General features: G+C 40.3%; 2 protein-coding genes and 1 pseudogene across 3 annotated transcripts; 1 reads left to right on the top strand and 2 right to left on the bottom strand.

The window, feature by feature from the left end:
• Positions 1-21,967: 21,967 nt before the first annotated feature.
• Positions 21,968-53,291, bottom strand: RPF2 (ribosome production factor 2 homolog). Of its 2 annotated transcripts, XM_069487808.1 has the most exons (10): positions 53,224-53,291; positions 50,660-50,792; positions 49,585-49,622; positions 47,529-47,568; positions 43,865-43,946; positions 42,561-42,637; positions 36,546-36,645; positions 29,680-29,782; positions 24,988-25,132; positions 21,968-24,201 (listed from the first exon to the last, which is right to left on the bottom strand). In XM_069487808.1, exons 1-10 carry the CDS (start codon positions 53,244-53,246, stop codon positions 24,022-24,024), a joined length of 921 nt encoding a protein of 306 aa, XP_069343909.1. In that variant the 5' UTR covers positions 53,247-53,291; the 3' UTR covers positions 21,968-24,021. The 2 variants fall into 2 exon arrangements, with proteins under 2 accessions (XP_069343909.1, XP_069343910.1); XM_069487809.1 differs by lacking the exon at positions 53,224-53,291 and having other exon boundaries at positions 49,585-49,662; positions 50,660-50,696.
• Positions 41,124-42,030, top strand: LOC138395797 (mitochondrial nicotinamide adenine dinucleotide transporter SLC25A51-like; annotated as a pseudogene).
• A 3,215-nt stretch (positions 53,292-56,506) lies between the features above and the next one.
• On the bottom strand, positions 56,507-66,672 carry GTF3C6 (general transcription factor IIIC subunit 6). The gene is made up of 6 exons (XM_069488297.1): positions 66,392-66,672; positions 65,942-66,022; positions 65,223-65,286; positions 65,075-65,119; positions 61,873-61,986; positions 56,507-56,926 (listed from the first exon to the last, which is right to left on the bottom strand). The coding sequence occupies exons 1-6, from the start codon at positions 66,443-66,445 to the stop codon at positions 56,628-56,630; spliced, it is 657 nt and encodes a 218-aa protein (XP_069344398.1). The 5' UTR covers positions 66,446-66,672; the 3' UTR covers positions 56,507-56,627.
• Between the last annotated feature and the right edge of the window lie 5,417 nt (positions 66,673-72,089).

Below are 72,089 nucleotides of genomic sequence, written 5' to 3'. Positions count from 1 at the left end.
TGAACCAAGAAATGCCAAGGATTGCCGGCGACCACCAGGAGCTAGGAGAGAGGCATGGAACAGAGTCTCCTTCAGGGCCTTCAGAACGAGCCACCACTGTCCACACCTTAGTTTCAAACTTCTAGCCTCTGGAATTGTGACAGAATAAATTTCTGTTGTTTTAGGCCACTCCGTTTGTGATATTTTGTTATGGCAGCCCTAGGAAGCTCAGACAGGAAGAAGGTGGCGGGTGACAATCGCACCCCCACGTCTCACTCCCACTTTTGTGCTCTGTCACTATGGTGAGGAGGCAGATGTTGGCAGATGCTAAAGAGGTCCCACGGGGTGGGCTTGGTGGGACTTGGCAGCTCATTAGAAGCTAGGCTGGTGGGGGAGGGGATGTGCACAAAAGAGGCGAAGCTGCTCCAAGGCGTCACAGCTGCCCATGAGAGACCACCTTCCTCCCCATGTCCTGGTTCTGCCAGCGGCACCTGCCATTCTCCCAGAGAGGAGGATGCAGTCTGCGAAGCGTCAGAAGTCCTGGGGTCTTCTCAGGAAAAAGTGGAGGAGGGAACTACACTGCGAAGTGATGAGAGAGGAAATGGAGGTGGTGAGAGATGAAGTCTTCAGCAGTTTAGGAACAAAAGAGAGGAGGTTAATCCTGGTAGGCTAGAAGGAGGCATGTTCTTTGGATGCTGCCGAAGGGCTTTCTTGGGTTCAAAAATGTTAACATTACACTCATTTTTTCTCTCCCCCTCAGCTATGTTAAATCGAACCACGTCTCTGCATCGTAATGCTAGATATTATAATCTTCTACCTGAGTCTGCCACAATGAAATAGAAGTGGAAGGAGGCTCAAAGGAAGGAGTGTGTGCCTGTGACCGTGAGCGTGTGTGTGTGTGGGGGGGAGATGGGAGTGCTTAGAAACTGGGCGTCTCATCCCAACAGCACCCTTTGCTACACTTGCGTTGTTGATTTCTCAGCTGGTGGCTCCCATGCCCCACCCGTCCCCACTCTGCCCACATGGCCATCATCCTCTAGGGGGTGGCAGAGCAGCTACCCTCAGGGAGTCCTGGGCCTGGGCCTCCTCTGGTCAGCAGGGGAGCCGGTTAACCGAAGTCAGGGGTACCTACCTCCCCTGTTTCTAGATCACAACTGTGTCTGCTCCTACTTCTCGGCCCTGCTGGAGAAGGACCCATCTCCTAGTGTGTTGTGTCTGACTCTCACAGCAGTTCATTGTTGCTATTCTTTTTTGTTTCTAAGCGCGACCCCCTTGGCCTGAATTCCTGGCACAGAAACAACAAGCTGGTTAAAGCTAAGACCTTGTTCTAACGGAGCCCTGGAGATCAAAGCCAGAGGATCAGGGGAGGCAACTCTCCTCCAAAAGCCTGAAAGGCATTTTTCCTTCCGGCTCGATTTTGACGTTCTCCATCCCATTTGTTCAGATGCTTCTTAGCTGTAATATAATCTTCTTGCTCCAATTGCAGCCTAATGCCAAGAGAGAATTCATGCTTATTTATTAAACCTTTACAAAGAATAGAGTTGCGTAGGATGAAAATTAAGAACAGAATCAAATCAAAGGCTTAGGTGCTTTATCACGCATACCATCATCCACATAGCCCAGGTCTGCTGATTGAGAGACAAGGGAAAAGGGCTGGACAGGAAGAACCAGGGAAACTGGTAAACGGGAAGGTTTCTTTGCTAAAGGCTCCTCTAGTCTGCAACTCTCCTGGACCCAGTGATCTGACAACATCTGAGAACCAGCACAGCACAGCAAAGTACAGAAGAAATGTGAGCCTTTCATTCATTCATTGTATTGAGCACCTACTGTGTGCTGGGCAGGCTCTGGGGATATAAAGAAGAATAAGCTACAATCCCTGCTCTTGTGTAGTGGCAAGGATTAAGGAGTAAGTCCTATGCAAAGCACACAGAGGATGGAGTTGCAGATAACGCCTGGAGAAGTCGGGAAGGCTTGTGGGAGGATGTGATAGTTTGGGCAACCTGGAAAGGTGAGTAGGACATCACTAAGTATGCAAAACAACACATACAAAAGTACAGAGTTGTAAAGAACATATTTTGTTCAGGGATCCATGAGAAGCTGAAGGCTGGCGTACTTAAGGCAGTGATAGGGGATGTGGCCAGAGAGGCAGGCTGGGATTATACGATGAAGAATCTTTTCTACCACACAAGAAATTTGAATTTTATCACATGAATGGAGCTCCGCTGGGAGTTGAGTAGAACTGCTTGATCAGATTTTTAATTTTAAATGACAGATTCTCCTAAGGGCTGGGAGACTGCAGGGGGAGGCCGAGGGGATGGAGGGAAGGGGAGAACTGGCAGAGCAGAAGGAGGGAGAGAATCGTGGTGAGCACCAAGATCCCGTGGCTGACGGGGTGGGTGGCGGTGCTATTAACAGAGACAGGGAGCGCCAGGTAGGCAGCAGGTTTGCCAGGGGACTCACATGTTCACTTCAAACCTGTTTAATGTACCTGGGTGCTCTCCAGAAGATACTCAGGAGGTAGGAGGCTTCAGAGCAGGAGGTAGAGGCTAGGAACATTTAGCACGGTTGGGGACACCCCATAGGTGGGAACCAAAATGGACACTGCCAGAGAGTAGAGGAATTAAGTGTGAAATTATGAGCTACCAACTAAAAAGTACGTAGAAGAGTAGGTGATCCAAGAGGTGGGAGCACAGTAGATGGCTGTGGTAACACTCGACTCTCTCACATTGGACAGACAGCCTCCGGGAAGGTGAAGAAACCCCCCAGGTGGAAGGCAACGGAAATCCTTCCTCTTTTCCTTTGACTCGCCCACCGCTGCACAGCTTCATCTCCACTCCAAATGCAGCCCTTCCCCCCACGAGGGGAGTCAAGGCCATGTGGGTGGGTGAGTCCACTTCTGGTCAGCACATTGCTACAGCCTGGGAAGGAAAAGTACAGTCACGCGCACGTCACTTAACACGGGGATACGTTCTGAGAAATGCATCATTAGGCGATTTCGTCATTGTGCAGACGCCACAGGGTGAACTTACACAAACCTATAGCCTATGATAGCAGGGCCTCAGAAAAACACTGTTTCGTTCATCATCATTTTCGTCCTTAGTGGTTTCATCATAATGTTGAGGAGGAAAAAAAATCCCTTCCTGGCCAGGGCCACTGTCTACGTGGAGTTTGCATGCTCTCCTCATGTCTGCATGGGTTTTCTCCCGCATCCCAGTGCTGTTCCTGTTAGGTGGGCTGACTGGGACCACGCAGACACGTGGGTGTGGTTGGGTGTGAGCGCCCTGTGATGGGACGATGGCCCTGTGGGTGGGGGGAGCCTTGCGCCCAGAAAGGCGGGGAGAGGCTCCAGACACCCTCGACCCTGAACTGGGATAAGTGGCTGCATCATTCTCTTACTTGTTTTCATTACTCTTTCTTAAATGTATGTCTAGCTCTCATTATTTCATTGTTTAGGATTAGAAGTGTTTTGGTCTTTATTTAGAAGTTTGGTGATGTTTTCATGACCAGAAATATGCCGTACGAACTTAACTCTTGTTTATACCAATTAGCCTAGGAAAAAAATTGGTTTCTTATACTTCATTTTGTGACAGTCACAGTTTCCAAGAACCTATTGACACTATCTATACTTTCAGAGACCACCATTAACCTCCCAGTCTTTTTTCTATACACATTGAGATTTTGCTTATTGTTATTTTTGTTTTGTACATACATTTAATGGTTTACTGACAATTATAAGCTCATTATTACATGTTTCAGAAATATCACTTTTAAGGGCTACATACATTGCTTTTATTGGAAATAATAATTTATTTGAATAGGCTGTACCATGTACATGGTAAAAAATTCAAAATGCAAAGAGTCCATTTGTCCCTCCCCATTCATAGGAGGCTCCAAGGATACCAAAATCTGTAGATGCTCAAGTCCCTTATATAAAATCACATAGTACAATTGGTGGATGTATACAGAGAGCCAACTGTATACATGAAAAATGTCTCCTCCCATCCCATCCCACCCAGTTCTCATAAAACATAATGCCAGTTCAGGCCGGGCGCAGTGGCTCACGCCTATAATCCTAACACTCTGGGAGGCCAAGGTGGGAGGATTGCTTGAGCCCAGGAGTTTGAGGTTGCTGTGAGCTATGATGACACCACTGCATTCTACCCAGGCAACAGAGCGAGACTCTGTCTCAACAAAAATAAAAATAAATAAATAATAATACCAGTTCCAGTCTGTTGTGTGTTCTTCCAGAGATATTTTATACATGTGCAAATATACATTTACAAATAAATACCCTTCCTTCCTTCCCCCTAATGGTAGCAGACTATACACACTGTCTGCACCTTGTTTTTTTCACTTAACAGTATATCTTGGAGCCTGTTCCAGATTGCCAAATTAAAGCTGCCTCGTTCTTTTCACTGGAAAAGCAATTTCTTGGCAGACCACAGATGGTGTCTCTCCCAGGGGCAGCCAGACCGTCCCTTGAGCCAGGAACAGGAAGCAAGCGGCCTGCCTACCCGGTCTGCCCATGGAAACCAGGAATGTCAACTCTGAGATTTCCATCTCCTGAGTGGGGGCACTCAGAAGCCGAGGAGGCAGCAATGTCTTCAGAAAACAAGACTGAAAGTGAATTTTGCTCCAGAAACAAGGTTGCTTTCTGTCTCTTGTTCACTGGCTAGTGCAAGTCCATGTGCTCCAGGAAACCTCCTCAGACCTCCCCAGCCTTCCTGTTCTCCAGTGCCTCAAATGCAGACCGGCCGATCCAAGGATGGCGTCACAAGGGCCAAAAGGCCTGTGTTGCCAATAAATGTCTCCCTGCCCCACCTCCCTCTCCTCTCCTTGCCATGGCCCTTTCTCCTGGGTTTCTAGAAATTTCCTACTTAGAGAAACAGCCTTCTGCCTTAGCCCAGTCCTCTAGCATTTAAGAGTGTATTACCTTATCAGATCAACTAGTCCTGTGCTGAATATTCACAAAGGCACTGAAAATCTAAGATTTGATATCATAATAATAATAATATTTAGAGTCCTAAAAAGAAAGGGATTGTTGAAGAGAAACATGGACAACAGCCTGAAGCCTTTGTTAGGAACAAAATTTTCCTATTTGCCTAAACTACTAAGAACCATCCCCCCCTTCCACCTTGACCCCAGACAAGCAGAAAGGTGAGTTTCTCCTGTTGATAGTGTTGAGGAGACCCAAAGAGTCGCATTGCCTGGCTCTTGGTTTCAAGGAGGGTACAATCCCTTTATACCAGATGCAGTGGTAGGCAACACAGATACAAAGACGGGTAAGGCAGGGGCTCATTGTCCAGAGGTGGACAAGACATTGGCATGAAAAGTCAACTATCAGTGCAGGAGATATCACTGGCTGATAATGAGCGCCAAAAGAATAACTAGATTGAGTTTCCAACCTATGTGTCTTGACCCATCAGTGGATTATGAAAGCAAGTTTAGTGGGTAGTGGATGTGACCAGAATCTTTTTCTAAATGAAGTAGAATAGAATGGAAAAAATGAGGCCAGGCACAGTCATGCCTGTAATCCTAGCACTCTGGGAGCCCGAGGCAGGAGGATCCTTTGAACTCAGGAGTTTGAGGTTGCTGTGAGCTAGGCTGATGCTACAGCACTCTAGCCCAGGCAACAGAGCGAGACTCTGTCTCAAAAAAAAACAAAATATAGGCCGGGCGCGGTGGCTCACGCCTGTAATCCTAGCACTCTGGGAGGCCGAGGTGGGCGGATCGTTTGAGCTCAGGAGTTCGAGACCAGCCTGAGCAAGAGCGAGACCCCATCTCTACTAAAAATAGAAAGAAATTATATGGACAGCTAAAAATATATATAGAAAAAATTAGCTGGGCATGGTGGTGCATGCCTGTAGTCCCAGCTACTCGGGAGGCTGAGACAGGAGGATCGCTCGAGCTCAGGAGTTTGAGGTTGCTGTGAGCTAGGCTGATGCCACGGCACTCACTCTAGCCTGGGCAACACAGTGAGACTCTGTCTCAAAAAAAAAAAAAAAAAAAAAAAAAAAAATATATATATATATATATATATATATATATATAAATAAAAGCATGTGGCATGTATTTTGAATATTGTTTTGTGAAACTTTTTTTTCAGTTATATATCAAGTTGCATGTGCTCTGGTCATGATATGAAATATTAATATATTTGTTACTGAAGATTACAGATGCAAAGTTTGAAAACAACTGACATTACAGGAAGAAGCAACCAATGTAAATGTGAGAACCAGGGGGAAAATGTCCCTCACAAGTATAGGCCCTAGCATAGAGTGGGTGCTCCAAAAATGTCTACTGAGGCTGCACACGCTATAGGACTTTAAGAGGAGGTCTACTGAAGCAAGAGTGGACTCAGTGGCCTGAATAAGCCAGGAGAAATTCTTGGTAACTGTGTAGGGGCTGGTTAGGCAGTGTATCTTATATCTGGAATTTGTCCACTTTGCTCCAAGTCCACTGCCGGTGATCTAATCTAGGTCCTTGTCATCTCTGATCTGGATCAATGCAAAGGCCTCCAAATTGGTATTTCCTCTTCCAATCCAGCCCTCTGTATCAGTCAAGAGTGTGTTCAACTGTAACAGAAATTCCTGGTGGTTTAAACAAGTATTTATTTTTTTTATGTAACAATTAGTTTGTTACATAAGAAAAATATGATGTGGGCAGACCAGAGCTTATGTGGCTGCTCAAGGATGTCATCTGAAAACTAAGCTCCTACCACCTACCTGCTCTATATTCTTGGCATGAAACCTTCATCCTCATGGTTGCAAGATGGCTGCTGCACCTTCAGGCATCGTATCCTTTTCCCAGGTAGGAAAAAGGAGAAAAGGTAGAGGGCAAAGGCATATACTTTTTTATCAGTAAAACAATAGCTTCCACTGAGACTATTAAGTCTATTCAATAGACTTCCAATTATATCTCATTAGCTACTTACACTACCACTTGGCCACTCCCTGTGCCAAGGGCACCAGTTAAGTTGCATTCTTGGCTGAACACACTGATGCCTTGAATAAAAATCAAAGTTTTTTTAGTAAAGAATTGATATCTGGAAGTGTCTGCCACATCCCCTTTAAACATAGTCCCTGCTTCAAACCCTTCAGTGGTTTTCTGCTGCTCTTAAGAGTAAATCTGATTCATGCTCTAGGTCTGTAGGTGAAAAAAGAAAAGAAAAAAAAAGAGGTAATCTGAAATCCATAAATTTGCCGTTATGGACTGAACTGTGTCCCTCCAAAATTCATATACTGAAGCTTTAACCCCCAGTACCTCAGAATGTGACTGTCTTTGGATATAGGGGTTTAAAGAAGTAACTAAGTTACATGGGGGTCTTCAGGGTGGGTCCTAATCCAACATGACTGGTGTCCTTCTAAGAAAAGGAGAAGATTAGGACATACAGGGAGATGCCAGGGGTGTGTGGGCACAGGGAGAAGGCCATGTGAGGACGCTGAGAGAAGGCAGCCACTTGTAAGCCAAGGAGAGGGGACTCAAGAGAAGCCAAACCGGCCAACACCTTGCTCTTGGACTTCCAGCCTCCCGAACAGTGAGAAAATAAATGTCCTTTGGTTAAGCCACCTGTTCTGTGGTATTGTGTTATGGTAACCCCAGCAGGCTAATAGAGTTGCTTATAAGAGCTGGTGTGATCTGGATCCCGGCTAACTTGGGCTTGCTCTGACACTTTCTCCCTTGCTCGTCACCCTCCAGCCACACCGGCCTTCTCTCATTTCTAAAGCAGGTCAGCCCTGTTCCAGGGTCTGGGCCTTTGCGTGGATGTTCCTTCTCCCTAGAGCTCGGCTCTCCCTGCTTCTTCAGTGGCCGGCTCATTCTTGCCTCACTGGTTCCGGCTCACGTATCATTTCTTCAGAGATGCCTCCCTGACCACCCAGATGCAGAAGTGGCGCCCTGCTAGCCGCTGTCCCTGGCTATGGTGTGTTTCTTTCATAGATTTTATCACGATTTGAAATAATTGTGTTTGTTTACTTTTGTCATCATGTTTTTTGTTTGTCTTTCCAGTAGATGCCCTTAAACTTCATGAGGGCAGGAACATGTCTGTCTTACTCACAGTTGTGTCCCAGTAGCCTAGCACATCCTATACCTTTAATACATAATTTCCAAATGAGTGCATGGAAGGTGTGTCACCTGGTACTTTCTGTTGGTTAGATTTATTTTTAACTACGTGTTGAACTAGTGAAGGAAGAGCAAGCCTGGCTTTTCTAGATGGGAGATAGGTAGAAGCTAGATGCAATCAATACCCACAAAGGCCCCTGGGGCTCAGGGGTGACACCAACTGCTTCCTGCTTCTTCGAAGCCACTTAACATCTTGATGATCTTCCAAGCAGTTTGCTCCTTAGTGGTTCTAGTTACAGCTTGAGGGAAGGGAGGAGGTTGGAAATAATCTGTGACTTAAAATTGGTCAGAATTTTGTCACCTTGGGTCTACAGGGCATGCACTCCAAACTCTACCTAGTTCATTAAATGCATTCAAACCTTATGCGTTTCCTTTGTAATAATTCAACAGCAAAAAATAAATAGATAAATAAATAAAACCCACATAAGCCAAACTATTTAAAAAGCTTTGTGGAGAAGAAGGTTATTCCAACCATCACGTATCACAAAGGCGGAATTGTTCAGCAAAGGACAATCAAATGGAAATTGGAATCTACTCAAAGTTTCTAACATCAGGCCAGGAGCAAAAAGAGTCTGTTCCAGTCTCCACATCTCATGTGAAACCTGGATGGAGATTCAGAGAAGTGATTGCCCTGCGCTGGCTGGCCATAAATATCTCCTTGTTTAAAAAGTTCATCCCTGCCAGATTGTTGGAACAATGCAATATTTCTTCAAAACATCTAAGTTTATAGAAAGGCAGAGAGACTAACTCATCAAAAAAAAGGATATAACAAGGGTTATTAGGCTCTTAATAAAATCTACTTTAAAAGTTATTTGTGAGGGGAAAAAGAAGAAAAAAACTGTCTACAAACACCTTCAAGGGCTGAAAAGAGGGGGAAAAAAGGAAAGTTATCTGTGGCTTCTCCCCCAAAAGTTTCTGGGCCTCTGAACATATTTAAAGGGAGCAAAAATACTATATTTTCATGTTTCCGATAAATGAATAAAATATGAACAGAATTGGCTAATTGTCTCAAGAATTACATCAGGATTTTTGCCTGTAAAAGAAATCTAAATATTAGCTTTCCCATATTTCTCATTTTATAATCATAGGTGTGCCTTATCTAAAAAGACCATTGTGTGCCAAGATATGCACCTGCACTGGCAAAAAAAAAAAAAAAATTGCGTTCCTGGAAGGTTGCACGCAAACAATATTGTTGGAAAGGGAGTCATCTAATATCTAAAGATGCCAACTATTTGAGGGATTCTATACTGAATTTTGTATGCAATATTAATAAATATGTTTGTCATGTAAACATTCACTTTCTAATTCTGTCTTTGTAAAATCAGATTTTAGAGGCTCAGAATTGTTTGTCTTGTAGATTCTGGAAGTTTATTACTGTTAAAACAGTGAATAGCTGACAAAATAGAAATGGCACGATATAAAACACTGAAGGGAATTAAATCAGTGGGTGGAAATGCTTTAACTTTGGGCTGATTCAGAAGTAATAGCGTGAGAACTATCCTTTTCCATTCTAGCTTCCTCATCTCCGTCTTCCGCGTCCCCCACCCCCCTTCATTTCAGGCGAGTCTCCAAATGTTAAACACGTTTAAGTCTGCCATTTGACACCCTTTCCTGACCATCCTGTAGAAGTTACCCTTCCCTTTCCATTCTTCTTATTTTTTATTTTATTCTATTTATTTATATATTATTTTATCACTAGGTAGCCCCTGCTGATCTGGAACTCCTGGGCTCAAGGGATACGGCCACCTCGGCCTCCCCAGTAGCTGGGACTATAGATGTGCGCCACCATGCCAGGCTTTAAAAACTCCTCTTTTTAAAACTCCCATTTCCACTGGGCACCTAACTACCATGCTGGGCTTTTAAAAACAATATCTGGGGAGTTAATTCACACAAATGTGGCAAACATTGGTGGCAATTTTCCATGTCATTTCTAGCGAGAACACTTCATTTTTACAAAGGTCACCCAAAGGCAGCATGTTTTAACTCAAAGGAATCCCTCAAAGGAATTCACGAAGGGATTCTAAAGAGAATGTCTGCATTATGTGAATTTATCTATGCTCTCTCCCAGCCCTATTCCAATGACAGTGAGGAAAAAAAGAAGAGCAACCTAAACTCAAATCAAGCACAAAGAAGGAAATAATAAGGATTAGAGCAGATATTAATGAAATAGAGAATAGGAAAACAATAGAGAAAATCAATAAAAGCGAAAGTTGAGTCTTTAGAAATATCAACAAAATTGACAAAACTTTGGCAAGACTGACCAAGAAAAAAGGGAAGACTCAATCACTAAAATCCGGAATGGAAGAGGAGTCAAGTAATTACTACTGACCTCACAGAAATAAAAATTATAAGGGAATACTATGAATATTCATATGCCAACAAATTAGATAACTTAGATGAAATGGACACATTCCTGGAAAGACATAAACTATCAAACCTGACTCAAGAAGCAATGGGAAATCTGAATATAAATATACAACAAGTGAAAAAGTTTGAATTAATAGTAAAATCAAACTATCCACAACGAAAAGTCCAGGTTTCACTGGTGAATGCTACCAATCATTTAAAAAAGAAATACTACTACTATGATATTGTTTTATTATAGTATTATGGTATGGTAGTTCCTCAAAAATATAAAAATAGAATTACCATATAATCTGGAAATTCCACTCCTGGATATAGGTCCAATTGAAAGCCTAGTCTCAAAGAGAGATTTCACATTCATAGCAGTATTAGTCACAACAGCCAAAAGATGCAAGCAATGTAAGCCTCCTTGGATAGATGAATGGATATACAAAATGTGATATATACATGCAATGGAATACTATTCAGCCTTTAAAAGGAACAAAATTCTGACACATGCTTTAACATGGATGATCCTTGAGGATATTATGTTATTATGAAAGAAACCTGTCACAAGATTGTATGATTCTCTTTAGGAACTTAGAACAGTCAAAATCATAGAAACAAAGCTGTGGTGTAATCCCAGCTGTTTGGGAGGCTGAGACAGGGCATTTGAGCTCAGGAGTTCAAGGCTGGAGTGCACTATGATTGCACCACTGCAGTCCAACCTGAGCAACACAGAGAGACCCTGTCTTAAAAAAAAAAAAAAAAAATCATAGAAACAAAATAGAATGGTGGTTGCCAGGGTCTGAGGGAAGGGGAAATGGGAAGTTACTTAATAGGCATAGAGTTTCTGTTTTGTAAGATAAAAAATTCTGGCAATTGGTTGCACAACAATGTGAATATACTTACCACTACTGAATTGCACACTTGGCCATCACGCTATCCTTCGGCGACTGTCGTCTAAAGGGTTGGGCCTCCGGACGCAGGCAGGGCTCCGGGCTAGCGGTGATCCAGCGCCCCGCCCTGCTCCCGCTCGCCTGCGGGTCTACTCTTGTGCGTCGGAGTGTCCCGACTGTGGTGCCACCTCTGGTCTCCAGTAGCTAAAGGCAGCGGGGGAGGTGGCGCGGGGTCTTCCTCTGGCCTGTGCGCTCCCTGCCGTGTGCACCCAGGGCAGGCGCGACAACTCCATGCCATTGGCTCTGCGACGTTCGTGTCAGGCGTCTTTCTCCTTGGGCTGTCCGCCGCCCTCCCCCGAGGCGGGGCTGGCCAGGCTGAACCGGGCTCCTCCGGTCGCTGTCCTCGCAGGGCTGACCTCCCCCTCCTCGGGGGCCGATCGATGTGGTGATAAAAAGGAAAACTTTTTGGTCAGCGGTGGTGGCTCACGCCTGTAATCCTAGCACTCGATCCTCCCCTTGAGGGCAGGAGTTCGAGACCAGCCTGAGCAAGAGCAAGACCTCATTTCTAGTAAGAAAGGAAGAGAGAGAGAGAGAGAGATTAACAAAATGTAAAAAATGAATTGTACACTCTAATGAATTGTACACTTGAAAATGGCTAAGATGGAAATTTTTGTTATGCATATTTTACCACAATTTTAAAAACATAAATAAATAATACCAATTCTTCACAAACTCTTTCAAAATGTTGAACAGAAGGAAACACTTCCCAGCTCTTTCTATGAAGCCAGTATTACCCCGATATCCAAACCTGGCAAAAACATTGTAAGAAAACTACAGACCAATATCTCTTATGAATAATATGCAAAAGTCCTCAACAAAATCCTGCAAGTAAAATTCAGCAATATGTCAAATGGATTAAACACCAAGACCAAGTGGAATTTGTCCCAAGAATGCAAGATTGTTTTAACTTCCAAAGTCAATTCATGTAACACACCTCATTAACAGAACGAAGGTCAAATCCAAAGGATCATCTCAGTAAATGCAGAAAAAGCATTTGACAAAAGTTAACACCCTTTCATGATAAAAAACACTCAACAAACTAGGAATAGAAGGGAATTTCTTCAACCCAATAAAGGGCATCTACAAAAAAATCCACAGTAAACATCATATTTATTGATTTATTTGGGTTTTTGAGACAGACTCTTGGTCTGTTGACCTGGCTGGAGTGCAGTGGCACGATAATAGCTCACTGCAGCCTCAAACTCCTGGGTTCCAGCTATCCTTCTGCCTCAGCCACCTGAGTAGCTGGGACTATAGAAACACACCATCATGCCTGGCTAATTTTTATGATTTTTTGTAGACACAAAGTCTCAATATGTTGCCCAGGTGAGTCTTTAACTCCTGGGCTCAAGCAACTGTCCCTCCTCAGCCTCCCAAAGTGCTGGGACAACAGGCCACATCACATTTAACAGTGAAAGACTTGATGCTTTCCAGATGAATCAACAAAAGAAGATGAAGAATAAGACAAGGATGTCTGCTCTCCCTGCTTCTATTCAACATTGTGAAGGAGGTTCTAGCCACGGCAATTAGGCAAGAACAAGAAATAAAAGGCACCCAGTTTGGAAAGGAAGAATTAAAACTATAGGATCTTAAATATAGGAAACCCTAATGAACCCACTAAAAAACTATTAGAACAAATAAATGAGTTCGGCAAAGTTGCAGAATATAAGATCAATATACAAGTATAAATTGCATTTATTTATAGTAGCAATGAGCAAACCAAAAATGAAATGAAGAAAACAATTCCATTTACAATAGCATCAAAAAGAATAAACTATGCAGGAATAACTTTAATAAAAGAAGTACAAGGCTTGTACACTAAAAACTATAAAACATCATTGAAAAAGATTGAAGAAGAGCTTAATAAATGGAAAGACATTCTACGTTCAGGGATCAGAACACTTAACATTGTTAAGATGGAAATACTCCTCAAATTGATCTACAGATTTAATGCAATCCCTAATAAAATCCCAGTTGACTTCTTTGCAAAAATTGGCAAACTAATCCTAAAATTCATGTGGAAATGTAAGAAAATTTAATAGTCAAAACAGTCTTAAAAGAGAACAAAGTTGTAGAACTCACATTTCCCAATTTTAAAACTCTCTACAAAGCTACAGTCATCAAGACAGAGTGGTACTGGCATAAGGATAGACATATAGATCAATGGAATAGAATTGAGAGTCCAGAAGTAAATCTTCACATTTATTGTCATTGCTTTTTTTTTTTTTTTTTTTTTTTTTTTTTTTGAGATGGAATCTCAACTATGTTGCCCAGGCTGGCCTCAAACTCCTGGGCTCAAGGGATCTTCCTGCCTCAGCCTCCCTAGTAGTTGAGATTATGGGCATGTACCACCATGCCCAGCCTCTGTCAATTGATTTTTGAGAAAAATGTAAGACCATTCAATGAGGAAAGAATAGTCTTTTTTAAAAATGGTGCCAAGACACTGGATATCCATATGCACCAGGATGAAGATGGATCCTCTAACTCTGCAGTCCCCAACCCCCGGGCCATGGCCCGTTACTGGTCCATGGCCTGTTAGGAAATGGGCCGAACATCACTGCCTGAGCTCTACACCCACCCCCATCCCTAGTCGATGGAAAAATTGTCTTCCATGAAACCAGTCCCTGTTGCCAAAAAGGTTGAGGACTGCTCCTCTAATTCACACTAACTCAAAATGGGTCAAAAACTTAAATGTGAGAGCTAAAACTCTAAAACTCGTTCAAGAAAACATAGGATTAATTCTTTGTGACCTTAGAATAGCAATAGTTTCTTAGCATGATACCAAAAGCACAAATAACAAAAGAAAAAACAGATAAATTTGACTCTGTTAACAAATTAAAGCTTCATCAGCCAGAGGTCCAACCAACTAAAAAATAAACAAACCAAAAAAAAACTTTAGTCCTTCAAAGGTCCTCATCAAGAAACTGAAAAGAGGCAGGCATGGTGGCTCACACCTGTAATCCTAGCACTTTGGGAGGCCGAGGCAGGAGGATTGCTTGAGGTCAGGCGTTCAAGACCAGCCTGAGCAAGAGCAAGACCCCCAACTCTACAAAAAATACAAAAATTAGCTGGGGGTGGTGGTGCACGTCTGTAGTTCCAGCTACTAGGGAGGCTGAGGCAGGAGGATCACTTGAGCCTCTGAATTTGAGGTTGCAGTGTGCTATGATGAGGCCACTGCACTCCAGCCTGGACAACAGAGCAAGACCATGTCTCAAACAAAACAAAACAAATCAAAACAAAAAAGAAAGTGAAAAGACAACTCATAGAATGGAAGAAAATATTTGCTAGTAATATATTTCATAAGGGATTTGTATCTAGAATATATAAAGAACTCTAGCAACTCAATAATTTAAAAAACCCAATTAAAGGCTGGGCGAGGTGGCTCACACCTGTAATCCTAGCACTCTGGGAGGCTGAGGCAGAAGGATTGCTTGAGCTCAGCAGTTCGAGACCAGCCTGAGCAAGAGCCAGACCCTGTCTCTACTAAAAATAGAAAGAAATTAGCAAAACAACTAAAACTAGAAAAAATTAGTCAGGCATGGTGGTGCATGCCTATAGTCCCAGCTACTCGGGAGGCTGAGGCAGAAGGATTGCTTGAGCCCAGGAGTTTGAGATTGCTGTGAGCTAGGCTGATGCCACGGCACTCTAGCCCGAGCAACAGAGTGAGACTCTGTCTCAATAAAAAAAAAAGAAAGCAGATCAGTGGTTGCCTGGGGTTTGGGATGGAGGGATACTGGACTCTAAAGAGGTATGAAGAATCTTTGGGGGGTGATGGAAATGTTCTGCATCTTGATTGTGGCAGTGTTTTTATAAGTATATGCAAATGTCAAAACTCATTTTGTTCAGTAAATGCTTTTTTCTCCAGGTAAATCATTCCTGCCTCATCTAGCAACATTTGGAAATTTTTCGTCACCTTCATCAACATTTTCTGAACATACTCCAGATAGTTCAATTTCTCCAAAGGTAGTTCCCAGAACTGTAATCAGTATTGTAGGTGTGGTTTGAACAGATTAGAATACACTGGGTCTCTGTTATTTCCACTTTTAAATTACTATATGTTTCAATCAGGCTTTGTTGTTTTCATATTTTCTTTAATCTCTCTCTCTCTCTCTTTTTTTTTTTTTTTTTTTTGAGACAGAGTCTCACTCTGTTGCCCTGGGTAGAGTGCAGTGGAGTCATCATAGCTCACAGCAACCTCTCAAACTCTTGGCTCAAGCGATCCTCCTGCCTCAGCCTCCCGAGTAGCTGGGACTAAAGGTGCATGCCATGACACCCGGCTAATTTTTTTCTTTTTCCAGTAGAGACAGGGTCTCGCTCTTGCTCAGGTTGGTCTCAAACTCCTGAGCTCAAGCTATCTTCCTGCCTCAGCCTCCTAGAGTACTAGGATTACAGGTGTGAGGCACCACACCCTTCAATTCTTTTTCTCTCTCTCTTTTTTTTTACAAGAGGCAGGGTCTTGCTGTATTGCCCATGCTGGTATTGAACTCCTGGCCTCGAGCAATCCTTCTGCTTCGGCCTCCTGAGTAGCTGGGATTACAGACAGGGGCCACTTCCCCTGGCTTAATCTCACATAAACTATTTAAATCAGCCTGAATGTTCTACTTTGTTAAGTGCAGCTTAAATTTCTGAGGACCTTTCTGGAAGTAGGCTCACACTGATGTCTGACACTGGGTTTGTCCCCAGAGACCTTTCCCACCCTTAGAACTAAGTCTCCTTTATCCTATGTGCATGTTTTCCCCCCTAGGTTCTGAACTTTTCTTTGTGTGGTCTTTGTCTCCATTCAAGTGGAAGATAAAATTGTTTAAGGACAAAGGTCAAGAACAAAGCCGTGAGTCTTGCCAATAAAGATTTGTTTTCCAGATGCCACAGATTTATTTATCATTCATCAATGCCCTTTGGGTACAATCCTTCAAACTGCTATGAATTGGCCTAAGTGCTTACAGTTATATCACAATTCTCCATGTGATTTACAAGAATACCTTGAGACACTTAGTTGCCTTGCTGAGCAGCCATCCCCTGGACTAGGAATCAGAAGACCTGGACCAGGTGCGGTGGCTCACACCTGTAATTCTACCACTCTGGGAAGCAAGGGTAGGAGGATCGCTTGAGGCCTGAGTTTGAGACCAGCTTTAACAAGAGTGAGACCACGTCTCTACAAAAAATAGAAAAATTAGCTAGGCGTGGTGGTGCATACCTGTATTCCCAGCTACTTAGAAGGCTAAGGCAAGAGGATCACTTGAGCCAGGAGTTTGAGGTTGCTATGAGCTATGATGACACCACTGTACTCTACCCAGAGTGACAGAGTGAGACCTTGTCTCAAAAAAACAAAAACAAAAACACCACCTCACAAAAATAAAACAAAAAAAAAGAAGACATGGGTTGTGGGTCCAGTTTTCTTTCTTTCAGCTGTGTAACTTCAGACAAGTTACTTGATCTCTCTGAGCCTCTGTTTCCTCAACTGGAAATTATATATAATACCACATGCACTATTCATCTTACAGGATATTTTAAATATCAAGTGAAATAATCATGTGAAAATGCTTTCCAAAAATATTGTGCCAAGATATTTATCACATCATTATAGTAACGACAAAAGGAAATGACATTAATGTCCAACAGTAGAATGACTAAAATAAATTATAACACACCCACATAATCAAATATTATGTAGCCATCAAAAATAGTGTTTTTTAAAAAATAACTAATAACACAGGAACATGTTTACAATATGACATTGATTTTAAAGACCAGGGCACCTAGTGGTGAACCCTTGAGGAAGGGCTAATGACTAAGAGGGGGACATGGGGACTTCTGCAGGTCTTGACAATAGTTCCATTTCTTGATCTGGATAATGGTTATGCAAAGTGTGTTCACTTAGTAAAAATTCATCACATATGCTCACATGAGCACTTCCCTGTGTGTAGGTTTTAGCAGAAGAAATAATACAGTAAGAGCATATTTTCGCTTTAAAAATTTGTTGTGTGTAGTTTTTTTTTAAAGATGGGGTCTCGCTATGTTGCCCAGGCTGGAGTGCAGTGGCTATTCACATGCATAATCATAGCACATTATACCCTCAAACTCCTAGGCTCAAGGGATCCTCCTGCCTCAGCCTCCTGAGTAGCTGGGACTATAAATGTGTGCTACTGCGAGCAGCTCAAAAATTTTTATTTTAAAAAGTGGTAAGAAATACAGCAAAATGTTAATATGGTATATCTGGGTAGTGAGAGTGCTGGTGACTTTTGTTTTCTTCTTTGAAACTTTCTTTTCAATAATCAGAAAAATATTTTGTTTTTTAAAATCTGAAAAAAATCCTTGTAATTTAAAGGAAATACTTTCTATTAATAAATTGTAAACATATATTAATACAATGTAAGGCATTATTCTATCACAATGCCTGAAATATAATAAAGCTTAATAAATGTGGAGTGCATGATTATTGCACTACCTACCAGGCAAGTAGTCTTTTCAAAAACAGAAATGAGATCAGGGAACCCATGCTGGTTCCTAGCAATGACTACTTCAATTCTTTCCTTTTTTTTTTTTTTTTTTTTTTTTGAGACAGAGTCTTACTTTGTTGCCCAGGCTAGAGTGCCGTGGCGTCAGCCTAGCTCACAGCAACCTCAAACTCCTGGGCTCAAGCAATCCTCCTGCCTCCGCCTCCCAAGTAGCTGGAATCACAGGCATGTGCCACTATGCCCGGCTAATTTTTTCTATATATTTTTAGTTGTCCAGCTAATTTCTTTCTATTTTTTAGTTAGAGACGGGGTCTCGCTCTTGCTCAGGCTGATCTCGAACTCCTAAGCTCAAATGATCCTCCTGCCTCGGCCTCCCAGAGTGCTAGGATTACAGGTGTGAGCCACCTCGCCCAGCCTTTTTTTTTTTTTTTTAGTTTAAAAAATTTCATCAGCCTACATCATGCTTTGATACTTTCAATTCTAAGTAAGACCACACAAGGCACCTATGTAATGATTCTTCCTAAAATGTTGCCAGGGTCAAAACCAAAAGATCTCTGTCACCCATTCTCTGCCTCACTTTACTTCCCTGCAATTCCTTCCAGATTAACAGCCTTGCGCACGTCTGGGATTCAGGCTCTGTCATTGAGGTTAGGATATAAATACTTTCTGGAGACCCATTTCTCAACCATAATGGCTACTTCTCTCATTTTCTAAGAACGGAAATAACGTGGAATTTTGTGAGCCACTATCATACCACTTACCTTATCAGGTCCCCTTTGTATTTTATTATTTTATTTATTTACTTTTGAGACAGTCTCTATTGCCTGGGCTAGAGTAGAGACGGGGTCTTGGTCTTGCTCAGGCTGGTCTTGAACTCCTGACTTCATGTAATCCTCCCACCTTTGCCTCCCAGACTGCTAGGATTACAAGTGTGAGCCACCGCACCTGGCCCAGGTCCCCGTTTTAAATTCTTTGTCATACTACGGCTATTACCGGAAAGCAAAGCCTCATATATTGTCCTTTGCATTTCTTGAAAAAGTCAGGTATCATTTTAACACTACTTTTATAGAATTAAATCAGTAATTGGTATTGCCCATTGTTTTAAGCCCTGTATTTTTTTTTTTTTTTTTTTAAGAGATGAGGTCTTGCTATTTTGCCCAGATTGGGCTCAAACTAGTGATCCTGAGCCTCCTACTGTTAGGATGCAGTTAAGGGAGGAGGACTTTCCCTCGCACAAAGCCTACATGCTAGTAGGAGAAGGGTGACCGAGAGTAGCCTTGTGACGTGGCCATATTATGATAGGCTGATCTACATTGCGGTTTCACCCCACAGTGGGTTTTCAGAAACCATGATGTCAGGAGTGCTCTCCCTGCTACAACCCCCCCATCCATAGGAAAATAAAAAGAACCAACCTTGTATTCCACAGGGTCGTCTCCACTCGCAGAGACCAATCCGTCCTTTCTCTGGGATGTACTTTCGCTTTGCAATAAAAGGCTGTTTTTGTGTGACTTGTGGATTTGTGGTTTGCTAATTATTCTGTCTACTGTTCCTCTGGCCGAGATTATTTGGGTTGGAGGTTAAGAACCAGTCATGTTCCTGACACCGCCTCAGCCTTCCTAGTGGCTAGGACTACAGGCATGCTCCACCATGCCTAGCTGCCCTTCATCTTGTCCTTTTAAATCTCAGCTGAGCTCTCAGTATCCAGAGAGGGTGTGTCGGTTTCTTTAACGCCACAACTTTTCCCAACACTGCACTAAGCACTGTCTACCACTCATATTCCCCAGCCAGCGCTGATTCTGCAGCCAGAGTTCTGCTGAAGGAGCTCCCAAGCTACTTGAACTTCATTATTTTTCAAGATGTTTCTACTCAGTCATTGTGCCATTTGCTTTGTCAGATAAGAGACTCTGGGGCAACGAAGCAGGGGATTGGGAAAATAAACTGCTCAAGCTGATAAATGTGAATCTTCAGTCTGTTTCAAATGCAGCAGGCCACGCTTTGCCTCCCAGGAACTTCTTTCCGAGCTCACTTGCAGTGTTTGACACAGGGAGTTACCCGAACACAAGCCTCACCTTTAGCTCAGCTCTTACGCTGGTGGCATGTTCCTTCCCCTACTCCGTGATCTGGTGTCCACAGGTGGTGCCTATGCAGCCCTGGGCTCCCATTGGGCGAGAGGGCATGTCTCACAGAGACAACACCGGCCACTCTGCTTCCATCTGAGCTCACAGAAACCTATTTTTTTTGAGCTGGAGGAATCAATCCCAATCCAGTAAAGCACTTAAAGCTCAGGGCTTTGACCTTGCCTGGCAAAAGCCCTAACTGTTGCGTTCTAGATGCTTTGCCATTTCTTCCTGACCTGCCCTTTCTCATACAAGCCCCATCTCTTCTTAATAGCAGGGCCCTACACAAATCCTGACACCTGTAATCCTAGCACTCTGAGAAGCCAAGGTGGGAGGACTGCTTGAGCTCAGGAGTTCAAGATCAGCCTGAGCAAGAGTGAGACCCCATCTCTACTGAAAATAGAGAAATTAGTTGTGGCGAACGCCTGTAGTCCCAGCCACTCTAGAGGCTGAGGCAGGCAGATCACTTGAGCCCAGGAGTTTGAGGTTGCTGTGAGCTAGGCTGACACCACTGTACTCTACCCCAGGCAACAGAGTGAGACTCTGTGTCCAAAAAAAAAAAAAACAAACCCAAAACAAAGGCAAATTCAACTCCCTCCTCACTGTCCGCCCCCCCCCAAAAAAAACCAGCCTGACTTTTCTGTTTGGAACCTACTTTCTGATTAGAGTGTGAGAGGGGCGGGGGTGAGATAGGTTGGGGGAGGAAGGATGGAAGTTGTTTAAAGGAAGCAGAACAAGAGTAAAATTAAAATGCATTTATGCTATATTTTAAAACATTTCCCCAAAGTGCTCTGAAATGGAAAGAAAATGCAGAATAGTTCCAATTCAACCAAGGCACAGTTAAAATTCCTAACATGGCCTACCTGGATGGCACAGGAAACAGTGACATCCTTGCAGTTTTTAAACCTGAACAACTCAAGTTGTTGGTATGAGGCAAACGTTTAAAAGCAAGTTGCCTTTTTCTCACTGCTAGCGTACATATCCCTCCAGTCAGCAAGCCCATTTCATCTTCTTTTTCCCAGTAGCTTATTTCAATGGGTGTGGAATACTTTATATGATTTCATAATGCACATATGCTATGATACATTGTCTTAAACGCAGTTGTGGAATGTTTCTATTTTTATGATCTACTAAGAACATAAGACACTGTTATTTTTACACTGTCTCTTAATTCTATGGTGGACAAAGCACCAATTTCTGAAATTCAATAAAAACAAACCTTCCTTTGTTGCTCAAATTTTAGCAATGGCTTCAGTGGTTTTAACTTCTTTCATTTTAAAGCTTTTTTGAATCCTTTCATGGGGGTGGAGTGGGCCTGAAATAGCTAAAAATATAAAGGAAAGGAAGGAGAGAGAAGCAGCTAGATAATCAGATAATTGAAAACTGACTTGGGTTTTTCTCCCTTTTTTTCTTGAATGGGTAGTAACAGCTCTACTTTGGATTATGTTCAATGCCAAGTAAACAAACAGCATTTAAGTTAAAAAAAAAAAAAAAGGAACAGAATTTCATGAAATCATAAATTATTGGTAATAGTATTAACATTCCAGCAAAAATAAAAGTAGTTTAGTGTAAAAAAAAAAATTAAACTGCTGTCGTCATCTACCAAAATCCAAAGTTAGGTAAAACTTCAGACAGGCAATTTACTACCTTCTTTGAAATGAATATTGTCTTCAATTTATAGATGTTGTGTTCTAAAGTTCAAGGACAGGGACGTTGGTACTTTGAGATAGGAGTCTGCCAACCTCCTCATTTCCCAGCAAACTAGTAAACTTTTTCCTTCTTTTCAAAACAAAAATAATAATAAAAAAATAAAGTTCAAGGACAACTGGAAATCAGAATGTGCTTTCCACAAAAACAGTGACATAAATGGTGAATCAGGGATTCCACATGGCTCAACACTACAAAGACTTTCCCAAAAAAGTCTTTGTTAGATTTCAGTAATACTATATAATATTTCTATTAGCAAAGGGGCTGTATTCCAATACTTACTAGACTCTATCACCAGGCATAAAAATTACATAGAAAACAAAGGGATGTATTACCAATCTCAAACAAGAATATTGATTAAAACAACAACAAAAAAACACCCTTAAAATGTCCCACATATTAAAAACATGGCCATTTTTAGGTTAAGATTGGTTGAGGTCACCATGCAGTGTTAGGGTAGTCTTCCTGATGCAGAGGGGTCCAGGAATGGCAGGGTCCTGTAAGTGGCTGGTGAGAAGGACCCATTGCTTTGCCTCCTAAAATCACTATCTCCCATAGCATTAGCAAAACTAGTCAGGGGTCAGGCATTGGGGACAGGCTATACATCTATCATTTCTGATGCCCTTTTCACAGATCCCCTTCTCCCCCCAGCTATTGTCCATCTACTTGTAGATGGCAAGAAATGAGTCATTTTAGCCCTTTCCCGTCATTTAGAAATAAAATCCAAATGGCTTCTTCAGAAAAAAGACTGTGTGGGGCTTGGCACAGTGGCTCACACCTGTAATTCCAGCACTTTGGGAAGCAGGGGTGGGAGGATCACTTGAGCCCAGGAGTTCAAGACCAGACTGAGCAACATTGCAAGACACTCTCTCTACAAAAAGTTTAAAAATTAGCCAGGTGTGGTGGCATGCACCTGTAGTCCCAGCTACTCAGGAGACTGAGGCTGAAGGATCGCTTGAGCCCAGGAGTTTGAGGTTGCTGTGAGCTATAACACCACTGCACCCTAGCCTGGGTGAGAGAGCAAGATCCTGTCTAAAAAAACAAACAAACAACAACAAAAACAAACAAACAAACAAACAAACAAAACTCAAAAAAGACATATGGTCTTTGGTTAAATATATAATCAAGCAAAATGTATAAATGAGCAATACCAGCTCCCTTATTTTTTTTTGCTTTTTCTGGGGAGAGGACAGTATCGGCCATTTGCAAACAGATAGGGAGAGGAAAGGCTAAGGAATGATTCACAAGAAAAGGGAAAGGATATAGAAGGTAAAACCAAGGCTCCAACTTTTGCTTAGTGGCAGCACTGTAGACCTGTACCTGAGCAAGCCCACATAAATACATGCACAGAGGCATGGCGGAGTTCTTTGACATGGAATTGGTAACAAAAACACTGCTACTTCATGTAACAAATTATAGCTAATGTATGTTTGTGCTTTTATGACATAAAGAGGCTTGTACTTGTATAAGGGAGCTTCTTTGCCAGGGACTTGATCAAGAACCTTAAACACTCTGGGAAAACAAGCATGCAGCATTAGTAGGAGAAAGAAGAAAGCTTATTTTCCTAGACACAGCACTGATCTTCAAGAAACGTTCAAAACAAGCCATCTGCAAATACCCAGGGCCTTCATACAACCTTTAGCCATTCCTTAAAACTCACCTATTCTCTCCCTCCTCATTTCTCATTTCTCCCCCTATCAAAACTTCCTTTTTCTCAGAGAAGGTGGGGTGGGGCTCTATTAAGTAGCAGAATCTCTTAAACAACCAACAGTAAGGTAGTATGTCAATGATCAGTTGATGGACATCCCTCTCAGAGATCTGTATTTTAAGACACAAAGTTTAAAATCCCAAATGAATCTCAACTCTTAGATTTCAGGAAAAATAACAGCAAAGTAAAAAATAAAAATCAGGTTGTAGACGTATGTTGGGAGATGTGGTTAACTTTCCAGGTAGCTCATACTGAGTATGTGTACAGCTCCTTTGGGTAATTTTTATATTCTATGGCTTTCTCTTTTATCTAATGCCTAACTCAGAAATTTCCTTAAAAAGTCAGCGATTGTGGAGATCCCTCCTCACTCTCCCACCCAATGACAGAGGAGAGTTTTGGGAGGGTAAGGGATATAACATAGAGAAAATGGCACACCACGGTGTTACATCTCAAGTAAGGGGCGTACTTTCAACTTAATACTAGTGTATTACTGTTCGTAGTAATATATAGCAAATTATCATGTTATAAAAATATACAATAAAATCTTATAAGAAACTCTGAATGGATTGAAGGTTGATAATTCTCCTATGTAAAAAGACTACAATATAACCGTAGTTGTTGGCTAAGCTCCATCAATTTTTTTTAATTCTCTTTGCTTTTTTCTCCTGGTCTTCTGTTATCCTTTCTGCAGGTCGCTTCTTCAATCCCTTCATTTTCCTGGTTTGTAGTTTGCTCAGGTCTTGCTTCTGCATATGAATCCTTCCATAAGTTGTACCAAAAGTATCATGGGAGATATTTTTCTTCTTCTTTGGCTATGAAAAAAGAATACATACATATATGAATAAAAATATATGTTTAATGGCCTTCTACTATTATGAGTCAGTAAAAATCTAGTCTACAGCTATCTTAAAACAATTTCCATGAGTGAGTATCCCCTTAATGACACAGAATGTATAGTCCTATATACCCTTCTTCTCATACAAGTGTGCATACAAATCCCTTGGGGATCTCGTCAAAATACAAGTTCTAATTTAGTAGGTCTAGGGTGGGGCTGATATTCTGCATTTCTAACAATTCCCAGGTAAATTGTCAGACCACATTTTGAGAAGCAAGACTATACACTACACACTGTTACGCATCGAGAGAATTTCCTGTGTTTGGCTTATGGAATTATGACTATCATTTCAATCTCTACTGGATTCCAGAGATAACATTTCTACTTGTTTTTTAAAACTACTTAAGAAGTCGTCTCTTTTGTGGTAGACATTCTAAAAAATAATAACTTTTTAAAAAGTCAGAACATGTTTTATGCACATATGGTTTATACATCCTATGCTCAAAATCCTTATCTTCATGATGCCCCAAACAGTTTTTTTTGCTGAAAATCGCAGTCCGAGCCACCAGAAAGCTCTCAGCCAAACTTGATGCCTGATTTCTGCAATTCTTTTTTATTATCCCTTATGGTCGGCTTTGATTCTTCCTCCTTTTCCTGGCTCTAAGAGGCTAGTTTTATCTATTGATCTTGTTATGTATTTTCTTTAATATAATATGCCACAAATCCATACAATAAATATGGCACCAAGCCTCAGGTCATGTACCTTGAGAGCTTTTGGCATTTTCATAGATAATTTATAAAGGTCATCTGATGCCAGGTGTGTCCTCCTCAGAACTAGATCCAGTGAGGGTCCCATCTCTTCCAATTCAATCCGTGGTGTTCTGCAACCAGATTTCTTCAACAGCAACCTTTATGAAATAAAAAAAAAGAAATGCTGCTTTAAACTTTTTTTTATAAAAGTCCTCTCCCCAAAGTATTTTTGTTCAAGGGAATTACAGTTCCATAAAATGACATAAGAATGTTTAGAAAAGCTAAGCTACTTAAATATTTTATATATTCAGGCCAAGTCTATCTTTTGGTTCACTTATTTTTATACATATTTTTTTCCTTTTAGAGTTAAAGGGTCACACAAATATCAAACCAATTTTTAATAATTTTTTTCCTTTTTAATAGGTGGTTTATTTTTTAAAATCAGAAATAAAATTAGGCCGGGCGCGGTGGCTCACGCCTGTAATCCTAGCACTCTGGGAGGCCGAGGTGGGCGGATCGTTTGAGCTCAGGAGTTCGAGACCAGCCTGAGCAAGAGCGAGACCCCATCTCTACTAAAAATAAAAAGAAATTATATGGACAGCTAAAAATATATATGGAAAAAATTAGCCGGGCATGGTGGTGCATGCCTGTAGTCCCAGCTACTCGGGAGGCTGAGACAGGAGGATCCCTTGAGCTCAGGAGTTTGAGGTTGCTGTGAGCTAGGCTGACGCCACGGCACTCACTCTAGCCTGGGCAATAGAGTGAGACTCTGTCTCAAAAAAAAAAAAAAAAAAGAAATAAAATTATACAATATATTATTGAAAAACAGCAAGAAAGATTAAAAAAATTCTTCTCAGAAAAGAAATGGAATTCTTGATTTGACTTCTTCCTATCACTTACTTAAAGATTTATATAAGTATAAAAATTTTAATTGGGTCTTTGAAACAGTATCATTACGTGATTAAAATTCTTATCAAAGACTGTAGGAGTTCAGTCAACCCATTCAGAATCAACTTTTCCTTAAAGACAGATACTTACTGATCTCTGTAGACTGAAGTGAACTTAAAAATCTTAACAATATATAACAAAACCACAACTTTCTAGATACCCTATGTCTAAATAGCTCTGGAACTGGAACATCTTGGGATGAGGGAAAAGCACAGCATGGGGGTTTGGTGGAGTGGGGAGATTTGCAAATTCTTTTTTTTTTTTTTTTTTTTGAGACAGAGTCTCGCTCTGTTGCCCGGGCTAGAGTGAGTGCCGTGGCGTCAGTCTAGCTCACAGCAACCTCAGACTCCTGGGCTTAAGCGATCCTACTGCCTCAGCCTCCCGAGTAGCTGGGACTACAGGCATGCGCCACCATGCCCGGCTAATTTTTTCTATATATATATTTTAGTTGGCCAGATAATTTCTTTCTATTTTTAGTAGAGACGGGGTCTCACTCTTGCTCAGGCTGATCTCGAACTCCTGACCTCGAGCGATCCACCCGCCTCGGCCTCCCAGAGTGCTAGGATTACAGGCGTGAGCCACCGCGCCCGGCCATGCAAATTCTTTTTGCTAAGTGATACCATGAGAACTACTAAAGACCTGAAGATTATATTCAATTTGTTACAACAGCCAAGTCTCCACAGGGGAAACAAGGGGTTGAATGAATGAGAATGTTTATAAAAGATCAACCCTGTCACACAAATGCTGTGAGAGAAGCCAACAGGAGACATGAGAGAAGAGAAACAACAGAAGAGGAAAAAGCACAGTTAAGGAATACCCGAGAGAGTAGCAAACACCAGAAAGCAGAAATGAGTTTGCAAAAGCCCATTAATACCCCTCTGGGCCCTAAGTGCGTCACATGCAGATAACCAATCAAGACAGTCCACCCCAGAAGGCACATTTACTGGTTATAGAAAGAGTCATGGTAATAGATATGCTGTACGAACACAGTACAGGTTGAGTATTCCTCATCCAAAACGCTTGGGACCAGAAGTGTTCCAGATTTTAGATTTTTTTTCAGATTTCAGAATATTTGCATTACATGGATTGAGCATCTGAAGGAGCTCAGGAAATTTTACCCCAAAATATGAGTCCTTGGTATAAAGAGCCCTTAGAGATCAACAGGCCCTTGGAAGGGGCTTTCCCTCTATCTGCGCAACCAGACCAACCCATTAAAAGAATAACTGACTTCCCTGTTATCTCAGTATAAATTGCAGGAAAGATCAAGAATGCAACCAGAGGTGACCCAAATCATTTTAAACATAATACCTGTCTCTCAGGTTAATGTACAAGTCAATCTGTTTTCCCCATCCATTCATCCTCCCTAGCAACCATTTATTGTCCCTAAACAGAATTACCTATATTCCTCCTCTCCCCCAACCCTCTAAAAGGAGGGGTATAAAAATTTCTGGACCTCACTGGGATATTGGGCAATCATTCTGTGATCCCCTCTCCATGTGCCTTAATTGTGAGTCCATCTTTCAGAGAACTTTCGGGGGAAAGAGGAAGTTTTCCCCTTACCTCCACACATCCCTAATCCAAAAATCTGAAATCAGAAATGCACTGGATGTGACATTGAATCAAACAAAAAAATAAATAAAATAAAATAAGTAAATAAAAAAGACATGCACTGATTCGGATTTTGGATTTTCAACTTGCAATTTATAAAGAATTAAGTAAGGCAAAACAAACAAGCAAAAAGCCTAGGAAACGTAAAGAAGAGAAGTGTTAAACAATAAAAAGCTGTACCAGTTCTAAAAGATAAAATGAATATCAGCGCAGGCCTTGAAGGAAACAAGCACAGGGAGAGGATGGCCTAAATGAGAGCCCTCATGTCGCTCTCTTCATAGGGATTCCAGAAGACATGTAAGAGAATCCGGCCTACTGTGGGGTGAAATACTTTTAGAAGGTAAAGTTGCCAGTTATCAAGGCATCTTCTCTAAGAACTAATTCAAAGCATATGGCGGCAGTGACCACTTGAGTCTGTCATGTCACATGAACATCTGCATTTGCATCCACATCTTTAGTACCTCCAAATAATGATATATGTAATGTTGAACTAATAAAGGTCATCAGGAAAGACACGTTTAATAGACTATTGAAGAAATGAGGGACATTGTATATAAAATTCCAACTAAAAATTTTTCTACCACTTAAAGTGCTAATTTTCAGCTAAGAGGAAAACTTGCCAGCATTTGCCATGTCTGATAAATTCAGATCACCCAAGTACCACTGTAGGTTGCCAAAACTCCTCCAAATCTGCCTTTTATTTATTTATTTAAAACTATTTCAGCTGGGATTGGTGGCTAATGCCTGTAATCCTAGAACTCTGGGAGGCCAATGTGGGACGATCGCTTGAGGCAGGAGTTCGAGACTAGCCTGAGGAAGAGGGAGATTCCCGTCTCCACTAAAAATAGAAAAAATTAGCCGGGCAGGGTGGCACAAGCCTGTAGTCCCAGCTCCTCAGGAGACTGAGGCAGGAGGAACACTTAAGCCCAGAATTTTGAGGCTGTGGTGAGCTATGGTGACACCACTGCACCCTAGCCTGGGAGACAGAGCAAGATCCTGCCTCAAAAAAAAAAAAAAAAACCCAAAAAATAAAAAAAACTATTTCTCTAAATAGCAGTCATCTACTTTATAGTATAATACATTCTTGGAAGCTCCAAAATCAAATGTGGAAGCTCAAACAGCAGACTTAAGAGGCTTTCGGTCTTAACTAGCTAAAAATGATTAGAAAGTCCTTAATTACATCTTATAATTACAGGAAATTTTATTGCATTTTATATTATTATTTTATTTTTTATAAGGAAAATAGAAAAACAGAAGTGGTGGTACTAATCATAATATGAAAGGAACTAAGTGTCTCTGACTCAATACAGTAGGAGACCAAGATGGAAATATGTAGTTTTATTTGGATGCTCATTGGACATTGGCTGGTCAGCTATGCATCTCCCGTTGAAAAAAAAAATTAAACATTATGTATGAAATGCTGGACACAAATGGCTGCACAAACAGCACTACTGTACAGAAGACAAGGTCAACACAAAGCAGAGCATTTAGAATGCTGTTTTTTGTAACTGAATTTTAAAAGTTTTTTTTTTTTCCCACAACTTAATATGTGCTTTAAGATTTTTTCATTTTTCATTGACCTGAGCTGTCAGGTCAAAATGTACACCAAAGTCTGAACTCAACACACAAAAGAAAGGCACTTTGCGAGAGTCAATGTATTCTGTAGGAAAGTGTGGGTTCTGTCAGCCAGTGCCAACACTTTATTGTAAAAAAGAAAAAAAGTCACGCTTACCTCAAAAGGTATAATTATAGCATGTCATTAGCTCTTCAATAAAAACAGAATCTGCTTGTTAGGATTTATATTTAATTGTGGTGGGGGCAGGAGTAAAAGGACTAGGCTGGAGAGAGAGGGTAAAATGAATCTAGCCACTGAATCTTCTCATTTCTTTTAGAAAATTCCATTTTTATTCTTGCTCAGAGAGAGTGCAGCATCAGATGCTCTGGGGCCCTGGAGAGGCAGGGTTTCAAAGGTAGAAATCAGCGGAATGACAGATCAATGATCAGCACAGAGCTGCTGCCACTGCTACCCTGCAAACTCTCCAATAAAACTTTTGGCCAGACATTAATTCTAAGTTTGAGCTCTATAAAACAGTCACACTGAAATGCTAACCCTGAGCGATGAGAAAAACACATTAAGAAATGCACTTACTTATAGCTTCGAAAGTAAATCTTCCCACTCAGTGCAGTGAAGTGCAGAACATACTCTAATCCAGCCAGGCGGATATTTGGTACTGTGGGTCCTCTGAAAAAATCTAAAAGCACATATTAAGTTGTAAAAAAAAAAAAAAAAAAGTTTTAAAATTCAGTTACAGAAAACAGCATTCTAAATGCTGGGCTTTGTGCCGATATCTAAAAAGACAAGATAGGTAGCACAAAAAAAACGATCCCTGAAAAATGTCTGAAGGTCTCACACCTCAACCATTTAATCTCATGACTTTATTTCTGCATTCAATTAACTGAGATATTTAATTTTTCAGTTTTGAAGTTCACCCTCTAAACCAATGCTCAACACAGGAGAATATTTATCACAGATACTAACTTTAAAACATAAACGAGGGCATAAAATTTTAATCCATAAGACAGGGAGGTAAAGACAACAAATTTCTATAAAAATAGCTGCTCAAACTTTGATTATTAAATCAAAATTAACTTACCTATCTATTTATTTATTTAGAGACAGGGTCTCACTCTGTCACACAGGCTGGTGTGCAGGGGTGTAATCATAGCTCACTGCAGCCTTCAAATACTGGGCTCAAGCGATCCTCCTGCCTCAGCCTCCCCAGTAGCTAGGACTACAGGTGCATGCCACAATGCTTGGCTAATTTTTTTTTTTTAAGAGATGGGATCTTGCTATGTTGCTCAGGCTGGTCACACACTGCCTTTATTTTTTACGGGGGAGGCCAAAAAGAAAAAAAAAACTAACAAAAAATAGTCATTATATAAACAAAAGATGAAAAACTTTATAAACTGCCAAAGCCAAAAAGAACCGTGGATATCAGTGAGTAGGCTCTTATCCTGGAGTGGTAATCATACCACTGGTGGCACTAAGAGAATTTTAAATGATACACAGATTATAATTTACCATATATTATTTATCATGTACCACTCTCCATTTATGAGAGGGACATAAAGTTTCCTTTTAAAAGGAGGAGTGAATTTAAAGAAAATCTCCAGTGAACAACACTATAGATAATACATGGACTTGGCTAAAGCAGTCAAGGTGGCACATGAATGAAAAAAGTTTGGAATATAACAAGTTTGACCGCTTAAATTTTACAGCTGAGAAAAATCAAACCCTAAGGAGGCTAAACAGAAATATGTGAATAACATTTGGCTAAGAAAAAGTCATGCATAAAAGTTCATCCAACTTTAATTACTTAGGAACAGCTGCCCCAGGCAGGTGATGTCGTAAATGGGAAATCCCATTCGTGTCCCAATCTGTAATCATCTAGCATTTTTCTTCCCTTTACCAATTAGCCCATAAGAAGGAATCATCTCCATGTGCACAGATATATACATTTTTTGTTTGTGCATACACATTTATACACCACCTTTCCCTACTACCCCAAACAAAACACCCTAAAAAACATTTTCATGATACAAGTTTGTACCTTTCAAGGTAGTTAAATCTAAATATATGAAGACCTTTCCCACAATTTTGCCAAAATCTGACCCCCCTTCAGTGGAGAGTGGCATTACTGAAGTCAGAATAGTTCTTGGGAACAAAATATGTACATTCCAATCTGCTCTGAAACAGCTTTTGTAATGCAAAATTTTCCAGGCATCTGTGCTTTTTCCATAAGCTTTTAAGAATGAAATGGAAAAAATTTTAAGAACAAAATAAGCATATGGAAGTGTTCTTTATAAGGTAAAAATTTCTAAGAATTTTCTAGCTGTATCCATTAGTGCTAAACAGTCATTTTCTCTTAACCACCAAACTAAAATTTCCCTAAAGTTTGCAAAGAATCAAGATAAACTTATGTGATGAAAAGGGTGGGGGTAGGGGGTATATAACCTAATAGGCATAAATAGTCCTACTTAATCCAAAAGCAAGTATGTCTGATAACATATTTACTGGTAGGAAAAGCACAAAGTACTGCTTACACATGAATACTGCTAGCAGGAATCCACTCACTATGTACCAAAGCACCTATCATGCACAAAGCATTGTGCCTGTTGTGATGGCAATATAAATGACACACAGCATCTTTCTGCCAAGGACCCCATGTTCTAGATAGATATGAATATGTATCAATAACTAATTTAAAGCAGCACATTAAAAAAACAGTATAAAGAGACAAAGTAAAAATAAAAAAAAATTTTAAAATAAACAGTGCTCTCTCTGAAGTTCTGAGGAAGGAGGAGATCATTTCTAGTTGGAGAAGATTTCATGGAAGTGGCATTTGTACTTTGTAGGATTTTGACAGATGGAAATGGAAGTAAAGCAAGCATTATGGGCTAAGGCAGACAAGAATTAAATATCACTCTGCTTAGAGTAAGTAACCATCATCTACAGAAATGAGAAAGAAAGAAGTGAAAGTAAAGAAAAACGTCAAGTTCAATTTTCTTCGTGCTTTTATGAAGTCAGAAAAGAAACATTCAGCTATGAGTGGTGGCCTGCGCCTGTAATCCCAGCTACTCAGGAGGCTGAGGCAGGAAGATCCCTTGAGCTCAGGAGTTCAAGACCAGCCTGGGCAACACAGGGAGACCATGTTTCTACAAAAAAAAAAAAAAACCAAAAAAAAAACAAACAAACACCAAACCCAAAGGAACATTTAAATAAGAATATCTACTAGGCTCCTAAGTTTAGATCTGGAGCTCTAGAAAGATGCCTGGGGTAGTATGTCATTACAGAATGGTTAGAATAGTAGTTAAGAAGGTAGGCTTTCCAAAGAAAATCTGGCAAAAAGATAGTTATTCAATGCAACAGCAAAAAACTTGAAACAATCCAAGTGTCCATAGTAGATGACTGGTTATCTATGAACATTCATATAAGTAAGTACTTTACAGCTTTAGAAAGGAATGGAGACTATCTCCATATACTCCTAAGAGTGATCTAAAGGATGTGTTTGCTTTCAGTGGAAAAAGTAAGGTAGAAAAAAGTGTGTATTTATGCACCCACCCATGTGGTCGGCAAAACTTTCAGAGTATAAAAATGTTGGTGAGAATATGGCAAACAGAAACCCTCAGTGCAGTGCTGGTGGGAATACAGACTGCCATACCATTCTGGAGAGCAAATTGGCTATACCTAACGAAATTAATTGTGGTATCTCCTATGATCCAGCAATCCTAATCCTGTAAAACGCAGGGAAATTTTTAAGGATCCAAGTGCGGGGTGCTGCAGTATGTTTGTGGTGGGTGGGAACCAGAGGGCATTGTCCACAACAAAGGGAATGGATTAGAAAAGATATAGTGGATGCAAGCTATGAACCAGATTGGAGGTTAATACAAAGATGCACACACATTTTGAAAACAGTGTTGAGTGAAAAAAGTAAGAAACAATGAGCTCTATGGGACAATAACATGTATGGAAATTTAAGATGAACATAAAACCCCTTAAAAATTAGATTTTTCAGGTAATCCCTCCTTCAACACCCCCTGTTCCTGCCCTTAAATTTAAAAAATTAGATTTTTTTCTTTCTTTTTTATTCTATTTTGCAAGCAGTTAAAGCTAATAAAAAATTAGATTTTTTGAAGTTGTGCAAATATTTAAAGTCAGAAAAAAATATTAGAAACTATACTGTTATTTTACATCAATATACAGCAAAATTAAATTTTAAAAAGTAGTCCCCTCTCCAAATTCCATTTACGATAGAATCAGAAAACATAAATTAATTAGGAATAAATCTAACAAGACAGCCAAGATCCCTACACTGAAAATGATATAACACTAAGGAATTTTAAAAGGCCTAAAGATATGTGGAGATGCACTGTTCATGGATTAGAAGATTCAGTATTATTAAGAAGGCAATTCTCCCCAAATGGATGTACAGACTGAATGCAATCCAAATAAACATTCCAGTGGCCTTTTCTGGTAGAAGTTGACCAATGATTCTAAAATGTATACGGAAATGCAAAGGACCTAGAAAGAAAATTCTTAAAAGATGAAGATCTTAACCTACCTGATTTCAAGACTTACTATAAAGCTACAGTAATAATCAGGACAATTTGACATTGGTGAAAAAGAGAACAGAAAGGTCAGAAACAAACCCACATTATGTATGGTCAATTGATTTTTGACAAAACTGACACAGCAATTCAATGAGGAAAGTCTTTCCAACAAATGGTGCTGAAGCACCACTGTTTTTTCATGTGAGAAAAAAATGAACATTAACCCTCACACCATACACAAAACTAACTCAAATGATCATAAACTTCAATGTAAAACCTAAAAACGTTAAGACTTCAAGAAGAAAGTTTAGTAATGACATTTGCGGCTGGGAAAAAAAATCAATAAAAAGAAAAAAGTATAAGAGAAATCTTTGCAACTTTGGGATGGGGAAAAGTTTCTTAAAAGACAAATGCAATGACAATATACCATTAGGGAAAAACAATGGATCAAACAGACTTCACACAAATTAAAAACTTCTCTTTCAAAGATACCATTAAAACAAAAAGGCAAGCCGCAGATTGGGAGAAAATATTCACAGAATGCGTATCAGACAAAGAGAAAGACTTTTCTCTCACATCCTACCCTTACTAACTCAATAGTAAGACAACCCAATTAAAAAAATAAAGGCAAAGATTTTTTTTCTTTCCCTCCCTCCCTTCTTTTTTTTAGACAGGGTCTCACTCTTTTGCCCAGGCTTAAGTATACTGACCTGGTCATAGCTCACTGTAATCTTGAACTCTGGGCTTAAGCAATCCTCCTACCTTAGCCCTTTGGGTAACTAGAACTATAAGAATATGCCAGGCCGGGCGCGGTGGCTCACGCCTGTAATCCTAGCACTCTGGGAGGCCGAGGTGGGAGGATCGCTAGAGCTCAGGAGTTCGAGATCAGCCTGAGCAAGAGCAAGACCCCGTCTCTACTAAAAATAGAAAGAACTGATCTGGACAGCTAAAAATATACAGAAAAAATTAGCCGGGCATGGTGGCGCATGCCTGTAGTCCCAGCTACTTGGGAGGCTGAGGCAGGATTGCTTGAGCCCAGGAGTTTGAGGTTGCTGTGAGCTAAGCTGATGCCACGGCACTCTAGCCTCGGCAACAGAGCGAGACTCCGTCTCAAAAAACAAAAAGAATATGCCACCACGCCCAGCTAATATTTTTTTCTTTTTTGTAGAGACAGAATCTCACTATATTGCCCAGGCTGGTCTTGAACTCCTGGCCTCAGGTAATCTTCTGGCCTCAGCCTTCCAAAGTGCTAGGGTTACAGGTATGAGTCACTGCATCCAGCCAAGCAAAAATCTGAAAAGACATTTTTGTAGTCGTGGCTGAGTGGTTAAAGCGATGGATTAGAAAAGACATTTCACCAAAAACATGAATGGCCGGCCAGTAAGCACAGGAAATGATGCTCAACATCATTAGTCATCAGAAAATACAAATTAAAACTGCAATGACACTATGACTTAGATTGTAGACTTGACTTTTGAAACATTACTATTAGTATAAAACACCTATTAGAATAACTAAAATTAAAAAGAATGTTACACTTGAACCATACTATAGATTTAAAAGTATATGACATGTATTTTGTATTTAAAACTAGAATCGCCAGTACTTATGTTTTTTATAAAACTGTGCAATACAAATTATGCAATCACAATAAATTTATAAATCCCGAGTGTTCTAAAGGGAGTGCACATCTAAGCTGGTGTGTTAATACTGTGTAATAAATGGTTAAATATCAAAAAAAAAAAAAAAGAATGGTCTACCAAGTAATGGCAAGGAGGTGGACCAATTAGAGCTCTTATACACTGCTGGTGGGAATATAAAACGACACGCCACTTCAGAGAACAGTTTGGCAGTTTCTTAAAGTGTTATTAATAAAAAAAAGTAACCATAAAAATTAAGAAAGACAAATTTAAAAATAGATATTTGCTGGTTTTCTGTAAAGAAACACAGTTCCCCCTTTAAGTTCCTTCCTTAGAGACCCCATTTCTGAAAACAGCCATAGTGGGGAATTAACCACAAATCTATGTAATATTTAAGAAAGCAAAATGGAAGCAAAATTCAAGATGAATAAAATGGGTACTCCACATGAAAATACTGACACTAAGAAAGTCAACTTTTCTTTCTGGCCAATTATTAAAAAAAGGAACTTCCTGGAAGGAAGAAAGCCCTTGATAAATTTCTTTCTCTACTAAACTAAGACATATTCAAACACATAACATATACCAAGAGGCAGTTGTCTTTCTTCACATCTATATTTTTTTAAATTTTTTAATTTTTTTTTAAGGCTGGTCAAGTGAAGCCAGTGGGAGTGGAGAAGGAACAAAGGAATCTGTAACTGGTTGTGATCAATTAGTTGGAAACACCACTGCACTCGGACCACCAACCTCTCCATATCTATACTGAAAACCCAACCTCCCTTGGTGCGCTACAATCTCATTCCATTCTTCCTCTACCATTCTGCTTCTGTGGTGATTCCTTTTTTCACTCCCTTTCCCTCATAGCTGGCATTATGTGGTCATTCCTGCCATCTAGTGGAAGCACATGATAACAGGAAGGCAGGGATTATCATAAAAACCATTTAGGGCTGGACACTGTGGCTCACACCTATCATCATAGCACTTTGGGAAGCCAAAGCAGGAGGATTGGTTGAGGCCAGGAATTTGAAACCACCCTGAGGAACAAGGTAGACCCTGTCTCTATAAAATATTAAAAAAAATTAGCCAGGGATGACTGTATACTTGCATACCTAGCTACTCAAGAGGCTGCGGCAGGAGGATTGCTTGAGCCCAGGAGTTCAAGGCTGCAGTAAGCTATGATCGTGCCACTGGACTCCAGCCTGGGCAGAGCAAGTTTCTAAAAAAAAAAAAAAAAAAAACCACCACCACCACCACCAAAAAAACTTACCAATAAGAAGACTTTTTAGTCTTCTATAGTCTTCTGTTACATCAAAATCATCACCAGCAAATATTAACATGGGTTTCGTTCCCTCCGGACATTTACTGTTCTATGAAATCAAAAGAAAATGTAATTATATAATTACCAAAGTCTAACCTGTATGCTGATTTTAAAGCTTAAAGCAGTCAATACTTATACAATAGTGACTTTAGACTTAAAAACAGAGGCAGGATTTTTAAGCTTACAGATTTTTATACTAAAAATAATACTTTGTTCTAACATTTATGCTACCCAATCATAGGTGGTCAAAAAATGATGTAAGGCACTTTTAACCTTAGTCTATGAAAAGAATAAAATCAAAAGCTATACTTGAAAAAAACAAACAAAACAAAACCCAACCAACCAAACAAAAATAGTCCTCTAAAAGCATCCCAGAGTCAAAATACATTTAACTGTAATTTATCTGAATTATTTATACCACTGTGCCTTTTCTACTGTATCACATAAAAGTATTTTTAAATGAAGGCTAAACTAAACTACCAACTGGACATTCTCATGGGAAGCAATATAATTTTATACAAGCTACAGAAAGTATGGGCCATAAAGTGATCCTTATAGGCAGGAAAAAAGAAAAAAAAGAAAGTATGGGCCAAGGCCGGGCGCGGTGGCTCACACCTGTAATCCTAGCACTCTGGGAGGCCGAGGCAGGTGCATCGTTTGAGCTCAGGAGTTCGGGACCAGCCTGAGCAAGAGCGAGATCTTGTCTCTACTAAAAATACAAAGAAATTATCTGGACTACTAAAAGTATATACAGAAAAAATTAGCCGGGCATGGTGGCATACGCCTGTAGTCCCAGCTACTCGGGAGGCTGAGGCAGAAGGATCGCTTGAGCCCAGGAGTTTGAGGTCACTGTGAGCTAGGCTGATGCCATGGCACTCTAGCCTGGGCAAGAGAGAGACTCTGTCTCCAAAAAAAAAAAAAAAAAAAAAAAAGAAAGTATGGGCCAATCATCACTCAGGGGAGTTCAAACTCTTACTATAAAAAGTGTTTGCCCAGTTTTGGATTTTCCATCCCAATTAGAGGGGATTTTCCTCCCAATGTGGGGTGAGTAGTGAGAGGATTTAGAAGTCACCAAAATAAAGAAGAAAAAAATCAAACAGAAAAAATTATTTAACTGAGAGATTAATTTATGGAGGAAGGTAAATAACTGTTGGTCTGAGCTTCCCATTGATTCTAGAACTTTTGCTATGACAGATAATCAGAGTTTATCCAAACCCAGCAAAAAACAAAACAAAAAGGATAAAAGCCAAACATCCTCTTGCCCTAGGACCAGAGGTCACCTGTTGCTTCCCTGTTCAAAATGACCACTCCTGTTGACAGTCTCTGCTTCTAAACCCTGAACCTTAACTCTCTATACTTAGGAGATAGAAACATGCCTAAGATCTGTCTGCCTGATCACGATTTGAATGGACCTTCCTGACCCAAAAATTATTCCATGCTCCAGCTTTGCCTACCTGACCCTAGGTCTAGGGGGGCTATTTAGGTATACAGAAGGTAACAAAAGGTACAGTAACATCAACTATAACTTTGGTTTTCAAACCATCCTGACCACAATACACAGTAATAAAAAATACATTTACAGTAATGATCCAGTACAAATATACAAATATAAAGTTATATGAAACAATACTTAGCACATAGAGCACTGATATTTTCTACACTATTCCATTTTCTAAAAACACTAGTCACACCTCCATCATGAAAACCCAAACTACAACAGATGAGCTATATTTGAATAGTCTGAGAGGTACTAAAAATTCAAAATACTATAAATATAATGATACAGTATACTAAAAATACTATATAATTATGCCAAGTCCTTGAACTAACCTTTATTTTTTTAACAAAGAAAGGAAATAATTCTTATAAATTATACAATATTCCAAGAACTTTTAAAATAAAATATCCCAGACAGTTCCAGTGTATTTACTTTATCTAAAATAAAACCTACTTGCCACAAAATGTAATCATCGTGTTTACCAAGGCTTATTTCATGGAAAATAATCATCCCTTGATATTCGGCCATCTGAGAAAACAGGTTCCCAGGATACTCACTCAATTTCCTGGTAGAGTCTAATCACCTAACTATTCGTATTGAGCTTGCTGAAGAGTTAAAGAGGGAAGAGGCTTGGCAACAACAAAAGCAGGCAAGTGAGAAAAGAAATAGTTGGTTAAAATGTCTTAAAAACGAGGAGAGTACAATGAACACTATTCAAGTGATGGGCACACTTACAGCCGTTAATCAAGCATTACAAAAGTGATCCATGTAATAAAAATATTTGTACTCGCTTAATATTTTGAAATTAAAAAAAAAAAAAAACACGAGGAGGTAGAAGTGGAAATAAATATGAAGGGGAAGTGTACCAAAACATACAACTCCAAAACAAATTAAATTACCAAATAATGGGGTAAAAAGTGAAAGACTGTCTAGTAAATGATATTCTTATCAATTAATGAAATTTATAGTTATATACATCCTCCATGAGTGAAAATCTGGTGTTCAGTTTATATGGTTCTTAAGAATGAGACCTGACAAACAAGAATGGTTTTGCGGGCCGGGCGCGGTGGCTCACGCCTGTAATCCTAGCACTCTGGGAGGCCGAGGCGGGTGGATTGCTCAAGGTCAGGAGTTCGAGACCAGCCTGAGCGAGACCCCGTCTCTACTAAAAATAGAAAGACATTATATGGACACCTAAAAATCTATATAGAAAAAATTAGCCGGGCATAGTGGCGCATGCCTGTAGTCCCAGCTACTCGGGAGGCTGAGGCAGTAGGATCGCTTAAGCCCAGGAGTTTGAGGTTGCTGTGAGCTAAGCTGACGCCACGGCACTCACTCTAGCCTGGGCAACAAAGTGAGACTCTGTCTCAACAACAAAAAAAAAAAAAAAAAAAAAAAGAATGGTTTTGCGGTTTTGAAACTGCACAGTGACTGAAGTATTTCACTGATTTGGAAGTGAAATGGAACGAGTAGAGGGGCTGGCATCAGCCGGTGCTCAGACCCACCGAGCTGGAGACGGGGCCAGCGGTAGTGGTAAAGGTGAAATGCAGGTATGCTGCTCATGTCCAGGCACTCGTGCAGCCCCAAAGAGAAACTGCCATAGTATGATGGCTTCCACTGTAATCAAGCATCACAGCTTACACACTTTACAGAACACCCTCTAATACTATCCTCACTGACAAGCATTTTCACTCATATCACCTCATTTGATGTTGTTATACCTGTTTTATACATGATTGCAATTGAGGGTTAAGGAAGTCATTGACTTGTCAGGTCACGAATGGCCAAGACAGGCCTCAAACGCAAGTGTTCTGTCTCTAAATCCAATCTCAGGCAACTGTTCTGCCTGTATCTGAGGAAGTTGGGGTGACTGACTAAACGGGGATCTGGTAAGGGCCTTTTTTCAAACTCACAGGATAAGGATATTTAGTTTAGGAATTCTACCAAACATGGAAAACATGTCCCCTTTTTAAAGAGAGACTGGGCAAAGGAGGGATTATGTATTATTAGCTACAATTCTTTCAACTATACCATGAGCCTCCAAAAGCCATAAGCAGAACAGTTACATAACTATGCAAACAATATCCTTTCTCTCAAAGCATTTGAGTCCTAATCTTGGTTATATTAATATTTATTATATGTGTGACTCTAGGTCACCAGTGAAACCCCTCTGGGCCTCAATCTCCAAATCCATACAACAAGGAAAATTATTTTGGCCTTACAAGGGGTAGCTACAAGGTCTAGGTGAAATATGAGATGATTAAGTCAGAAGCAGAGTTCTAAGGGAACAGGAGCCCAGTTTGTACCCAGGAGCTGAGTTAGGATACACTTTCTGCCTTTCTAAAACTATTTTTAGGCCAGGCACAGTGCACCTGTAATCCTAGCACTTGGGGAGGCTGAGGCAGGAGAATCACTTAAAGCTAGGAGTTTGAGGCCAACCTGAACAACACAGAAAGAGTCTGTCACTACAAAAAAAATAGAAAAATTAGCCGGGTGTGGTGGCACGCACCTGTAGTCCCAGCTACTCAGGAGACTGAGGCAGGACGATAGTTGGAGCCCAGCAGTTTGAGGTTGCAGTGAGCTATGATGACACCACTGTACTTTGTGCAGTCTAGCCCAGGCAACGGAGCAAGGCTCTGTCTCAAACAAAAACTGTTTTTATTTGTATTTAATACTTTCTATTTCACTATCTCATTTAAACAAAGGCGACACAAAGATGTATAATGTCCCCAAAGGGATATGGAGCTGCAATTTAGTGGTTACTAGCCAAAATACTGTAGGATCAGTCGGAGCTTCCAGGGTTTAGAACAGGGCTCAATTTGAAAATTCTACTGGGACTCACTTGCTTGTGGTCCTGAGGGATGCCCCTGGTGATGGGTTAGGGAAATCCAATTATCAAAATTGACTCCAGAAGAAAGAACCAATGACAATGGAAGAAATTGGGAAAGTTATCAAAAAGCTATCTTCCGGCAAAACACCAAGCCCACATGCTGTTATAGGTTACAAAAAATTCTTCCTGAAGAAGAAAGATCTTAAGCAACATGATGGATTCAGAAGCTCATGAAAAGATGCCACCAATCGTAACATCTTCAAAACAAGATGTGTCACCTCACATTACAAATGTCAGTGAAATGACGCATTATTTGTGTGGCTGTGCAGCTTTCAACAATGCAGCAATCACATTTCCTATTCAGAGGGTCCTTTTGCGGCAAAAGCTATATGGCATCAAAACCCGGGATGCGGGACTTCATTTGAGGAGGGATGGATTTCCAAACTTGTATGGTGGAATCCTTCCCGTTAATGCAGGAAACAACTACACTGGCACTTACATTTGGTCTGTATGAGGGTTTATCTTGCCTTCTCCGCAAGCATGTCAGTGCTCCAGAGTTTGCAACCCACAGCATGGCTGCAGTATTGGCAGGGATAACAGAAGCAATTTTCACTCCACTGGAAAGAGGTCAGACACTGCTTCAAGACCACAAGCATCGTGACAAATTTATACACACTCATCAGGCTTTCAAGGCACTGAAATGCCATGGAATTGGAGAGTATAGTCAAGGCTTGGTGCCCATTCGCTTCCGCAATGGACACAGCAATGTCTTTTTTCCTTGGCCTTCAAGGTCCCATTAAGAAGCATCTGCCTACTGCAACAACTCCCAGTGCACATTGGTCAATGATTTTATCTGTGGAGGTCTTTTGGGTGCCATGCTGGGATTCTTGTTTTTCCCAATTAATGTTGTAAAAACTCACACACAGTCTCAGACTGATGGGGAATTTCAGTCTTTCCCCGAAGTTTTCAAAAACATCTGGCTAGAATGGGGCAGGAAACTGACAAATCTTTTTAGGAGTACCTATCTGAATTATTAATACCATTGGTCTCTCATCTCTTGGGGCATAATCAATGCAGCTTATGAGTTATTGTTAAAGGTTATATGAAAAAATCCCCAGTTAAGTGCCATTTATCAACTGAATACCTAAGAAGAATGCAATTTGGTCTCTTTCCTATTTGGCCAACTACAAGTTGGTGTCATAAGTCCAGACCACAGTGAGTTATGGTCAAAGCTGTTTTACTTAAGCATCAACAAAAACAGAATAAAAGGTTTCAATAGGAAAAGAAAAAAAAAAAGAAAGAAAATTCTACTGATAGTTCTGAGGTTACATAAAATAGGTGTGCTAATTCAGAAAGAGAGGATGGCATTTAAACTATGGACCTAGATAAGAATTAGTAACTACAGTCTGAAGTCTAATTGCCACAAGATCTGCATGCTCTTATACACTATAAATATATTCCTCTTTTTAAAATAAAGGTAAATAAAATAAAATTGTATTTTTATCTGAGAGCATGTCAAAATAAAAGCAAAGTTCTTTATCTACAAAATTGTACAAGTACTCTTCACCACAAGATGTCACTATTGGCCAAGAGCAGCATTATAAAATGCTTTTCAGTTTTATTATCAGTATCTTACCTTAATGTCTTTTAGAGAGACAAACTTTTCAATACCTAATTCAATCATATCCAGCACATGATAGTCATACATACGACCTAGAAGGAAAATGCATTTTTAAGCACATATTTTTCCCAACCCCCCACCTTATGTGTACCCACTTATCTGTACATCTAAAATGTCCTAATATCTGTCTCTTTCCTTCCTCCTTATGTACCCCCAAATGTGCCCCTCTTTCTTAAATTTCTAACTCTACCTTAAAGAGATTCTTAGGATATCAGTCATGGAAAGGATCTTAGATATTATTTAGCTCAACTCCTTTAATAGAAGAATGAAGGCCCACAGAGGGTAAAGGGCTTGCCTAAGCCAGTGAGCATGCCAAACCAAATCTCAATAACCCAGGCAAGAATTCTTTTTCAAGTGTATTTACTCAACAGATATTAATTAGGGAAGGGTTAATTTATGTGGGTAGGCATGCTACTTTGGTTTTTTCTAATACTGAACAAATACACATATATATATTTATATATACTTTTTATTTTTTGGAGACAGAGTCTTACTCTGTCACCCAGGTTGGAATGCAGTGGTAAAATCACAGCTCACTATAGCCTCGAATTCCTGAACTCAAGTGACCCTCCTGCCTCAACTTCCCAAGTAGCTGGAAACACAGGCACATGCCATCTGGCTAATTTTTAAAAATTTTTTTGTAGAGACAGGGTCTATGTTGTTCAGGCTGGTTTCAAACTCTTGGCCTTGAATGATCCTCCCACCTTGGCCTACCAAGGTGCTGGGATTGCAGGTGTGAGCCACCATACCTGGCTACATTTCATATCACAAAAAGTATCTACAACTTGAGGTAGGGTAATTTTTTTTCCAGTGGATCCATGATTATGGGGGAGTTCCGTGACACTCAATGCAAGCACAAAGTAACCGCGTTGCATCTACAACCGAGGAAGGAGGAATGCTGAGAGCCCCAAGAGACCACACTTCTTTAAACCAGAACTTGTTTCCAACAGAGACAAAAGGCAATGTTGGTTCTAAGAAACATAAATAACTGAGGAAATCTTTCATATTCTTTCTTACTTGTGTTAGTTCCCTGTATTGGTAGGGTAATACTTACATGGCCCATTCTTTACCTGGAGACTGACAGATAAAAAATAATTTATTCTATGTCAGAAGGCTCAAAATAAAAACCAAAAACCCATACCAAACTAGTTTAAAGCTACTGAACTGAGGATTCAGTTTACTCCTGATTCTTCAATACCATTAGTTAATATGAGTCACAGAGTTGGCTCTATAAACATTAAAAAGTAAACTATACTTACCTATTACTAGATTATTTGGCCGCTTCTTATTATGGGAACCAAACATGAACAAGGAACAATCTGATTTCTTTGAAAAGAATTCCTACAAAACCAAAGAAATCTTATTTAGTCAATGCATAAATGTAAAAACCTTAAGAATCCTAGCTCTGAACTTCATAAAAAAAAAAGAAAAAGTTAATCAGCTTTTCCAGTGGAAATTAATAAAGACATAATGAACTAGATAGGAAAATACTGAAGAAATCTACTTTATTTCTAGCTTTTTACTTCAAATTTTCTGATTTGGGGTACCTAGGGAAAAGACTTATATTTCAAGACAAAAAAGATGTCAATACTGTTAGATTAATAAGTAAAATAAGACCTTTTCTTTTTAGTTATGCATTTTGGAATAGCACATTAAGTGTTTCAATTACTGAACAAACCCCTTTATTCACAGGACATTACTACTATCACTGATGGCACACATGAATATACAGAGGACCTACATGAATTTATCAATATGGTGTTTTTGGATGTTTATAATTGGATTCATGAGTTTCCTTTTCATTGCATCCACGCAGGAATCTTGCCCTGTAATCTACATGCCACCCAGCTGTGACTAGTTCCATGCTGTGTACTTGGAGAGACTGACAAATCTACTAATGTTCCTACCTGCAAGAGGTATCTTCTCCATTTGGCTCTCAGAAGTACTGACTTCCATTACAGATTTAGGAGGAGTGGAAATGCAGGTATGGGGTTCCAACCCTAGACAGCCCCTTTTACACTATGTCTATACTTTCTATATCCCACATACTTTGACTCAGTTTACTAAGATCACTAGTCTTAGCATGAAAATTAAATTCAACATGTTCTAGTCCAAAAGTCAGTTGCAAAGCCTCCTAAATTAACAACAAAAAAATTAAAGAACAGATGAAATAGTCATAAGCCTCAACTTTTCTTTTTTTTTTTTTTTTTTGAGACAGAGTCTCACTCTGTTGCCCGGGCTAGAGTGTCATGGCGTCAGCCTAGCTCACAGCAACCTCAAACTCCTGGGCTCAAGGGATCCTTCTGCCTCAGCCTCCCGAGTAGCTAGGACTACAGGCATGTGCCACCATGCCCGGTTAATTTTTCTATATATATTTTTAGCTGTCCATATAATTTCTTTCTATTTTTAGTAGAGACGGGGGTCTCGCTCTTGCTCAGGCTGGTCTCGAACTCCTGACCTTGAGCGATCCACCCGCCTTGGCCTCCCAGAGTGCTAGGATTACAGGCATGAGCCACTGCGCCCGGCCCAACTTTTCTTTATTGGCTACAAGATTCTCTGAGGTGTGAGCCCCTAGTTTGGTTATCATTTGTTCTACTGTCTAAGCAGAAGCAAATGGGGCACACAACTATCTGCGCCCATCCACTCCCAGCATGGAGGACGCAGAGTCAGAAAGTCTAAGAATTCAGGCTCTGCCACTTACTATGGACAAATTAAACTTTCTTTTTTGTTTTTGTTTTTAGTCATGTGACAAAGCAGGAAAATTAAACTTTCTTGAGAATTAATTTTATTACCTCCTGCAAAAGCCTGCAAGAGCCCCATGGATGTCATATGTGAATGTAGGTTGTATGGTGTCTGACACAAAGTAGGTGTTCAAAAGAATTTTTTAATGTCTATATCAATGGAAATGCTTTCTTAAAAATGTTTTCAACATTCTCATGTTATAACTGATACCTAAAGCTTTCCACAAAATACACTTCATACATATTTGAGTGTTTTATATTCATACACATGCACACAAAAACTGATCACTGTGGTTCTTCTCCACAGTCTGCTTCTTATTTATTAAAATTTTAGAGCAGGAGTAGTCAAATTATCTGCAAAAAGCCAAATAAATACTTTGCGCTTTTCGCATGCTTTTCTTCTTTTTAACCAACTCTTTAATAATGTAAAAACCATTCTTGGCTCACAAGCTTCACACAAACAGGGATTTGGTCTACAGGCAGCGTATTTTTGCCAACTCCTGTTCTAAAGCACCAGAGAACATGTCCAAGATTGTGGTGAAAGAAATGTGTGATATGGGAGGGTGGAGAGGAGGAAACTTACCACATTTCCAACACAACCACTGTTTCCATAGCCATTTTGAGCTCTGAAGGTCTAAGATCTGTTTTTCTTTTTCCTCACTACTATACTAATGAGGAGAGGTCTGAGACTTATTATAGCCAATGAAATATATTCTATCTCTGGAAGTGGGGATCAAAGAGAGGAAATGTCATAACTTCAAATGTAAGAAAAGCTATCATATTAACAGGGGGCTGAAAAAGTACACATGCTACAGATTTCACCACATAACACTGCTACATAGTGGTTATTCAACTAAAAGCACCACGGTGTTACAAAACAAAACCAGCCCTTGATTAAGTGGCGTATAAAACAGAAATAATTCTGAGATGAGCTCTATTATTTTTACTTTCATGATCACCTCAACAAATGACTGAAAAACATAAGACTAAAATAAGAGTAATTTGTAAAAAACTGAATAAAATTTATTTTGCCAACATTTTCCTTTTTAATTTTTTTTTAAGAGATAGAGTTTTGCTCTGTCACCCAGGCTGGAGTACAGTGGCACAATCATAGCTCACTGTAACCTCTAATTCCTGGGCTCAAGCAATCCTCCCACCTCAGGCCCCTGAGTAGTTAGGACTACAGTCATATGCCACCACGCCTGGCTAATTTCTAGATTTTTTGTAGAGATGGGGGTCTTGCTATGTTGCCCAGGCTGGTCTCAAACTCCTGGCCTCAAGTGATCCTCCTGCCTCAGCCTCTCCAAGTGCCAGGATTACAGGTGTGAGCCACCATGCCCAGCCAGTCTTCTAATTAATTATTGAGATTCTATTCAAAAGTTCTTTCTTCCTCTTTTCATTCATTCATTCATGCATGGCTGGTCAAGTGAAGCAGTGGGAGTGGAGAAGGAACAAAGGAATTTGTAACTAGTTGTGATCAATTAGTTGTAAATGCCACTGCACTCTGACCAGCCAAGTTCTTTCTTTTAAATGCACTAACTAAAAGAAAAAACAAATAATGGGTTCCTATCAAGAGAACACAATCATATTCTTAAAGGTCAATTTAAACAGTTTAAACACTCCTTTAAGATTCTTAAGAAAGAAACCAATTATCATCACATAATCAATGTCTATTCATCATTCACCATTTACTATAACTGTCTTTCACCTTCTGATTTCATTTACTAGCCTTCTTCACTTAGTTTTGGTTGACAATACACTCAAACAGGAATCTGATTAACTCCAGCAAACCAACTGACAACTGTTAACAATAATTCAAGTAGTGTTCCTTGTTCTAAAAATATCCAAAAGTCAGATTTTTAAAACTCAAAATTGCTTCATAAAAATAGATCTGTAATAAGCTTCCTTTTGACAATTCATTACGCACTTAGAATGTAATTTAATTTTTAAAAATTCTATCAATATATATGCAAGCAATGAATAATACACTTACTAGGAAAGTGAAATGTAAGATCTGCAGGTATATTTTTAAAAGTATAAAGGTCATATTTCCTCTCCATTTTACATCAAAATTCCTTTACATAGGATGATTTGTAATTCAAAAAATCACTAGAGAGTACAACATGAATTAGTCTGAAAAATTATTTATATGCTCTTTTAAATCAAAGATCCTTATACTTACCAGTGATGTCTGATCCTCAAATGGTCTTGTAATATTTTTCCTAAGAACATTTAAAAAAAAAAAAGTGACCCAATTTTAATAATCTTGATAAGTAAATTCAATTAGGTAATATATTAAGTAAAAGATAATTTTATACTCAGATGATTAAAAAAAGCTGGAAGGATATTCATTCATTCAGATATTTATTTAGTGCCTATCATATGCCAGACACCATTTTAGGATCTAGGAATACTATAATCTATGTCAAAAAGATATTTCATGAAGCTTACATTCTAGTGGAAAAATAAATACAGCCCACCCTCTGGATCTGTGGGTTCTGCATCCATGGATTCAACCAATGATGGATTGAGAATATTGGAAAAAAATACCACTAAAAAATAATACAAATTTAAAATACAATGTAACAACTATTTACATAGTATCAAGTATTATAAGTAATCTAGAGATGATGTAAAGTACATGAGAAAGTGCACACAGGTTATATGCAAATACTACATCATTTTCTATAAGAGACTTGAGTATCCTCGGGTTTTGGTATCCAAGGATGGTCCTGGAACCAATCCTCCCCAGAGACTGAGGGATGAATATAGCTGATTCCAGGACTGTGGCAAGGAAAAATACAATACGAACCTGGAGCATCTGTGGTGTCAGAAAGGGAGTGCCAAATTCGAAGTTAGACATGGGCCACACACACACACACACACAAAAAGGAAGGGGAAGGGAAAAGGGGAAAGGGAAGGGAGAAAAGAGCTCAAAAACAAGGGCATGCTGAAAGGACATCCAATGGTAGGACAATTTCAGCAACAAAATAAATAATAATACTGAATTATAACCCAGAGAAATATAATAAGTATCCATGACTCAATAGACTTACGGAGCAAAAACATTAATAAATACCCATAAGTCCACATAATTAAACAAACAGAGAAGAAACAGATTTTCAGAATTCCAATTACGTAGAAGGAATGAGGGAAACAGAGGACCACCACTGGAGCACCACAGCAATCACCACTGCAAACAAGACCCACCAATAGAAGCTAAAATTAATGAGCAAAAGTCTGAGGAAAAAGAGGATATCTGTGGTCTTCGCACAGTCTCAAAGTATCTTCTCCAAATATTTATAAACTACAAAAGGTAAATTTATAGTGGAAAAACCAAAGAGATACCACTTAAACCAACGTTAATGTCACCATAATAAATAAGACATATTTACATTGTATGATCTCTTGGTATTATTTACTGAGAAATGGCCATCATTTTTGTGGTGTTCTTGACAAAAATGTATAACTTCAACCTATTCATGAGAAAACTTAAACCCTGATTGAGGCATCATTTACAAAATAACTGGCAAGGCTGGGCGCAGTGGCTCATGCCTGTAATCCTAGCACTCTGGGAGGCCAAGTGGGAGGATCGCTTGAGCCCAGGAGTTTGAAGTTGCTATGAGCTAGGCTGATGCCACAGCAATCTATTCAGGGCAAAGAGTGAGACTTTGTTTCAAAAAAAAAAAAAAAGAAAGAAAGAATGAATCAACATAACTGGCAAGCACTAGTCAAAAGCGTCAAAAGTCTTCAAGACAAGGAAAGACTGAGGAACTGTCACAAGTTCAAGAAGACTAAGGAAACATGACAAGTAAATGCAACATGGGATCCTGGAAGAGAAAATGGATACCAAGAGAAAGACTGGTGCCAACCAAATAAGTCTGTAATTACTTAGTATTATCGTATCTATGTTAATGTCTTAGTTTCGTTAATTTTACTACGGTTATGCAAGATGTAACACTAGGGGAAGGGTAAATGGGAACATTGTATTATTTCTGTAACTTTTCTTTAAGTCTATAATTATTTCAAAATAAAATATATACAGTATGGTCAAACTATGAAAGAACATTCCATAAAAATAAAAAAACAGACCATTAAGAAATCAATTATAATACTAATAGTGTATGTAAGGAATTGTAGTGTCTTAAGAAAAAAATTTTTTCACATCTGCCATAAAGTGCTTATATCTATGATAGAACAAAATAATTTAAAACAAAGTAGAAGAGATTATGACTTACTTTTTATACAGAACGCCATATGGTTTTTTCAGTGCATACTGTAAAACATAATTTATAGCTTTCAAAACAAAATACATTCTGAAAAGTAGAGATAAAAATAAAGCATTGTAACAGTCATTCAAGAAGATCACTCTGGTCCCTGAATCATGCTCTGATGTCTTCTGCTTGGCTCCCCTTTGATCACTTACAGTAACCTGTAATATAAGCTTACTATTCTAACTTAGACTGGACTTTCCTAATTAAAGGTTTCTATGTCCTTTCAATAGTCTAGCCAACTTAAATGAGCCGCTTCATTTCTTTTTTTTTTTTTTTTTAGACAGAGTCTCACTCTGTTGCCTGGGCTAGAGTGCCATGGCATCAGCCTCGCTCACAGCAACCTCAAACTCCTGGGCTCAAGCGATCCTTCTGTCTCAACCTCCTAAGTAGCTGGGACTACAGGTGTGTGGCACCACAGCCAGCTAATTTTTTCTATTTTTTAGAGACGGGGCCTTGCTCTTGCTCAGGCTGGTCTCAAACTCCTGAGCTTAAGCGATCCTCCCACCTTGGCCTCCCAGTGCTAGGATTACAGGTGTGAGTCATCATATCCTGCCCCCTATGTGATATTAATACTGTTTCCCATCCTACCCTGTACATGCCTCCAGCACAGCACTTAATTCACAATGCTACAATTTTTTAAATGTCCATCTCTCTTACTAAGCTCACTTAAGGGAGGGACTGTGCCTTATCTATTAATTCCCAGCACCTAACACAGTAACTAGTGATGTCGATTGAATAAATATATAGCAGTATGTAGTTATTTCACTTTACAAATCGGATATTTTACTAAAATGTGAGTAAACCAAATTCTAGCAATTGAAAACAGTTTAAATTCACTAAGAGAACCAGTTGCTTTAAGGAAAACCAGTAGTCAGTGCCTTGGCAAGGTAAGTAATCCCCAACTTTAGCTCTCTCTAATGCTAGCAGTTCATAAGGCAAGGCAAACTTACCTATGTATTTCTCCAGCAGCCCAACCTAGTATGCTGAAAAGTTCTAAAATGATTTCAATACCATTTTAAAAGTAAGTATATACACGTACCACATCTCTAAGTACTTGTGTCACTGTTGCATTTGCATTTCCTCCTTTAATCAGCATCGCATTTTTAATATTTTCACTGAGTTTTGGTTCTCTCTTCTCAAGGAATCTCTTGGCTCTTTTTGTTTTGGGCTTTCTGTTTAGAAAAGCACAATTCATAACAATTTAAACATTTTTCTCACATTGCAAATATGAAATTAATGTGCAAATTGTTAAAAATAGCAGACAGATATAATATTACCACACTTAACATCCGTTAGGATTCCATCATTACATAAAATCTTACTTTTTAGGGAGATATTAGTAAAGTATATTCCCTTATTACTGTTAAATAGGTATTTTATTAGCTTTTGGTTTTTAAAAAAAGCTTTTATAGGCAAGCATGATGGTGTGCACCTGTAGTCGCAGCTACTCAGGAGGCTATGGCAGGAGGATTGCTTGCCAGGAGTTTGAGATCGCACTCTAGCCTGGTCAACAGAGCAAGACCCTGTCTCAAAAAATAAAAAATAAAAATAAAAATTGAAAAAGCTTTCATTTTGGTATTTCCAGAACTCTTTTATGACTGCTTTTTTGCAAATCTTTTTAAAATTAAAAAATAAAGGACTCAAGTAAATCCTGTCGCTATTTTTATTCCATTAGTTTTTCATCAAACTACACCCTGCACCCTAACACAAAGAATTACGGATCAATCTGTGAGCATTTACTAAACATATGGAGGCTAACTGCTGCATATCTTTCCCCTAGGTTTAAAGTCACAATGCCTGCCAGGAAGCATATTCTGTCCCACTCCAACTGCTGAGGAGGTCAACATTATTGTCGCCAAGAGAAATAATAATAATAATGGTTGTTGATGTTATAGAGTCACTTTACTATGGCTCAATCTTCATCACAAGCCTATGAGACAGGTATAATTATCTTCACTTCATAGTTGAGGCAACTGAGGCCAGAGAGGTAATATGCCCAAGATTACATAGCTAGTAAGCAGGCCACCCTTCAAAATATGCTAGATTTAAAAACTCATCTTGGTGGAGCACAGTGGCTCACACCTGTAATCCTGGCACTTTTGGGAAGGATTACTTGAGGCCAGGAATTTGAGATCAGCCTGAGCAAGAGCAAGACACCATCTCTACAAAAAATAGAAAACTTAGCTGGGCATGGTCCCAGCTACTCTGGAGGCTGAGGCAGGAGGATTGCTTGAGCCCAGGAGTTGGAGGTTGCAGTGATATATGATGATGCCACTGCACTCTAGCGGGGGTGACAAAGCAAGACCTTGTCTTAAAAAAATAAAAAAAAAACTCATCTAGACATATCACCCTGTAAAATATGAAGAAAAAACAAATTCATTATTCTGACTTTATGATATGACAGTAGGAGTAGCATGTTTTTATACATTTCTGTTCAGAAAAAGGGCTTCCTCTACAATGATCATCTTGCTTTTTAAACAGTTCTCTGCCATCTACTGAAACAATTCCTCCTCTCTTAAATAATTATGATCCTCCCGCTTCTGGTCCTTTGGACACTTTGGGAAGGAGAAAAACAAAATATACATACACTTTAGTTTCTCATGTAGATTTTAAAAATCCTTCTCCATGCAGACAATTTGGGGAGAGGTGTAAAAAAATTCTCCAGGTAAAATGTCACATATAAAGCTTCTAATCATTTACTGGTTGTTAAAGATACAAATTATTAAATCAAATCAAGAGATACATAGTGTGTCTATAAGACAGTAAGTGTTATGTGCTCTATATTCTATGTGGTTTTTCACTCATTAACCAGCAACGAACGCAAACAGCAACTTACGTGTTCTATTAGCTGTATGGCCCCCAATTACAGTAAACTAGTCTTACTCTTGAGTCGCAACACCTAAAGGTATAGCAGGTGCGCAAAATCTCTGAATGAATAACTAAAAAAAACCTGTCGTTTTGGGTACACGTTAAGCTAAGAAAATCTCAAGCAAATCATACCAAATAACAGGACTATTTAGCACAATAAACACTTTTTAACACATTTAAAACATATATCACTTAAGGTTAACTCAGAGAACTGCAAAGTCAGAAGGAAAAGAAAAAGCGACATGCTGTAGCAAAGGCTTCTCGCAATTAACCCTCACAGGTTTGTGAAGTGTGTCTATGATTATCGCTATTTCACAGAGTAAACTGAGAGTTAGGAAGATTAAAGGGCCCAAAGTCACAAAGCTTTAAGTGGACGCGCCTGATTGCCACCTAGATCTGTAAGATTCCGGGGACTGTGCTCTTAACCCCTCACTGTGTCATTTCGCTCACATTTCAGAAGCCAGACGTTTTTCAATTGGCTAGGAAAAAAGCGGCCCAATGCCTCTGTACCACCTCCCATACCGAGGCTCCCTCTTAAGGAATTCCCCACTGTCTGTTTCCGGGCAGGGTGCCCGAGCGGAGAAGACCCGGGCTGGAGTGAATCGATTGGCCCCCACCCTCTAAGACTGGCAAAGGGTGTCAGAAAGAAGAGGGGTAACCAGCGAGACAAAGAGGCAGAAGCGGTATCACTCCCATCACAGGAGCATCTCTCCGGAACGTTCCCAGCGCACTTACACAACTCGATCCAAAGCGTCCATCGCTAGCACGGTCCGCAAACTCAACCGAGAAGATGCACGTGCACTCCGCGGTTACGCGTATTGGCTCGTGCGCCGGAACAGGAGGAACCGACCGAACCGGAAGCTGCGTGTGACGCCATTTCCGGGGACGCCCGCGCTGTAGACGCCTAGAGGCGCTGGCGGCCATTTTGAGTGGGATTATGCTTTGTTCCCTTGGTTACGGGCTCTCTTCCGGAAATAAAGGTGCGAGGTAATACTCTAACGTCGTCTCTTACACCTTGGTGTACACTCCTCCATTTATACCTGGTATTCAGGGACCAGCTGGTATTCTTCAGGGAATCCCCTAGGATGCTAGAAAGGTTGGTAAGCATGGTAGGCACTCAGGTAGTCACTAAAACTGTTACTGTGAAATGGGCACTGTTGACTGAACTGTCATATTAGTGAGGCAGAGTTTATGACTACCACAGTTGCCTAGTACATAAAAGATGCGCAGAAAATAATACTGTTGATCGTAGTTTTCCTCCCAACTTTTAAAGTGCCATATAATTCACATACCATAAAATTCACCCTTTGAAAATGTACAATTCACTGGTTTTTGGTACATTAGCAAAGATGTGCAAACATCACCACTATCGAATTCCAAAATTCCTTTTTTTTTTTTTTTAATTGGGACATAGTCTGCCTCTCTCGCCCAGGCTGAAGTGCAGTGGTCTCATAGCTCAAAGCAACCACAAACTCCTGGGCTCAAGCAATCCTCCAGCCTCAGCCTTCTGAATACCTAGAACTATAAGCACACACCACCAGGCCCACCTAATATTTCTATTTTTTGTAGAGATGGGAGTCTCCTTATGTTACCCACACTGGTCTCAAACTCTTGGACTCAAATGATCCTCCCACCTCAGCATCCCACAGTGCTAGGATCACAGGCATGAGCCACTGTGTGCACCCCAGGGTCATTTTTAATCATAAACAATACTGCCTAGTATTACAGCTGACATTCCATTATTATCTTGCCTAGTAGGTTTCCAGAGAAATATTGCTGAAAGGGAAACTCGGGGTTACTTCACCAGGGAGAAAGAGAAGAGAAAGGGTTTTGGTTAACCATTTACTCATAGCAGTCCAGGGCAATCTCACAGTATTGGCACCCAGTCTTCATTCTTGTCACACTGTCATTCATGGATTCTATTTCCAGGGTTATTTTAAAGTCCAGGAACGCTGCTGGAGCTCTAGCTACCACATCCATGTTCCAGCAGGAAGAAGAAGATGAGCCTATCCACTTCCCTTTAAGCCTTCAAGTTTAAGGAAACTTCCTAGAAGCATCACTCAACTTCTAATTCCATGTCAATAGCCAGAACTTAGTCATATGGCCACATGTATATGCAAGGAAAGCTAGGCACATTGCTAACCCGAATAAATCCTGGGATTCTGTTGCAAAAAAAAAAAAGGGAGAACAGATACTGGATGAGGCAATTAGCAGTCTGTCCTATACATATATAAGGTGGGAAAAATAACCTTTTTTTTTTTTTTTTTTTAATATGAAGGGGTGGGGTTGTGAGGAGGGGTGCTCAGTTTCCTTGTTTTTTTGTTGTTCTTGTTGAGACAAAGTCTCCCTCTGTCGCCCTGGGTAGAGTGCAGTGGCGTCATTGTAGCTCACTGCAACCTTCAACTACTGGGCTCTAAGTGATCTTTCTGCCTCAGCCTCCTGAGTAGCTGGGACTACAGGTGCCCGCCACAATGCCTGGCTGATTTTTTTTTTATATTTGGTAGGAGATGGGGTCTCACTCATGCTCAGGCTGGTCTCGAACTCCTGAGCTCAAGCAATCCTCCCAAGTCAGCCTCCCAGAGTACTAGGATTACAGGCGTGAGCCACCATGCCCGGCCAGAAAAATAAGCTTTTTACTAAAAAAAAAAAAAAAAAAAAAAGAGTCATATGAAAATTGGGAAGATATATGTGTTTATGATTTGAAAATGCTTTTTGTCAAGATAAGTTGTTTTTCAACTAAATAGCTAAAAGTTACAGAACTTTTGAAGAAGAAAATATTCCTCATCCTAGAACATTAGTTCTCTAATCTGTTAAAAGTTACATCTCCATCAATTGTGAGATATAATTAATGTGAGATGTGTTTTAATATTACTAAGTTAAACTGTCTGAAATTGCTGATTTTTATAATCAGAAACAATCAAATATTGGCAATTTCATACAGCTCAATGTATAACAAAGTATAAAAGTTTGTGAATTTACTTTAAAAATACAAATTATCAGCACAGATTAGGTTACTGCCATAATAAAATGACCATTACAGTTGAATTCCAATTATCTTTCTCAAGTGGGAAAGGAGTGAAATTAGAGCTGGAATATTAGGAATTATACCTTTATCCGTAAGCACTTCAAAAATTTTTTCTACTCCTAGATAAAATACTCATATTGGTAGATTAAAAAATGATACCCCAAAGATTTCCATACCCTAATCCCTGGTCTTATGCCTGTGTATGTTAAGTTACAAGGCAAAAGAGACTTTGCAGATAGAATTAAGGTTGCAGATCTTAAAATGAGGAGATTATCTGAGTGGGCCCAGTGTAATCAAATGGACCTTTAAAAGTGGAAGTGGAAGTGGTAGGTCAGAGAGATGAATGACAAAAGTAGTAATAGGAAAGATTCAAAATGGGAAAGGATTAGCAGGACATGGTGGCACATGCCTGTAGCCCCAACTACTGAGGCTGAGGCAGGAGGATCACTTGAGTGATCCTGGGAGTTTGAGGTTGCAGTGAGCTATAATGACGCCACGGCACTGTAGCCTGGACAATAGAGCAACACAGCAAGACCCTATCTCAAAAAAAAAAAAAAAGGGAGATGGACTTGACCTACCATTGCTGGCTCTGAAGAGAAGGTGACCATGATCCATGGAATGCAGGCAGCCCTTAGACGCTAGAAATGGCAGCTGAGACAGCAAGGAAATGGAACCTTCAACTGCAAGGAACTGAATTCTGCCAACAACTGAATAAGCGAGGAAATGAATTTGCCCCCTCTAGAGCTTCCAGGAAAGAACACAGTCCTGCCAACACCTTGATTTTAGCCCAGGTGAGACCCATGTCAGACTTCTGACCCACAAAACTATGACAATACGTTTGTGTTGTTTTAAACTGCTGAGTTTGTGGCAATTTGTAACAGCTACAATAGAAAACGTATACACTTATCTTAGTAAAACCTCAAATTTAAAGCCATATTTTAAAAAATTCAATTCATGTCTGGTCCTGAATGATTCTGGTATATTAAATTGTGCTATAAGTGAAAATGTGTATTTATCCAACAAAAACAAGAACATAGGGAAGTGAAAGCTACACAGCCGATTATTTTATATAAAAACTCTATAAAGTTCATGACTAGTTATTATGAGAAACATTTCATCTAGGACTGACTTCTAAGGCAACATCTTGAGTTTCCATAAAAACAGAACCTTCCGTCTCAGAAGGGATTTCAATAAGAGGACCAGAATCCTCTATTTCCAAGTGCAGTGGCTTCTCCTGTTCATAACTCAGGTTTGAACTGCCTTTCATGTGAATGTCTTGCTCTTCCAACTGCAAAGGTTTATCTGGGGCTGGAGCTACCACTTCTTCATCTTCATTTTCATGTAGAAAGCTACAGATCATGTTGGGTCTATAGGAGAAGTCATTATCCTTGATTTGCAGCCATTCCACCCCACCTAATTTGGGGGAGGGAGGAGAGATCAAGAAAGAAACATGAAAAATGAATTTTAGTTAAAAATGTTTTTCTTTCTTTTTTTTTTTTTTTCCCCAGACAGCGTCCCATTCTGTCACCCCAGGTAGAGTGCAGTGGCATCATCATAGCTCACTGCAACCTCAAACTCCTGGGCTCAAGCTATCCTCCGGCCTCAGCCTCCCAAATAGCTGGGACCACAGGTGCAAGCCACTACACCCAGATAATTTTTTCTTTTTTGTCAATCTAAACCAATGATCATTGTTAATTTTTTCTATTTTTACTAGAGATGGGGTCTCGCTCTTGCTTAGGCTGGTCTCAAACTCCTAAGCTCAAGGAATCCTCCCGAGTCAGCCTCCAAGAGTGCTAGGATCACAGGTGTGAGCCACCACACCCAGCCAAAAGTTTTTTTCTTTAATTTAAATTTTCATCCTGTGAACACATGTCAAAATAAAACCCCAACATAAACCGAGGAACATGGTGCCTGTAACTACTGATAAATAATCATGTAATTTCCATCTTTCATGGAAACCTTGAAATGCCTCTCTGGTATGTACCGCCATCAAAATTACTAAAAGTAATCAACTTCAATTATTATTCCATGCCTTTTCCAGATTTCAATTCTCAACTCATTCTGAGAAATCATATGAGCTCTCACTGCCATCTCTTGCCTTAAAGGAAATATCACTTGTCTATCATTTTCTCCTTACCTATTCAATTTTCATAATATAATGGATAACAACTACTCTATCAACTTCCAAGTCAGGACTCTCATATCATTTTACATTGGTATATCCAAGTGTGAAATAAGCAGCTCTCAAAAACAAAACAAAAAAAAACTTGAAAAATTTTTTATTCCTTTCTATACTCATAGTCAAAGCCCAATCTCTCAATGAACTCCCATAATCAAGAATTGCTCCAATATTGCTAGTCATTTTTTTCTTTTATCCTAATTACTTTTCAGTCAAGTATTTTCTTTTTTTTTTTTTTGAGACAGAGTCTCACTTTGTTGCCCAGGCTAGAGTGAGTGCCGTGGCGTCAGCTTAGCTCACAGCAACCTCAAACTCCTGAGCTCAAGGGATCCTCCTGTCTCAGCCTCCCGAGTAGTTGGGACTACAGGCATGCACCACCATGCCCGGCTAATTTTTTCTATATATATTTTTAGCTGTCCATATAATTTTTCTATTTTTAGTAGAGATGGGGTCTCGCTCTTGCTCAGGCTGGTCTCGAACTCTTGAGCTCAAACGATCCGCCCACCTCGGCCTCCCAGAGTGCTAGGATTACAGGCGTGAGCCACCGCGCCCGGCCCAGTCAAGTATTTTCAATGGCTCCTCATTAAATTCCATAGCAAGCCCAAGCTATTTAATCCTCTTTTCAAAGTTCCATCAGTTACCTCACCCTGTTTACTTGCTCCACCTGCTCCTATTCCCCACCATAAAGCAACTCCTCTACAGCTATTTGTTGAAACTTTCTCACTGCTGATCCCATGTCTTTTCATATGTTACTCCTATAAAGTTTCCCTCTATCAAAAATGTACTAGTCCTTTTCCTTCCAATTCAGCTTTATTGACTTTCATATTTTTTTCCTGCAATAACATGTAGTCACCCAGGTTCAAAACTTTGAAGCCATCTTTTCCTCTGTTATTTAGCATAGTACTTGACACAAAAAGGAACTTAAAATAGAATGAATTGGATGTTGAATCATATCCATGTCTGTTTCCATGTGATTTACTTTGAAATGTAAGTTCCTAGAAGGTAAGGATCACATCTCCTATCTATTTTGTTCTGCCTCCAGCATATTGCCATGTTTGATGGCCAGCCTCCAAGATGGTCCCCAAACATCTTCACTTTCCTGATACTCATGAACTTCTGTAGTCCCCTCCTAATCTGAATAGGATATTGCAGAAATGACAAAGTGTGACTTCTAAGGCTAATTCATAAGATATTGTGGCTTCTACCTTATTCTCATGGATTACTTTATCTGAAAGAAGCCAGCTACCATGTCAGAAGGACACTCAAACAGTCCTGTGGGGAGGGCCACATGGCAAGGCACTGAGGCTCCCCCATCAACAGCCAGCACAAATTTACCAGCCATGTGAATAAGCCATCTTACGATCTGATCTTCCAGCATGGGTCAAGCCTTCAGATGACTGCAGTCCAGATACCATATTGACTGCAAACTCATGAGAGATGCTGAGCTAGAACCACCTAGCTAAACTGCTCCCAAATTCCTGATTCACAGAAACTGTGTAAGATACTGTTTTTGCTGTTGTTTTAAGCCATTAAGTTTAGGGGTAACTTGTTATGCAGCAACAGATAACAGTAGCTCATATGGACGTGAATAGCTGGTTGCTGGGTTTTGTTTTTGTTGTTTGCTTATTTGTTTTTTTGTGACACAGGGTCTTGCTCTGTTGCCTGGGCTAAAGTGCAGGCAACACTGAAATCTTCCCAAAGATCTATCAGATTAATAAAGACTAGGAGAGAGAATTTGAAACTTCCTTTAGTAAGAGTATCTAAATGATAGCTAAGCCTATGATATATGTCCGCCTTTCAACTTCATTCTAGAACTTAGTACCTCCTTCTCCGTATAATTTTTACAGGGTGCCTAAAAAGGGGGATAGTTTTGAGACAGACATAATGAGAATAAAGGTTTATTATGTAGTTGTATATAGTTGGTATAAATAAGTTCTTTTTTTATTTTTCGAGATAGGGTTTTGCCAAGCTGCCCAGGCTGAGCTCAAATGCCTAGGCTCAAGGGATCCTCTCACTTCAGCCTCCCAAGTAGCTGGGACTACAGGTGCATGCCACCATACCTGGCTTGAGTATAAATAATTTCTGTATGATCCAATGTACTTTCAAATGTTTATTCCTCCTTCCCCACCCCAGATGTTGGGTCAGCAATTCCATCTTTTATTGGGCTGGGCTTAGTACGCTGAGATGAGTAGGATTTTGTGCACTTTCAAAGAGTTCGACAACAGAGGCAGGAAGCATTTTCCAACACTGTAGTCAATTCTATCATCAGCGTACAAGCTCAGTTGAGAGGGTAAAGAAAGGAGCAAGGCATTCTTCATGGAGGAGCTGGCTGAAGATCCTTAAAGAAGGTCAATTTGCCACATTCAGGGCATGCTTGTGTTGTCCTATGCCCTGAGATGCCAGGCCTCCTGCCTGGGCCCCTACTGCCAGTCCTGTACTGTCCCACCTAATAGTTCCTTATCCCTTTTCTGTTCCCTCTGTAGCTTCCCTTCCTCTGCCCGCCTTATAATGTTGATGTTTCCCTAAAAGAGTTTTATCCAGACCTCTCTCTGGCTGACCACACCTTTTCTTTTCTTCTTCCAAAAAAAAAAAAAAAGGAAAGAAAAGGAACAGTATCTGGACTGTGAGCTCCCTGCAGAGATACCCAACGCCAATTTCCCCACACTCCCTTGCTTTCTTTTAGTATTACTATGTCCTCACCTCCACAAGAGGCAGGACGGAGGCAAGCAGAGGAAGCTGGGCCACTCTTTAGGTTTTTGTACACCTGGGAAGCTTCCTAGGGCTAGCACTAAGGAAACAAGTGCTTAGGGATAAAAAAACCGAACCCTCCCCGCCATCAAGATAGCCAGAACCCAAGACAGCCCAGCCACCTCTCGCTTCAGATGGCCTTTGGCTGGAGGCTGCACAAGTGCAGTGGGCCTGGCAAGAAGCAAAAGCTGGTGGCTATTCCTTTCTTAACACATAATTAATCTATCAAGCCATGAACACTCATCACTGGAGTCTGATTTACTTGAGTTTGAAGTATGTCATTAAGCAATGAATTTTTAAAACATCACATGACTATCTGTTCAGCTCCACAAACATATGCCTACTATAGATGCAAGAAGCACTTGTCTAAAAGTCTCTCGTCTGTGTGATCAGCAACTGGGGAAGACTAAATGGGTGCCAAGGAAGAACTAGACTCAGGGCCAGCCACGGTAGCTCAAGCCTATAATCCAAGCACTTTGGGAGGCCGAGGCAGGAGGATCGCTTGAGGTCAGGAGTTCAAGACCAGCCTGAGCAACATGGAGAGACCCCATCTCTACAAAAAAATAGAAAAATTAGCCAGACATGATGGCACACGCCTATAGTCCCAGGTACTCAGGAGGCTGAGGCAGGAGCATCACTTGAGCCCAGGAAGTGTGAGATTGTAGTGAGGTATGATGACACCACTGCACTCTAGCCCAGGCGACAGAGACCCTGTCTCACCAAAAAAAAAAAAAAAAAAAAAAAAAAAAAACCCTAGACTCAGGACTACGGGTTCCTCCAGCTATGAGCTATGAGCCACCTGGAGGAGGAGGATACAGCAGCTGACAAAAGTTTCAAGGGGATCTCCTGGGGTTATACCTTGGGAATTCAGAACTGCTATCATCATATCCAGTGGTCCCCAACCTTTCTGGCACCAGGGACTGTTTTCATGGAAGACAATTTTTCTATGCACCAGGTGTGGGGGGCAGGATGTCATGGGGGGGGTGGGGCATGGGCAGAGCTCAGGCAGTCTTATGAGGCCCGTTTCCTAGCAGGCTGTGGACCCATGGCCTGGGGGTTGGGGACTGCAAATCACATCCATTCCACTTACAGGGAAATTTTTATTAAAGAGAGAGCTAGAGAAAGAGTGAGGGGCACTGCTGAATTCCCTTAAGCTTAGATATCACACCAAGCTTCTTGGCAGACTCCCCACAGTTGTTTCCAACGCAAAACAGAGATTTCTTATATGTTCCCAATGTCCTTGGCTATATTATAGTTCAACTGAATTTTTCAAATCTATGGTTGGTACTTTTCATGGAGTATATTGAATTTTAATATATTAAGCATATTACATATAGTTATTACTACAAAATACAAGGAATATCCTGGCAGCAATGTACCATTGTCAAAGCCAATAGTAGCCACCTATTTTAAGAGAATTAAGTGAACTAACCTATGTTTTCTTCTCCTTCCTTCTTTTCCGTCAGAAGAGTTCTTGTCATACTGAGCTTCTTCATTGTATGGCATTTATATTTTAGTACTGTTTTATTATTGCCTTCTGTATCCCCTAGAACATAAAATGAACTCAATTATTATACTGCTTGATGCCATCAAATGAAACAATGGGGGCCGGGGGGGGGGGGTAGCTCACACCTGTAATCCTAGCACTCTGGGAGGCCGAGGCGGGAAGATTGCTTGAGGCCAAGAGTTTGAGGCCAGCCTGAACATGAACAAAACCACAACTCTACAAAAAATTTTAAAAAGTTAGCTGGGCATGGTGGTGTGCACCTGTAGTCCCAGCTACTCAGGAGGCTGAGGCAGGAGGATCACTTGAGCCCAGGAGTGTAAGGCTACAGTGAGCTATGATGCCACTGCACTGTAGCCTGGGGGACAGAGTGAGATACTAGTATCAAAAAAAAGAAACAATGATGTTAAGCCTCAATAATTCCAGTTTAGGGAGTTAGGCTAAACTACTTTCTGTCAAGGTAGTATAGTAAATTCAAGATAAAACTCATCCCTCCTCCTCCAAGCACAGAGAAATGACAGATAAAACATTTAAAGGCATGACTGGGTTCAAAAACAAAAAACATCTCCAGGGAACAGAAACACAGAGTTATGAGATTAAAGCCATAGGCCTAACATGCTCCAGCCTTGAAGTGGGAAACTGGGGTCAGAAATTTGACCTGACAGGGTATTGGGGTCTAAAATTTTACCGCTCAAAATGAAGGACCAAAGTCAGACTTACTACTTGAAGCCAGAGGCTGGCGTGGGGACGTTCCCAATCATGAAACAAGACTGAGAAAAAAAAAAAAAAAAACTGCTGCCAACCTGCTGCCTGGAATTACAGTTTTTATAAAATTTTATGCCTAGGCAGGAGGGAGGATGGGGCTCTAAGTCAAGGATGTGAAGCACTGAAAACTTCCAAACACTGCTATGCTACTGTAAGTGTAAACTGGACTACACTTTAGAGAGCAACATGGTGATATCTGTTAAGTTGAATCATATGAAATTGTTGATATTCAGCCAGATTGGCAATTTAATATGGTTCAACCTAATAGCAAAGTTGAAGACAGACACACTCACCAATCTATTTCTTTTTTCTTTTTCCGAGAGAGTCTTGCTCTGTTGCCCAGGCTGGAGTGCAGTGGTGTCATCATAGCTCACTGCAACCTCAAACTCCTAGGCTCAAGTGATCCTCTGGCCTCGGCCTCCCAAAGTGCTGGAATTATAGGCATGATCCACCGCACTCAGCCATTACCAATCTATTTCTAAGTGCGTACCATAGAGACATTTTTACATATATGCACAAGAAAACAAAGAAAAGAATTATGTATAGCAGAATTTTTGTAGTGAGCAGAATTAAGAATGTGGGCTCTGTGCCAGAGCACTTGGGTTCAAATGCTGGCTCTGCCACTTACTCCCTGTATGACTTTGGGAATGTTATTTACCTCTCTGTGCTTCAGCGTCTTCAACTATAAAATGAAGACAATAATGATATCTACCTCATAGGGTTGTGGTGAGGATTAAATGAGTTAATACACGTAGCATTTAAAATAGTGTCTGACATATAGAAAGAATTCAATAAATAGTTTTTAACAATTATTAGTGAAAATGGAAGCAATCATAGCACTGTAAGGAAAGCTTTAAACCAAAAAAAAAAAAAAAGAAACGGGGTGGGGGCGGAGCAGAAAAAGATAAAGAAAACAAAACAAACAAAAAAAAGAAAATGGGGCCGGGCGCGGTGGCTCACGCCTGTAATCCTAGCACTCTGGGAGGCCGAGGTGGGCGGATCGTTTGAGCTCAGGAGTTCGAGACCAGCCTGAGCAAGAGCGAGACCCCATCTCTACTAAAAATACAAAGAAATTATATGGACAGCTAAAAATATATATAGAAAAAAAATTAGCCGGGCATGGTGGTGCATGCCTGTAGTCCCAGCTACTCGGGAGGCTGAGACAGGAGGATCCCTTGAGCTCAGGAGTTTGAGGTTGCTGTGAGCTAGGCTAACGCCACGGCACTCACTCTAGCCTGGGCAACAGAGTGAGACTCTGTCTCAAAAAAAAAAAAAGAAAAAAAAAAAAAAAAAAAAAGAAAATGGAAGCAACCTGGCTGGGCCGGTGGCTCATGCCTGTAATCCCAGCACTCTGGGAAACCCGAGGGGGGCAGATCGTTTGAGCTCAGGAGTTGGAGACCAGCCTCAGCAAGAGCGAGACCCCATCTCTACTAAAAATGGAAAGAAATTATATGGACAGCTAAAAACATATAGAAAAAATTAGCCAGGCATGGTGGCGCATGCCTGTAGTCCCAGCTACTCCGGAGGCTGAGGCAGGAGGATTGCTTGAGTCCAGGAGTTTGGGGTTGCTGTGAGCTAGGCCGATGCCACGGCACTCTAGCCCGGGCAACAGAGTGAGACCCTGTCTCAGAAAAAAAAAAAAAAAAAAGATAAAGAATGATATGGGGCCGGGCGTGGTGGCTCACGCCTGTAATCCTAGCACTCTGGGAGGCCGAGGTGGGCGGATCGTTTGAGCTCAGGAGTTCAAGACCAGCCTGAGCAAGAGCGAGACCCCATCTCTACTAAAAATAGAAAGAAATTATATAGACAGCTAAAAATATATATAGAAAAAATTAGCCGGGCATGGTGGTGCATGCCTGTAGTCCCAGCTACTCGGGAGGCTGAGACAGGAGGATCGCTTGAGCTCAGGAGTTTGAGGTTGCTGTGAGCTAGGCTGACGCCACGGCACTCACTCTAGCCTGGGCAACAGAGTGAGACTCTGTCTCAAAAAAAAAAAAAAAAAAAAAGAATGATATGTATAATATGCAATAATTTATGTTAAGTTTGAAAATATATAATACAATGCTATTTATTGTTTGTGGATACATACTAATATAAAACAGATACAATAAAGATAAACACCCAATCAGGAGAGTGATTACCTCTGAAGACAAAGAGAAGGGAATAAGTTTGGTAAGGGGTATATAGATGATTCAAATGTATGGGGAATGTTTTTTAACTATGAGAATCAAGTTTGGCAAAATGGTAGGATTTGATACAGCTGGACAATGGGTACATAAGATGTTTCACTCTAATATTCATTATATGTAAGTATGATTGAAATAGTTCACAGTAAAAGAGTTGGGCTACCATAGCAATCACTTACCATGTTCAACATTTTCTTCAAATATAACACAAGTCCCAAGAGTATCTGCGGAAAAAAGTTTGAAGGCAAGGTGTTGAGAAATAAGAGCTACTTTCTCTGAAAAACAGACATATAAAAAAAGGAGTTCATCTATCTGACATCCTCCTACCTTCATATTCCCCAGCAAAGACATAGCTGTCCACTTGTAGAATGGGCCTCTCAGTGTCAATTCCCTACAACAAAATAAAAGATCATAAAAAAATCATCATTAGAAAAAGCCTTCAACAGGTAACCTTGCTACCATGGAAACAAATCTCCAAAACTGGGGACCTTCTAGAAGGTCTTGTCCTAGCAAGTACAAGGTAAGCTACAAGTGCTCTAATCACAGCAGCTACAACTTGAAGACTACTTAATTCATACCCAAGTGGGAAGATCAACGATTTTAAAGTAAAGTGACAAAACAGACGATAATTGTCACAGCTAAAGTCAACAGCAGAATATGAGGTCTCTGAAGTCTTTTCTTAGTAGGTAACTTTCTTCCTCTCTCCTCCACAGTTTAACCTCTGTGTACATACCTGATTGTCTGCCCTTCACTCTGTTTTCCCCCCTTGCCTTCTAAAATATTTTTTCAATATATCTTATTGTTCCACACCAAAATGTTATCTCCTCCGAAACTTTCTCTCCATCCCCACATTCAGACACTCAAGCCAAGTTGTGCATTTTCTCCTATCTGCTCCCATAGACCCCCTGTACTTACTTCTGCGATGATTCTTAGAGTTCACTACTTTGTAAGGTGAAATAATATGTCTTTGTGTATGGGTATTTCACCATTCATTCTTGTTTTAAATTTAAGAAAATCTACAACCCCCCCAATTCTAGAATACTCACCAAAACCTTGCATTTATTTTCACATTTTGAGAGAAAGTCTGAATCAATAATTCCTGATAATTCCACCAGAACCAACTGCTCCTGGAGGAAGAAAGAAGGGTTAACATGCTAGCATTAGCGTGTAGAGGCAAGAAGAGGCAATTAACAAGAGAAGCCAAAAATCCCCATTGCAATGGTCCCACCTTTGTGAAAACTGGGCCCTGTGTGCAACGAGAGGAAGCAGGGGACATTACCTGAGGTACCTTCCCCGTACTTCCCCATTCTAACCGCGGTGTGGCAATTACGGCTTAGGTCGGACGCTCCCCGGCCCCGCGGGCCCAGGGGCAAGAAGGCGGTGAGGCGCTGCGGGGCCTCCTTCCCGCCGGCTGCTCCCAGCCTCCCTTCCCCACACGCAGCCGGCATGGCCATCACCGCCAGCGCGGTGCAAGCTTCTGGCCTAGCGCTTACTACCTCTTCTTCTTCCTCTTCTCTGTCCTCTGGACTCCGCTCCTCGGCTGCCGCCATGGCCCGCACCTCCTCCGCGCCTCCGGGCCACTAGCCACGCCTGCCCGGAGCCGCCATCTTGAGTACGGGCAGCCGCTCGCTTTGCCGCTCCGCTCCTCGCCGCGCAAACCACGCCTGCCAGAACTTGAGATGGTGATCTCCGGCGGGACGGTGGCCGCGGGCGACCGCCACGGGCTACCTCCCAGCTTCGTGCCTGAGGCGAGGGGGCACCTGGCGTCGGCCCAGCAGCCCGCTCGGTTACGCGGGAGACCCCTACAAGGGAGGCCCTGCGACCTAGCGTTCTGCCGGGTTCCCGGCCCAGCTGGGAGGAGAGGACTGGCCAGGCAGAGGGGATAAAGAAGGTGCAAGACACTATGGTGTGGCAGGGAAAGGGACAAAGGCCTTGCGTTGATCTGAGCACGTTTCTTGGAAAGAAATTCTTAATGTTATGTGAGTGCTAATCCTCAATTCAGCCTCGCTCCAATCCAACTTAAGACACTGCCACACTAGAAAAAAATTTTTTTTCCTTGGAGCCACCATGTTTTATTAAGAAAATAGAATAAAACGTGCTAAAACAAAACGATCGTTTCTAATTTAATGAAAAATTTGTTGTTTTTTGTTGTTTACTGTTTTGTGAGACGTGCCAATTCAGTAAGTTATATATGCTTCACAAGGCCCCAGGCTCAAAACTAGCCTGAGTTAAATACACCTCACATGGCAGTTAATGTGTTAAAGTCATTCAGTTAACAGGTAATGAGCGCCTGCTGTGTAGAAAGCACCGCACTAGCAGATATAAAAAAATATTAATAGAGAGTGAGCTTAGGTTTCAGGCCTGCAGGGAGCACAGGATATAGGAGAGATATGTAAATGAACCCAACCAAGTGCTATAAGCGATGCAAATTTATGGGAATACAAACATAATAGAGCATGAGAAGTTTCAATTTTCTTAAAGCACTTTATGGATTTTTATGAATAAAAAATAATTGATCTTTGTACTTGATTTAGGATGATCTAGTGGTTAAGATCATGAGCTCTGGAGTCTAAAATACCTGTCGGGTTCTGCTGCATTATGAGCAGCAAGGCTTTGGGCAAATTGGTTGTTGTGAGGATTAAATGAAGTAATACATATAAAGTAGATGTAGCCTAGTATTTAGCACATAGTAAGCATTTAATGTGCATTTAATCCATTAATATATAAAATTTTTTAGTATTATGGCTCTTAAAAAACATTTTGGTATATATTCTTCTAGACTTCTTCCTACAATATACAAACACACTTCCCCCCCCCACAAAAATGTGTTCAAATTGTACATATGTATTTAACTTGCTTTTTTTCCTCTATACAATGTTGAGGCTCAGAAAACAACACCCCCAAATGAAAGCCTCAGAACCTGCCTCTGAAGCAAAAGTTTTTCTCTGACCTTCTCCTGCTCTCCTGTCAGTCCCAATCCCCCCCAGGCTAGCCATGGAAACTAGAATTCCTCTTCCCCAAGCCAGATCATAGATAGAAACCAGAACCTCTTGTCCCCAAAGCCAGCCATAAAACCCAAAAAGGTTACTTTAACTTTTCCTCTGCCTTTCTGTGTAAAAACTGGTTATAAAGAAATTATCTGACCTATTTTGTTTGACTGCAGGTCATAAGACCCTCATTCCAGAGAGGGCCATGACCCATACCCAGAAGGAAGGACTGCTACACAGAGAGGCCAAGAAGAATCTAAACACCCAGGGTTAGACTGTTGGGTTTCCCCACTCAGTCTATTAGCATTAGATCATACCCTTTCTGTCTAGTTGTATTTCTACACGATGTCTATACTTTGTTGAACCTAAGCATAAAACTGGACAATATCCCCTGTATCTTTGAGTCTTTTTATTCTGAAGGTATACATTAAATAAATTTGTAACTTTTCTCCTGTTAATCTGCATCTTAGTCAGTGATTTTTCAGCAAACTTTCACTGGGCCAACTGGGAAGTTCCTACAACATCATGGATGTTTTTCCATGATTAATATAGATCGACATTATAATTTTTTGTAGCTGCATAGTATTTGTTTTTCTGTTTTGTTTTTTAGTGGGGGGTGGGTCTCACTATATTGCCCAAGCTATACTTGAACTCCTGGGCTCAAGTTATCCTCCCGCCTCAGTAGCTGGGACTATACCATATTTTTTCTATTTTTTAACAGTTATTTACAATTTGTGGATATTGTAAACAACACTTTAGTAAACACCCTGGTATTGCCCAATTGCCTAATGAAATGACTAGGATTTCATAGCTTAACAAAAGTAGAAAGAACTTTGAAACCTAATAATCGTGAGCTGGGATAACTTGCTATACTTTTCCAACCTCAGTTTTCTTATTTATTAAATGAGGATAAAAATATTTATACTTACTGAGTATTTTTTGCTCAAAAGTTAGATCATGTATGTAAAAATACTTCATAAATTGAAAAATTACATAAATTGTCACATTTTGGGGGGGGCAGGGGAGGATAAAGAGAAGGACAGTCCAAGCTGAGGAAACAGCAGAAGCAAAGGCTTGAGGAATGGAAATATGTGTGATTTCCAAGGTCAATGTAATAACTCAAAATGTCCCTTTCAAATAAACGAGCCTCATACTTCTAGCCAAGATTACTATTGTTTGGCATTTTTGAAGTAATTATTATTTTTGTTTGTTTTTAATGATTTACAAGAGGATAGAGATTTATTATAAAAGTAAGCCTTCCATCCCTGTCACCCAACTCCCTTTTCTGTAGGCAACCATTTTTACTAGTTTCTTATGTATCCTTTTAAAGGTATTCTGTGTATTTACAAAAACATATGTGTATACAAAATCTGTAAGGTATTTTTAATATTATCATATGGCACTCAGACTACAAAACCATTCCCTTGGGAGGAAAGAAGACATCATAGCATTGGCTCTATGGCCTAGAGCTCATGCCCTGTAAAAATAAGCTTGAAGTTTGCAACATCTTTCAGACTGAAAACAGGAACTTATTGAGCAGAATAATGCTTTGAAAGAGGGAGACAAGCCTTTTGGTGATTAGGAGGAATTTCCACAGTCTAATAGTTGGACTCCATTCTTCTTATTTTCTAAATAGCCTAGTAGTTACCTATACATTCTTAATATCATCTACTGTCAGTGACTTATAATTCTTAGAAAGATAAAAAGGTCCAGATGCCATCTTAGAAAGACTAAATTAGCTTTGCTTGAAAACAGAAGCAATAAACAAAATGTGATCTATCAATGGAATCTTATTTGGCAATAAAAATGAAGTACAAATACATGCCACAACATGGATGGACTTGGAAAACATTGTGTCAAGTGAAAGAAGCCAGATACAAAGGAACACTTATTGAATGATTCCATTTATATGAAATGTCCAGAATAGGCCAAGCCTATAAAAAAGAGAAAGATTAGTGGTTGCCAGGGCTTGGATACATATGGGAATAGAGAGTGACTACTACTGGATACAGAGTTTCCTTTTGGAGCGGTGAAAATGTTCTGGAGTTAATGGTGGTAGTTGCACAGCTCTGTGAATATACTAAAAACCATTAAATTGTGTACTTTAAAAGGCTGACTTTGGCCGGGCGCGGTGGCTCACGCCTGTAATCCTAGCACTCTGGGAGGCCGAGGTGGGCGGATCGTTTGAGCTCAGGAGTTCGAGACCAGCCTGAGCAAGAGCGAGACCCCATCTCTACTAAAAATAGAAAGAAATTATAGGGACAGCTAAAAATATATATAGAAAAAATTAGCCGGGCATGGTGGTGCATGCCTGTAGTCCCAACTACTCGGGAGGCTGAGACAGGAGGATCCCTTGAGCTCAGGAGTTTGAGGTTGCTGTGAGCTAGGCTGACGCCATGGCACTCACTCTAGCCTGGGCAACAGAGTGAGACTCTGTCTCAAAAAAAAAAAATTAAATAAAAGGCTGACTTTTATGGTATGTGAATTACATCTTGATAAAGCCGTTATTTAAAAAAAAAAAAAAAGAATAGAAGCAGCTAGTTTTATGAAGCTGAACAGGGAAGAGAAAATTTCTTGGAGTGATCAAGGAAAAATCTTTGAAAGCCAGATGAGGGCTAGATACCATACTGGCTGCATAGAAGTATAATTTGGCTCTGGGTCCAAAACAAGATGGCTTAAGGACCCATGTCTGAGAGGGAGAAAAGTAGGAAAGGATCAAGCGTTATTAGCTTGCTTTAACTGAACCCACTTTAAGAAGGGGGTTGCCAAAATTAAAGCTGTTGAGACAAAACTTGATAAAAGTTTATTGGAAGCCAAATGCAAGGATCAACCCAGGAAGACACATGGACAAAATTGGGAGTGTTTCAGAGTCTGTTGCAAGTTGGAAGGCTTTCGTAGGAGAGTTTGGAAAGGAAGAGGGCTCATACAAGTTATCCTTTTTCACTGGAGGGTGCAATACAGAAGTTACAATCATTGGCTACAGATTGGAACATGTAGGCTAAAATGTCTATGTGCAAGACAATCAGCAAAACTTTATAATTAAGAAATAACACAGCATCTTTTTCACTGTCAGTGGGTTAGGCATTAATCAGTGTGTCAACAATTTGAGGAACTCATGATAAGATTCTTTACTAAGGGACAGGATGTCGCCATGAATCACAAGACCTCCCCAAGGCGGGTTAATATGTTTACTTTTAAAGTAAACTGCCAAATGTGACCTGTAGGTTATCAGCCTCTTGACAGTCTCAAAAGGTAATTATTATCAAGAATGATGTTCAAAATATTTAACAACTAACTAGTAGGACACAGCCACTAAGCCGTGGTGGAGTAGGGTCCTGGGAAGGCTGCATCACAGAGAGGCCGGGAGTGAGCTAAAGGCTTGGACCAGTTGCTTTTTACTGATGTGGAAAAATTTCACTAATTTGACAACTGGTATGGTTTTACAAGTTGTAAATATTAGCCTCCATTGGTCTAACTTCCACTTTAAACATTGGGAAACTAAGACTTAGAAAATTAGGAAACTTAAGAAAAAAGCGAAACAAAACAAAAATTAGGAAACTTACTTGTCTGATTTACTACACTGGATTCTCTTGTCTTTTCTGGGAAAGCAGGAGACTCTGAGCTGACCTGGTAGCAATGCCAACCCCTTGCATCAGGTCAGTTGGGGCCAAAGGAATGAGCTGGAGCATCCAACCCTATCAGAATTGACAGGGAGACAGAGAACTAGGGAGTTGCACACCTGATAAAACTGGGTTGGCCACATCACTCTGTGGCAAGACTTCAGCGACATTGGGATCCGTAACCTTTTTCTCCGTGAACTTGTCCATTATTATATTCTCCATCTCTTTTTGCTTTGTTCTTCGCTGTACTTCCTAGTGTGTGAATTGCAGCCAAACACTTGGATATATAAGAAAAACCATGTTTCTTAATTTTCCTTAAATCAAATTAAACTTGACTCTGAACCCCTGTTACATCAGGCTGGCAGGAAAATTTAATCTCAATTTCCTCCCCTTTATACCCCAAGATCATGTGTAGTATTCGAAGCGGCCTCTCTGGTCTTCAGCCCACGTTTGTTACTGCTGAGAGTCCCATGGTCAAAGCTACACATATTCTTGAAATGCAGGGACTCTGTTTCAGCAGAGCCTGGGACTCCCTGCTGTGTTTGGAAACCCTGAAGTTTAGAGGTCTAGCCTTTCTAAGTATACCA

This window comes from Eulemur rufifrons, chromosome 15 (genome assembly GCF_041146395.1).
Source record: "Eulemur rufifrons isolate Redbay chromosome 15, OSU_ERuf_1, whole genome shotgun sequence".
NCBI lineage: Eukaryota > Metazoa > Chordata > Mammalia > Primates > Lemuridae > Eulemur > Eulemur rufifrons.
The sequence above is the reverse complement of the archived record's forward strand: the minus strand, read 5'-3'. Positions and strand labels throughout refer to the sequence as shown.

Bases quoted from the DNA above. Each gene is read 5' to 3' on its own strand.
- RPF2 (XM_069487808.1), bottom strand. From the start codon at position 53,246: ATGGACGCTTTGGATCGAGTTGT. The intron at 47,569-49,584 runs GTAAGTCATAAT...AAATGTTCTTAG, and splicing joins TATGGCGTTCTGTATAAAAA to GAAAAATATTACAAGACCAT. The intron at 24,202-24,987 runs GTACATGACCTG...CTTTTTTCATAG, and splicing joins AAATGCCAAAAGCTCTCAAG to CCAAAGAAGAAGAAAAATAT.
- GTF3C6 (XM_069488297.1), bottom strand. From the start codon at position 66,445: ATGGCGGCAGCCGAGGAGCGGAGTCCAGAGGACAGAGAAGAGGAAGAA. The intron at 65,287-65,941 runs GTGAGTATTCTA...ATTTTGTTGTAG, and splicing joins AAAATAAATGCAAGGTTTTG to GGAATTGACACTGAGAGGCC. The intron at 65,120-65,222 runs GTAGGAGGATGT...TTTTTTCCGCAG, and splicing joins CTTTGCTGGGGAATATGAAG to ATACTCTTGGGACTTGTGTT.